This window comes from Hibiscus syriacus, unplaced genomic scaffold (genome assembly GCF_006381635.1).
Source record: "Hibiscus syriacus cultivar Baekdansim isolate YM2019G1 unplaced genomic scaffold, ASM638163v2 tig00117016_pilon, whole genome shotgun sequence".
In the NCBI taxonomy this organism is placed as follows: Eukaryota; Viridiplantae; Streptophyta; class Magnoliopsida; order Malvales; family Malvaceae; genus Hibiscus; species Hibiscus syriacus.
Genome location: NW_024063525.1, coordinates 404,028 through 476,116, shown reverse-complemented (window position 1 = coordinate 476,116; position 72,089 = coordinate 404,028). Strand labels below are relative to the sequence as shown.

Sequence of the window (72,089 nt, the reverse complement as noted above, 5' to 3'; positions counted from 1 at the left end):
AAAAATAGTCAAATGTATAATTATTTAATTGAACTTTTTTTTTAAAATTTTTCCATCAGATTCTCAGTTTTCAGACCCAACTATATAATTTGATTCATTTTAGTCGTCCCAGAAATGACTAAAATCCGGACGATGGTCCCACTTTTCCTCTTTCTTTGAAAGTGGAGTTTCCGTACTTCGAAACAGCTGGCCAAATACTACCCAATTTGATATTCCATCCGTCTCAAAAAATTCGTCTTTTTTATTTTCAAAAATTTATATCATTCAAAACTTAGTATTAAAAAGTTAATAAACAATACTTATATTTTATTTTTTACTTTTATATATTATATTTTTATACTTATCAAAATAAATCTTTTAAATCTATTAATTATCTTTTAGAGATAATTTTATTTTTTAGTCAAATATATCTCTTAAAATTATGTGAATAATCAATATAAGACACAAATTATAAGACGTAAAGAATATCATAATTTTACAAATTTAACAAAAAGACAAACTCTTGTTAATAATAACTAATAATAATTTTATTACTTCATCATGAAGGTATAATATCAAAATTAACTCTTGACATTTATTAAAATTATCATTTTTTGTCTTTATTTTATTTTTTTGGAGTATTTTGACCGTTCCATTTTATTTTAGGACAAAATGATCTAACATTTGACAGAAAAATCATTGTTCCTTATTCTTTTTTTTTAGATATATTAGACCATGAAATTTTATTTTAAGTTAAAATATTCCTATTTCAGAGCATTAATTATGTGTAAACTAACTAAATTTGACGACTTGCAATGGCATGAGATGTCTGCTTTGAATCAACAATTTGAAGAAACCTGTCAATCTCTTCCAAAGTAGACCAGAATCCTTGAAGCTTCTCCAGATGTTGCACAGGAAGGAGAACTCCCAAGTTTTAACAATAGTAAAATTCCATGGCCACAAAAAAATGATTTGAAGCAAACAGGAACTATTTTAGGTTAAAAAATGTTGAAGAAAATACCTGCTCAAACTGTTGTACCGAGTTTTTCAGTCTTTACTTCATTGACCGGTCTAAATTGTCGATGTAGGGAACATCCTAAGGACAGAACAGAGGAAGTCTAAAAGACATCTAAACCTACATTGGAAGAATTGGGACAAAAACCAAACCGCTGAAACCATTGGAGGAACTTTAGGATAAGCTTTATCCAACTCAATTTCCAGAACATGCACTCTTCCCTTCATATCTCTACCGTCAAAATGTATGATGAGTGTTTACAATTGACACTTTTTGCTTGTCAATTCTATTGTTTTATCAACTTTTCACTACTGATTTGGTTGTGTTTCACTTATTTTCCGTGCAGAAAACATGTTTACTCGAAATGAAAGCAAAAAGGCGCATTTTGTAACTTTTTGTTGTTTTCTGATAAAAAAATTGATGTTGGTATGGATATTGTTTTAAATTATAGTTGGGAGGAAGGATCGGCCTGTGGCGTATTCGACTTCCTGTAAACACATTTAACGGTTGTCCGCTAAGGGAAATCGAGATCGGGTTCGATTCACGACGAGACAACATAATTCGAGTCGAGTCTTTCCAGTACTTAACTCCGATTGTTTTAACGGCAATAGTTGTGGTTAATCCACTCAAGAATCATCTTTCGAAGATAGACTTGGGAAGATTGGTTACTAGAGAGAAATACAAGTTACAATGGGTTGGGCCTTGTAGACTGTAACTGACATGAATCCCAGAGTAAAAATATATTTCGATGATCAAACAGAATCAAATCAAAGCTAGCTTGAGGTGATTTTCTCTTTATTATTTTTAATCTTTATTTACCACTTTCATTTATTTTACTTCAGTTTTTTACTTTCGTTTATTTACTTTGATAAAAACTTTCGTTTATTTACTTTGATCTCTCACTCGCAAAAACCCCTTTTCTAATTTATTTTTCTTGTAGTTGCCTAGACTGAAATCGATAATAAATCGCATTAGGAATTTCTAAGTCTCTATGGATCGACTCTCTTTCACTATACTATATTTATTTTTATTTCTTTTATTTGAGAAGAGGTTTTATTTTATTTTGACGAGTAAAACGATGCTTGTCAAAATTGGCATCGTTGCCAGAGACTTCAACAAATTAATGATCCATTTTTTGTTTTGATTTTATGACCAGGAAGCATCTCGAACAAAACCTGTAGTCTGAATCAGGTCGTCGAGCTAAATGACGTTAAACAAAAGCGCTTTAATGGGAGGCAACCCATTTTTGTTTTCGTTTTGTTTTGTTTTGTTTCTTTTATTTATTTTTATTGAGTACTTATTTGCGTTTACTTTTTTTTTATTTTTTAGGTACCCTAGTGCTTTTATTCGAACTTGAATTGAGTTGAAAGCAATATTTTCGATCGAAAAATGTAATTTTTGGACCCATAAGTAATGAGAGTCGTGCGCAACAGTAAGGTTTTCTCCTACCGTTTTAAACCAAAACTCTATCATTTCTTTTAAATCACAAACTCTCCCAATTAAATTTCTTGGCCCCATACTTTTGTTTTCCATAAAACCATTCTAGAAGTAATTCAATTACTTATCTTTGTGTTTTCCCCCAATTTCAAACACCCTTTGACCGGTTATTTTAAATGCCATGGACCCTATTTTCTCTCTCCCCCTCAAACCTTTCCAAACCCAATCAAAATTCTTTCTTTTTGATTTCCCTAAACCCCACATTTTAAAAAAAACTCAAAACCTTTTGCTCCCTAACTTGTTCTTTCTTTCATTCTTTCGATTGCACAACTTCACTTATTCTTCCTTCCTTTCTTTTATTTTTCAATACCAAGCCACACCTTTAAATAAACCAAACTGTTGTTGTTTATCACCTGGTCTTCGATTGGCATTTGTTCTTCGTGTCATCACTGATTGCATCAGTCTTTGCTCCGTCTCTCTTGCTTGCACAACGCTGATTTTTACTTTTCACCAATCTATCACCTCAGGTTCTATTTTCTTCTATGATCTTTGTAGCATCTAGATGAGACTTGCATAATAGCCATGGCACATACGAGAAACCAAAAAGACGACGATTATCTTTCGTCAATTAATCGCGGATGCCATCGCCCACTGCCAGATTAGAAAATTTGAGGTAAATAAATAAGTTTATTTTGTTACCCATTGCCGATGGTATTTCTCTTTCAACAGTCAACGGAATTGAACATCCCCTTTCGCCATCATCGACAATGAACATGGGGAGTATTCTTTACCATTTCTTTTGCTATTTAATTTTTATTTCTGTATTGGGGCAATACAATTAAGTGAAGGGGTAAAGGTTGCATCAGATTCCACCTAATTGTCCTTTATTTTGCTTGATTGAATCTTTGATTGAATTGGTTGATTACTTGATTTTCTTCTTCTTTCTGTCGACTATTACAAGAACGATTGTGGTTATTTGAGCTAATGAAATTGCCTTGAATTTTGACATCCTTGATAGTTGAATTGTATGAGTAGAATGATATTTGATGATCTTTGTGACATTTCTTCATCTTGTTGATAGGTTTTTTTTGCCTAGCTTGATTCATTGACATACTTTGTGAGATTTTGAGCCTCGAGCATGTTTATCTTCTTTTTTATGCTCTCTTTCTTTCTTAAGTGTGTCGAATAAGATTTTGGTAATCTAGAACTTTTGGCATAATACATTTTGAGACTGCATGTAAAATAGGTTGCTTGATATGACTTAGGCATTAGGATTTACCCCCATTTTTACCACATAAAAAGCCTTCCCTTATTCTTTTCCATTAGTGAACCCACTTGAGCCTTTCTTCCATTTCTTTGGTTTCACCCCTTGCATGCCTTTATTTTCCCTATCTTCCACCCGTGTCAAGACAAAGAATATGAAACGAAAACATAGTATGATCATGTCTCGAAAAAAATTCAGTTTCAAAAAGAAAAGAAAAAAAACAGCAACATTCGAAAAATAGAAACAACATAAAAATTCGAAAGAAAAAAAGAAAAAAAAAGGGAAAAAATTGTTTGATTCCTTTGATTTTGTGTTGATGTACATATTTGTTGCTTCATTTGCTCGTGGACTTGATCAATTTATTGAAGCATTCTTTGTCTTTACCTTTAAAACTCTATTTTTAGCTTTTTCCCCCACCATTACCTAAGCCTCGTTACAACTATCTAAAAGACCTAATGTGTAACACCCCCAACCCGTACCCGACCCAAATATGAATCTGAGGTGTCACATTGACTTTTCAAAACATGTACATTTACAAAAACTATGGGAAATTTAAACTTTCATTATCATAAAGTTAACATTTTACATAATTGAGTTCAAAACATTACAAAATTGATCAGAGTATATGTATTTTACGACTATATTTACATGCCAACACATCTATTACATAACCAAAACATATTGTACAAAGTACTTCTGATCTCATCTTCAAGTGGAGATATGTTGCTCTGCTGATCCTAAGATTGGTCCTCTTGTTTTCCTGTACCTACGTGTAAAACACTTACACGCTAAGTCATAGACTTAGTGAAGCATATACATATAATAAGGAATTTCTATAAATATGAACATGCAATCAACTATCTAATGACAATTATGCTTATCATAAATCCACAATGCCATATATGAATCAATATAAACAATAATAACATGTTAAAATGCAAACATGTACATACTATTTACATCTTTTATAAGCTGATGTACATTACTGAGAACTCAAGGTATACGAGTACTTTAAGGTTGTGCTTACATATACTTTCACCACAGCTCGTATAAAAATCCACTAAGTGGCATATGAAATCTATATCCCGAAGGAACTATCCATATGTTCCGAAGAATATAGGTACTTGTCCATATGTCCCGAAGAACATAGGTAACCCTCGACTCTTGGCATGCCAACTATACCTATAGCTCTTATATCATATAACATGGGCACTATATTCATATCAATTCTCTTATGATCACATGTTTTCTCTCTTCTGTCACATATCACATATATGTGTAACCATCAATTTCATATCATATAACATGTGTTGTTCCAATATATCCACATGACTAAAATAGTATGTATCGAATCATATCAACATATATAACTCATGCATGTCTATAATGATTATAGCATATTCAGGTTCATAACTATGGGATTATGAAAACTAATATAGGAAATAGACTTATCACAAGTCTTATTCTCATAAAACAATATCTATACTAACTATGATATGCACTCACCTTATCCTCACTTGATTCGAATCAATTCCTAGAACTGTATCTCTCTCTTGACCGCTCTAACTCTTTGATTGTTCCGGAACTTGCTTACGCTTGATGTCTACATAATCATACATTTATACATATCAATATTCCAAATAGCATACTCTGATTTCTCATTTCTTAAACTAAAGGAAAGGCGAAATTTCATTTTCTATTTGAAGTAGTATCGGTACCCCTATAGGGTATCGATATTTCCCTAACTGTGATATTAGTACCATGCCTAGGTATCGATACCCATATTGCATTATGTATTTCTCGTTTCAAAGATGGTATCGATATCGTCCTTATGGTATCGATACCCTTGGTATCGATACTGTTCTTCAAATATCGATATTGTTCTTCAAGTATCGATACCTCATGAATGCCTTCCCTATTTTACTCTTGAAGTGAATCAGTACCGATACCCATAGCCCAGATTTTCACATTTCAAACCCCAAAAATTCACTCCTAACAACGTAAATTCTTCATGTTTTAATCTCTTTCATACACTTAACTCAAGTGCACATACTTAAACCAATTTATATTCATTAAACACATCATTAACCTTAAAAATCCCATCTTCTATATTGAAATCAATAATCAAATAAAATTCTCAGCATGTTCTAATTTTAATTCTATCACTTCATATCTCTTAATTCAACCATTGACAAGTCAAATTTAGTTTCAAAATTCACTTATCTTTAATCTCTCCTAACTCATTCATCTTATAGTTTTACTATACTTTAAGCTTTCCTTAAGCTTAAATATCACCTAAGGATAAAAAACCACTCTTAAATTCAACAAATAATCAATTAACAAGAAAACTCACCTTTGCCCTTAAGGTTCACGGCTGAAGAAGAAGAAGAAGAAAGAGTTCTCTAGAAAGCATTTCTTTCATCCTTCATTTCCTACATGTAAATATATCTCTCCACTATCACATTTTAATTCATTAAATGATCAAATGACCATTTTGCCCTTCCATTCTTCCTTCTTTGATATTTAATCCTATACAAAATTTATAATATAAGTCCCTAAACTATTCAATTTTTCTACTTTTGTCACTAAATTTTGAAGTTTTACAATTTGGTCACTAACCTGATATTGAGGATGTTACAAATCTCCCCCTTAAGAAAATTCATCCTCGAATTTTCATTGCGTATAGAGATGGGGGTACTGATTCCTCATGTTCTCTTCACGTTCCCACGTTACTTCCTCTATCTTGTGATTCCTCAATAATACTTTGACTAATGGAATAGTCTTGTTCCTTAACTGTTTCACTTCATGAGCTAATATTCGAACCGGTTCCTTCTCATAAGTCAGATTAGCCTGAATCTTTATCTTGTCTAGTGTCACAATATGGAAGAGATCAGATCTAAATCTACGAAGCATTGAAACATGGAAAACGTTATGGATCTTCTCCATTTCAGGTGGCAAAGCTAATTGGTATGCTACTGGTCCTACTCTCTTTACAATCTCATAGGGTTTAATAAATTGAGGACTCACCTTTCCTTTTCGTCCAAACCTCAATACTTTCTTCCATGGAGACACCTTTAAAAATACTTTATCTCCGACTTGAAACTCAATTTCTTTCCTCTTCAAATCCACATACGATTTTTGTTTATCCGCTGCAGCTTTGAGATTATTCTGGATCACATGAACTTTACTTCCACTTCCTGAATTAATTCAGGACCAAGAACTTCTCGATCCTTAAGTTCGTACCAGTTTAAAGGTGTACGACAAATTTCTCCTATATAGAGCTTCATAGCGAGCCATTTTGATACTTGACTGGTAATTATTGTTGTAGGCAAATTAGCAAGTGACAAGTATTTTTCCCATGATCCTTTGAACTCTATTACACAGGCTCTCAACATATCCTCCATGATTTGCATAGTCCGCTATAGGATTGTCCATCGGTGTGAGGATGAAACACAGTGCTGAAGTTCAATCGAGTTCCCAAAACTCCATATAAAGACTTCCAAAACCTTGATGTGAATCTAGGATCTCGATCAGAAATAATGGAAATCGGTACACCATGCAATATGATAATTTCCCTGATGTACAATTTGGTATACTTATCCATGGAGAAATCGGTTCGTACTGGAATAAAATGGGCTGATTTAGTCAATCTGTCCACAATCACCCAGATTGAATCTCTTTTGTTTGGAGTCAAAGGTAACCCCAAAACAAAATCATTACTACAATTTCCCACTTCCATTGAGGAATATAAAGTGGTTGCAATAGTCCTGATGGAACTTGATGCTCAACTTTGACTTGCTGGCAAGTCAAGCACTTGGACACAAATTCCGTAATATTTCTTTTCATTTCTGGCCACCAATATCGACTTATGAGGTCCATATACATATTGTTTCCACCCGGGTACATTGTCAATGGACTACAATGAGCTTATGTTAACATATCATTCTTCAAATCATCATTATATGAAATCACTAATCTCTCTCGATAATACAGACTCCCATCAACTTTAATCTCATAATCATTAAGTTCTCCATTCTTTACTTGTTGTAACTTCTTCAAACACTTTTCATCTTTGGTTTGCAATTCCTTAACTCTATCTAGCCATAATGGCTTAAGGGTTAATTCCGCACATATTGTACCATCACCATCCAATGATAACTTGGTATCTAAAGCTCGTAAGGATGCAAATGTCTTTCTACTTAAAGCATCTGCCACTACATTTGCTTTTCCAGGATGGAAATCGATTACCACATCATAGTCTTTTAGAAATTCTACCCATCTCCTCTGTTTTAAATTCAATTCTTTCTGAGTCATCAAATACTTCAAACTCTTATGATCGGTGTATAAATAACAACATTCACCATATAATTAGTGATGCCAAATCTTGAGAGTGAACACTACTGCAGCCATCTCCAAATCGTGCGTTGGATAATTCTTTTCATGCAGTTTCAATTATATTGACGCATAAGCTATCACTTTTCCTCTTGCATCAACACACATCCCAATCCATTATGGGACACGTCACTATAAACCACATAGTTTTTGCCAGACTCAGGTTGAACTAATATTGGAGCTTCTGCCAAAATCTTCTTTAACATTTCAAAACTTTCTTGGCATTCCGGAGTCCAAGAAAATTTTACATCTTTCCTCATTAACTTAGTCAAAGGTAAAGCTATCATCGAAAAGTTCTTAACAAACCTTCGATAATAACCTGTAAGTCCCATAAAACTTCGGACTTCAGATACATTCTTTGGAACCTCCCATTATAGAATGTCTTTTATCTTCTGAGGATCAACTCAAATTCCCTCAGCAGAAATTACATGTCCAATAAATGTTACTTCATTTAACCAAAACTCACATTTCGATAGTTTGGCGTACAACTTCTTGTCTCGTAAAGTCTACAAAACTATTCTCAAGTGAGCACTATGATCTTCATTCATTTTTTTAATACACCAATATGTCATCGATGAATACCACTACAAATTAATCCAGATAAGGTTGAAATATTCTATTCATTAGGTCCATAAAGGCAGCCAGTGCATTTGTAACTCCGAAAGGCATCACAATGAACTCGTAGTGGCCATACCTCATTCTAAATGTGGTCTTTGGAATATATTTCTCCTAAACCTTCAACTAATGATATCTAGATCGCAAGTCAATCTTAGAGAAAATCGAAGCTCATTTCAATTGATCAAAAATAAATTATCGATCCTAGGGAGAGGATACTTATTCTTAATGGTTACTTTATTGAGCTGTCTGTAGTTGATGCAAAGACGCATTGACCCATCATTCTTTTAAACGAACAACACTGGAGCTCCCCAGGGCGAGACACTCGGTCTTATGAATCCTTTGTCCAACAACTCCTGTAACTGTATCTTTAACTCTTGCAACTCTTTTGGAGCCATTTTGTATGGTGCCATTGCAATAGGTGCAGTTCTAGGCATTATCTCGATATGAAATTCTACTTCTCTATCCAGAGGTAACCTCAGCAACTCTACGGGAAAAACATCAGGAAACTCTCTGACTATCGGGATTTCTTATAATCCTTTTTCCTTGGTTCTAGTATCCAAAACATTAGCCATGAAACTCTGACATCCCGTAGCAATAACTTCTTTGCTGACATCACCGAGATAACATTTGCCAATGGATTTCATCTTTCACTGAACACTATCACTTCCAATCTATCAAAATTGATTAGCGTTACCCTCTTTAGTCTACAATCAACATTCGCATGATAGAGATATAACCAGTCCATTCTTAGTATCACTTCGAATTCGTCAAAGGGTAATTCCATCAGATTAGCAAGGAATTCAATTCCCTGAATCTATATGGGACACCCTCGACACACTCTATTAACCCGAGCATTGTGCCCTAACAGATTTGTCACTATCACATCATTACTAGTAGCTTCTAATTGCATTCCTAATTCTCTCACCAATTTACTACAAATATATGAGTATATAGACCCCGTATCAATCAACACCATAACACATCTATCATACAATAGAAATGTACCTGCGATTATCTCTGGATTATCACGATCTTCATTAGTCTTGAGGTTATACACTCAAGCAGTGGAGCGTACTTCCTATTGAGTAGAGGATTCTGGCTGAATTTTACCTCTTCCTCTCTGAGACATCGAAGCAGGTCGCTACAACTGTACCAACTCTCTTGTCCCCAATGGACAATCTCTCATAAAATGTCTCATTTCCCCACATCAGAAACAAGCTCCAGATTTAACTCTACATATCACACCGTGATATCTTCCACAAGTCTGACAGTGTCTCCACTGTACTCTTTCATCACCAGACCCTACTGACTGAGTCTGTCTAACTCTCATCTGATTTGATCATCTACAGGAAGATGCCACTGATTCAAACCTCACTTGAGATCAAAAACTAGAATCTCTGCCTCTTTTGGGTGGTGCAGAACTTGATGAAGCCCTAGTTCTTTTGGACGGTTGGGCTCTTTGCTCCCCAAACCATTCATTTTAAGCTCTCTCTAGAGCTTTAGCATGATTTACTACCTCTTGAAACGAGGATAGATTCAACACTATCAACATCTCCTTTAGCCTTGGGCACAAGCCCTCTACAAACCATTCACACGCATCCTTCTTTGTAGGCACCAATTCTGTCGTAAAGTGACTTAATTTGTTAAACTAATACTCGTATTCATACACAGCGCGATTCATTTGCTTCAAGTTCAAGAATTCTTGCTTCATTTACTTGATGAATTGATCTCCTATGTACTTGTGCTTAAACTCTTCAAGAAATAAAGACCATGTTACTTGGTCACTTTTCATCCTTATAGTAACATTCGTCCACCAAATCCTCGCTTACCCACGAAGCAAGGAGACCACTCCGTCTAACTTTTTCACATCAGAACAGTGGAGTCCCTCTAGCATGATCTTAACATCATTAAGCCAAAAGTCCACTGCAACATAACCTTCCTCGACTTCTCCTTTGAACTCAGGAGCTCCTAATCCCTTCAAATCCTAAGCTACATTCATTCTTTGAGTTGAAGAAGCAGGAGGTTGGAAACACTTCAAAATAACATCCAACGTCATGAAAAAGACATCTTGGTCTTGTAAAGGCACTCCACAAGGTGTATGTCCTTCACCTTGCCTGACCAGGGCAGGTGAATTACAGCTTTCAACTAATCTATCATCTCCCGCTTCACTTCGGGAGCTATCTTGTCCAGACATCTACTAAGATATAAACAAACATCTCTATTAGCATAACAACATACTTATTACTCCTATCAGATCAGAAGTTCTTTCTATCATGTTTGCATGCACACTTTTTTAGACATTTAAAACTCCAATTTATACTTAGAATCGGCTAAACCATAGCTCTGATACCATTAAAGGTAACACCCTAACTCGTACCCAACTCGGATACGAATCTGAGGTGTCACATTGACTTTTCAAAACATGTACATTTACAAAAACTATGAGAAATTTAAACTTTCATTATCATAAAGTTAACATTTTACATAATTGAGTTTAAAACATTACAAAATTGATCAGAGCATATATACTTTACGACTCTATTTACATGCCAACACATTTATTACATAACCAAAACATACTGTGCAAAGTACTTCTGATCTGATCTTCAAGTGGAGATATGTTGCTCTGCTGATCCTAAGACTGGTCTTCTTGTTTTCCTGTACCTACATGTAAAACACTTACACGCTAAGTCATAGACTTAGTGAGGCATAAACATATAATAAGGAATTTTTATAAATATGAACATGCAATCAACTATCTAATGACAATAATGCTTATCATAAATCCACAATGCCATATATGAATCAATATAAACGATAATAACATGTTAACATGCAAACATGTACATAATCATTACATCTTTTATAAGCTGATGTACATTACTGAGAACTCAAGGTATACGAGTACTTTGAGGTTGTGCGTACATATGCTGTCACCACAGCTTATATAAAAATCCACTAAGTGATATATGAAATCTATATCCTGAAGGACCTATCCATATGTTCTGAAGAATATAGGTACCTATCCATATGTCTCGAAGAACATAGGTAACCCTCGACTCTTGGCATACCAACTATACCTATAGCTCTCATATGATATAACATGAACACTATATTCATATCAATTCTCTTATGATCACATGTTTTCTCTCTTCTGTCACATATCACATATATGTGTAACCATCAATTTCATATCATATAACATGTGTTGTTCCAATATATCCACATGACTCAAATAGTATGTATCAAATCATAGCAAAATATATAACTCATGCATGTCTATAATGATCATAGCATATTCAGGTTCATAACTATGGGATTATGAAAACTAATATAGGAAATAGACTTATCACAAGTCTTACTCTCATAAAACAATATATATACTAACTATTATATGCACTCACCTTAGCCTCACTTGATTCGAATCAATTCCTAGAACTATATCTCTCTCTTGACCGCTCTAACTCTTCGATTGTTCTGGAACTTGCTTACGCTTGATGTCTACATAATCATACATTTATACATATCAGTATTCCAAATAACATAATCTAATTTCTCATTTATTAAACCATAGGAAAGGCGAATTTCATTTTCTATTTGAAGTAGTATCGGTACCCCCTATAGGGTATCAATACTTCCCTAATTGTGGTATCGGTACCATGCCTAGGTATCGATACCCATATTGCATTATATAATTCTCGTTTCAAAAATGGTATCGATAACATCCTTATGGTATCGGTACCTTGGTATCGATACTGTTCTTCAGGTATCGATACCTCATGAATGCCTTCCCTATTTTACTCTTGAAGTATCGGTACCTGATGAATCAGTACCAATACCCATAGCCAAGATTTTCACATTTCAAAATCGAAAATTCACTCCTAACAAATTAAATTCTTCATGTTTTAATCCCTTTCATACACTTAACTCAAGTGCACATACTTAAACCAATTTATATTCATTAAACACATCCTTAACCTCAAAATCCCATCTTCTATATGGAAATCAATAATCAAATCAAATTCTCAACATGTTCTAATTTCAACTCTATCACTTCATATCTCTTAATTCAACCATTGACAAGTCAAATTTAGTTTCAAAATCCACTTATCAACTCTTTCCTACAATTTCATTTAAAAACTCCTTATCTTTAATCTCTCCTAACTCCTTCATCTTATAGTTTTACTATACTTTAAGCTTTCCTTAAGCTTAAATATCACCTAAGGATCAAAAATCACTCTTAAATTCAACAAATAATCAATTAACAAGAAAACTCACCTTTTCCCTTAAGGTTCACGGCTGAAGAAGAATAAGAAGAAAGAGTTCTCTAGAAAGTTTTTTTTTATTCCTTCATTTCCCACGTGTAAATATATCTTCCCGCTATCACATTTTAATTCATTAAATGATCAAATGACCATTTTTCCATTCCATTCTTCCTTCTTTGATATTTAATCCTATACAAAATTTATAATATAAGTCCTTGAACTATTCAATTTATCTACTTTTGTCACTAAATTTTGAAGTTTTGTAATTTGGTCACTAGCCCGATATTGAGGATGTTACATAATGATCTTGCATCTTATTTCTCCTAAGTAGTGGAGATTTGATTATGTCACAAGCATATACAAGTCCTTATACAATTTCGATTTTGACGTGCTTTGATATTTGAAACACATTTGAGTGATTTAACTGAATCTTGGTGAGGAATTAAGTTTGGTTGAATTTTTTATTAATGAATGATGGAAAGTTGCATTGTTGTTGAATTTATTCTTACTTGTTCTTGTTCGATTGATTGATGTTTTGTTCATGTGATTATTGTGAGCTCGATTTCCATGATTTTCTTGAGTATGAAACTGATTGGAGGAAGGTAAATTAAAATTCTTAACTAGTTTGATCTTAGTATACTTGAGGGAAAGTATGAGACAAATGAGGGGGAAGTTGTTGAGTGCTTGCAATTGACACTTTTTGCTTGCCAATTCTCTTGCTTTATGAACTTTTCATTAATGATTTTGTTCCATTTGGCTTATTTTCTGTGCAAAGAACCTATTTACTGGAGTTAGAAGCAAATGGCACGTTCTACAACTTTTTTTGTTTTCTTATCACGACCGGAGGCATGGGCACAACACTGGGCACAACGTAATCTGAAGTGGCAGCTTCTAGAAGATCCAGTCAGCAGCAGCCGTTTCTAGAAGCAGTTTAGTCATCATTATCTAGAAGAAGATGAACAAAATCTTTAGGAATTTAAATTTAAAAACACTTGGGATTGCCTTTTTAGGATTATCTTTGTTTTAATTTCTATGTTATTTTTAGGATTTATAAGCCTATAAATACACTCCTTAGCGATGAATAAAATACCTTCGGGTTTCATTCTTGATTTTTTGGAATCAAAGATCGGCAATCGATCATCTTTTTAAAATTAAAATTCTTTCAAATCAAAAAGTTGACATTGGTCTCAATGTTGTTTTAAATTATAGTTGGGAGGAAGGATAGACTTGTGACATATTCGACTTCCTGTGAACACATTTAGCGGCGGTCTGCTAAGGGAAATCGAGATCGGGTTCGATTCTTGACGAGACAACATAATCTTAGTCGGGTCCTTCTAGTACTTAATTCTGATTGTTTTAACGGCAATAGTTGTGGTTAATCCACTCAAGAATCATCTTTCGAAGATAGACTTGGGAAGATCGGTTACTAGAGAGAAAGGCAAGTTACAATGGGTTGGACCTTGTAGATTGTAATCGACATGAATCACGGAGCAAAAATTCATTTCGATGATCAAACGAAATTGAATCAAAGCTAGCTGGAGGCGATTTTCTCATTATTATTTGTAATCTTTATTTACCACTTACATTTATTTTACTTCAATTTTTTACTTTCGTTTATTTACTTTCGTTTATTTACTTTAATCTCTCACTCGCAAAACCTCTTTTCTAATTTATTTTTCTTGCAGTTGTCTGGACTGAAATCGACACTAAATCGCATAAAAGAATTTCTAAGTCCCTATGGATCGACCTTCTTTCATTATACTATATTTATTTTTAATTTTTTATTTGAAAATAGGTTTTATTTTATTTTGACGAGTAAAACGACACTTGTTAATGTACAAGAACGATAACTGGATAAGCAAAAAAGAAAAAATAATTGATACATACAAAAGGTGCAATGAGGATTTTATAATACCAGTACGAACTATTTATCATTCTGCGAAAAATATATCCGAGCCTCTAGGTTTCAGATATGGCCACTTATGCATGAAAACCACATGAAATATATAAAAATACTAACATTAATAAGAATAAAGAACAAAAGGCTATTAACGGATACAATAAGAATAATTAAAGACATCAGCAAACTGGATATTGGAGGTTCGTTAAATAGACACTGGATCATCATCGTCATCCTAAGAAAATGTATAGATTTTATTGATTTTTTTTGGAAAAAAAAACGAAGGATAATCATGACTTATAAGATTATTCCTGGTAGTTGCATTAGGACAACCTACTTAAACCTTAGAAAAACATGGGACCAAGCACACAGTAATTAGTCCATCTCTTGTTTGACAAGATTCGTTCCAGATATGATGACATAGATCATATTCAGAAACTATGTTACATGGAACGCAGATCATCCAATATGAGGAATGGAAATTGGAATGCAATTCGATAGGATTAGTGTTCTCTAATCCGTTAAGTACGAATGAAATGCAATTTACTAGTGTAAAACATTTTTTTGGAACTTATATATCTTTTTTATGTTTACATAAACATATAATTATAAGTAAATAAATTCAAAAGTTTGTTAATTGTTTGTTTTAATCAATAATTTTATAATAAACCTTATCAATAGGATCTCTAGTTTTACTGAAGTGAATTGCTAGTATTCCCAAATTCGGGACGTGTGTAGCAATTCGAAAACTGGTAGCAATTCTGGAAAACTATGTTAAAAAAAGCCAAAGCTTTTCCATTCCTTTCGAAAATTGGTGTTGCTCTGGGTGTGGATTTTACAGCTACGTGAGAGAGGTGTTTGTTGTTAGCTGCCTTTCCAGATCAGTGTCTTCCAGATATCCTCGGTTTGTTTCGATTCGGACAGTTGTTTATTTGAGAGTATTCATTCTTCTGTCATGCTAGGTGATATGGGTCAGATGGTAGTTCTCGAGTTGGTTTTGATCATTTGAACTCTTGAGTTATTAGTTGTTAAGTTTGTTAAATAACCTTTGATGGGCATATGCTCAAATGTCTTATGTCGTGATTGTAGCCTGGTGTGGTTCTTTGTTTTGACTGTGTGTGTTTCAATCTTAATTTTCATTCAGGGGTAGTGTGTAACTACATTGTAATCTGTTTAGGGTTGTTTAGTGGGTAGTTCCCGGCTATTGTTCTTGTTGTTCCTGGGTTCTTGTTGGACTTTCTTCCATCCCAAGGTTCACTCTTTTTCCTCTACTTAGGATTAGAGAGGTTTTTTAATGAGGTCATTGGGGTGGTGTACTTTGTGTATTCTAATACAAAGTAACCATTTAAAAAAAAACACGAAAAATAAGGAAATTCAGATCTCCTCCCACCCCATCCAACTAGGGTTGAAAATGAGACGAGACAGATCGCAAGCTACTCGAGATCGACTCAGTCAAGGCTCGATAAATACTCGGATCGAATGGACTCGACTCGAAGTCGATCTCGACTCGAATTCTTAACGAGTCGAAACGAGCTACTTGATACTCGACTCGAAAAACTCGTGAGTAGCTCGAAAATATAATATATTAAGATTTTATTTTTAAAAAAATAAAATCTTAATAATATTAACATTTATGTGTTGATTTTTTTAAAAAAATACAATAAGGCTTTCATGTATTTAAGGTTCAGGTTCGAGTTTGAGTTTGAGGATTCAATCTTGTTAAGTTTAAGATTTTTTTTTCATTTCGAACGAGCTTCAGTTCAGGATCTCGAGTTCGAGTCGAGTTTTAAAATTTTAAACTCGCGAGTTTTCGAGTCGAGTCGAACTCCATTTCAGAGTTTTCGAGTCGAGTCGAGCTCAGCAATACTCGAACTCGACTGGACTCGTTTACACCCTACATCCAACCTCTTCTATCTGGAAAAATAATTAACACAACAAATAAAACAAAACCCATAAAATGCTTTTGACATTAGAATAAATAAATAGGAAAATATGTTTAAGTAACCTCGGAGTAAACTGTACTGTCATTGTCAAATCATCTGGCCTGTTGATTAATTTCCGGTAGCCAAAAAACTGTTCAGAGCAAAATAAAATGAAAATTTTTATATCAAGCCAACCAATTGGTTTAGGTTGCTTTATTTCTATATTATAACAATTAAATAACGAAGTCACAAATTATAAGACCTTAAATTCTTTCAGACATTTCCACAAACGATTCATCAGAAACTGTGAAGATCCAGCGACACAAGTGAACATGAGAAAGCGCTGGCAGAAAATGAATTTACCATCCCAGAAGATGAAAGAATGAAAATTGCTGCTTTTGTATTTAGGTCTGGTGACAGCCGCTCGAGTGGCGTTTGTAGCGGCAGGTTTCTGATTTGCCTCTTTTCACCGTTGTCTTGTTGGTTTAGGCGGGAAAGAATTGGATTGTTATACTACTATGCAAGTACCACCTTGTCTATTGTGGAAGGTACCTATAATTTAAAACAGGACAATATCAAATATATTTTAAAATGAAAAAAATATTTTTATAAGGTAAACTATATCATTCACTATTTAACTATTTAGTCATTTTATTTTTATTATCGATCTTTTTTTTATTTTGTCAACCATGTCATCTAACTATTTAACTTTTTCAATCAAGCAATTATCCGTTAATGTTTGACGAAATAATAATGTGACAATTAATAAAATCGACATAAATTTAGTCCTTAATACTTATATGTTATATCAATTTAGTCCTAATTTAAATTTAATTTAATAAATTAATCATTCAATCAAGATGTGACACATGTCAACACATGATCATGACATGTGTCACTAGTGAAACATACATTTTTTTTATTAATTTTATTTTTTTAATTAAATAAATTTTCTATCTAATCAAATGGTGACATGTTTTACCTCTGATCGGATAAACATAGACTTAAGTTAAAATGCATTTGTGAGGGTTTAAACTTCATACCATATAAAAATTCAACAATGCTTTAACCACTAAACCAAACAACTCATTTGATTTTCCTTTACACCAACATTTATTTATTTCTTAACATTATTAATGATAGAGAGACAAGAAACAAAAATATTCAAATGATATTTAACTTTAAATATTTTCATATTTTTCAACAAAACAAAATAAGTTTAATATTTACGTAATTTTAAAGTAAATTTCATTTCTTTACATTTTTAAATGAAATTTATAAAAAATAAGTAATAAAAAATGAATAATTTTAAACGAAATAAGTATAATATTTTTATATGAGAATAAGGTAATTAAAACATAAATAACAAAAAACAATGGAAAACTTTAAAAATAGATTAAGATGAAAAGAACTAAAAAAATATACTATTAAACTAAAGCAATTAAACATTAAAATAATTAAAAATAACATAACAAACACACAAAAGGATGTTCTAATATTAAAGTTAAATATTATTCGAATTTTTATATTTTATTTTTTGTCTCTCTATCATTAATAATGTTAAAAAAGTAAATAAATATTGGTGCCAAGATTATACCAAATGACGTGTTTGTTTCGGTGGATAATACTTTGCTCTCCGCCCATAGGGTCCTAAATTCGAACATCTAACAATGTATTTTTAATTCTAACCTATTTTCTTTTCAATCGGATGTGACATGTGTCACAATTTTATTCGATGAAAAATTTATTTAATCAAATAAAATTAATAAAAAAATCAAATTATGTGGCAACATATGTCACATCATGATTGAATGGTTAATTTATTAAATTAAATTTAAATTAGGACTAAATTGATATAAGGTATACATATTGAGGACTAAATGTATAATTATGTCAAATCTTATTATTTGTCACGTCAGTATAAGTCAAATATTAACGGTAAATTGTTTGATTGAAAAGATTTATATAGTTAGATGACTTGGCCGATAAAATTAAAAGATCGACAATAAATATAAAATGACTAAAGAGTTAAGTAGTAAATTGAGATATACATAAACAAAAAAAAAATTAAAGAGAAAAGAAAAAAAAATTAAAAAAGACAAATAGAGGTGAGAGTGGAGAAAGTAATAATTTGTTATACTAAGGGGGTGTTTGATTCAAGGATTGTGGCATTCCCATGTTTGGTTGGTCGGGAATCTCATTCCCGGTAATGTTTTATTACAAATAGTAGATTTTTTTGGGGTATATTACCGGGAATGTCATTACCTCCCTTCCCTTAGGTATTGTAACATTACCGGCGTTTTGGACTAAAATGCCCTTAAATTTTTATTTTTTTTCAAAAATATCATTCTTCTATCATTGAATAATAAAAATTCTACGAAGGTTAAATTACAAATTTATCCTTAAATTATTTTAGATTTACAAAAAAAAATCTATAATTAAAATTTTATATGAAGTTAAGGGATTAAAAAAAATTTACCCTTTCATTAAACCTTTTTATATTTTTAATTTTGTAAAAAAATTTATATAAATATTATGAATTTAATTTTTTAAAGAAAATATATAAATATTTTACAATTTGTAATATTATACAAATATATAATAAGGACAATTTGGTCAAATATACATTCCAATAATCTTTTATTCCTTTAACCAAACACGGTAATCTTACATTCTTGCTAAACCAACCAAACACAAAATACAACATTCCCAGTAATCTTATTCCCTGGTAATCTTTTATTCACACTGGTAATCTTACATTCCGTGAACCAAACGCACCCTAAGGGGGTATTTGGATGGGGAATATGGGATTCCCATGGGAATGTAATCCACATTCTCCCGTTTGGTTAGCCCGGAAATCCTATTCCCGGTAATGTAAGATTACCAATAGTGAATTTTTTGGGGTATATTACCGGGAATGTCATTACCTCCCTTTCCTTAGGTATTGTTGGATTACCGGCGTTTTGGACTAAAATACCTTTAAATTATTATTTTTTTTCAAAAATAAATTTCTTCTGTCATTGAATAATAAAAATTCTACGAATGTTAAATTACAAATTTATCCTTAAATTATTTTAGATTTACAAAAACAAAATCTATAATTAAAATTTTATATGAAGTTCAAGGGTTTAAATAAAATTTTACCTTTTCATTAAACTTTTTTTTATTTTTTATTTTGTAAAAAATATATAAATATTATGAATTTAAATTTTTTTAAAGAAAATATATAAATATTTTTCAACTTGTAATATTATACAAATATATAATAAGGACAATTTGGTCAAATATACATTCCAATAATCTTTTATTCCTTTAACCAAACACGGTAATCTTACATTCCTGCTAAGCCAACCAAACACAAAATACAACATTCCCAGCAATCCTATTCCCTGGTAATCTTACATTCCTACTGGTAATCTTACATTCCGTGAACCAAACGCACCCTAAGAGAAAATTTCAAATATTTTTAACAAGCGTAGGTGTTAAGAGTTCTGGTGAGTATTATAAAAAAGATATCTTAGTGTTAAGAGTTCTGGTAAGTATTATAAAAAGATATCTTATATATGTATACATACTATTTTCTATGGTACTATTATTAACATTTCTCTGCCTTTAAATCTTGAAGGCAAAGTTTTGTTCTTATATGTGGGTCAAAAAGATTGAAAATAAATTAATAAAAACCAGACATCCTAAATAAATTATCAATATAATGATAATGCCATTCTTGTTTTACAAGTACCCAATGCATGCTGTAATTTGATGCTCTGAATGGTCTCATCTCATCCATGTTTATTGATTTAATCATGTAAAATTTCTAGAAAGTTTATGTATACCTGTAATCAATTTTAACGTAAAATATATTAAGGAAATTCAAATAATCGATTGTTATTAGTTTTTCTAAACTATAAATCAGTCAATAAATTTATCTGACAATTACAAAGTTATTATATGAATTCTAATATTTATAGTTTTTATATTTGAAATTTATAACTTAGTCCTGAAATCATATAATCTGATTGAAACCGTCTATGAAGACTACATGGGATGGCCGTAAAAGGACTTTATCAAGGCATTGACAGACTACCCTACAAAATTCTTCATTCTTCTGTTTACATTAATCTTTTTCATTAGGATTGATTCAATGGATATTTATAAAGATTTTCCTTTTCTCGCTTTTTATGGTCTTGGCAAGGGGTGTTGGGGCCATCTTCGGTAGAGGCGTTCAAATTAAACGGTAATTATTAATCATAACTATTAATGGAGGTAATTGTTGCATTTTACATGTTAATTAATTCAATTATTAAAATTAAACAGTTTTAGTTAATTAAATCACTAAAAGGTGTCCGTTAACGTTACGATTACGATTTTTTATAAATGGTTAATCATTAATTAATTATTAATAAATTATAATTAATTACTTATATTTTCTAGAGAAAATAAAATTTAAAATAAAATCAAAATGGTTTCTCACTATTTTTTAATTATCATGTTTATCTTATATTGGAGCACAATAATTCAAACATAGATAATTTTAAACTACAAAATATAAATATTCACATAAGATTTTAAATTTTAAAAAAATATATCTAATAATATATATTTCTATAAAAATTAAAATGCATCTACATATAAATCAAATGTTCTATAAAAATATATCTTAATCATCGTAAATTTTATATTATTTTGAAACTTTCGTGTTTTGTTGTATTTGAAAAAAAATTACAATACGTTAATCATATGTTAACCTGTACTTGAACCATTAATAACAATTAATCGTTAGCGGTTAACTATTTTTTAACATTTAAGCTACGATTAACAAAATTTAGTAGAAATCATTATAACAGTTAATCGATCATTCAGATTAAACGATACGATTAACCGAGCATGAACACCTCTAAGCTTCATACATGGAACAAGATTTATTTATGGGGTCTAAAATTTATTAGTTAATTATGGATGATTAATATTAAAATAAAATTATATATTTTGTAGTAAAAAATTAAAAGTATATAATATTAAAATAAAATTATTTAAACTCATCAAAAGACTATATTTTGAAATTTAATACTAATATACTGTCTCTATATATATTTCAATCAATGGCTATTTTTGAATTGATCTCCCGTTGTTTTTTTGGCAATTGTCTGGGTCCATGTTTTCAATTCAATTTGGGTTAGGTTTGAATGACTGGAGTTTCTGTGGTTGCTTCTTTTACAAGCTATGTACAACATCGAAAGTTTCATTCGTAATTGACATGATAATTGAAAGCTGCCAAACAATAGAACAATCTTTTGATAAATGACAGTCCAATATGTTTGCTATCTTCTTAACAAGATTGTTTACTAAATTCAAAGTTGTAAACAATTACACTAAACTTTCTTAAAAAACAATGTAAAGGGTAAACTATAAATGTCATCACTCAATTCTTTCTCACTCTTATTATGGTCTTTAAAGTTTAATATTTTTCACTTTACTTATTAAACTTTTGATTTAATCATATTTTGGTCATTCAAGCGTTAAATCATAATGAAAAGATGGTTACATCTATGAAAGCCTTAGCCCATGCAACGTTCCAGTTCTACTAGTGCCAAAGAAAGATGGTTCATTTCGAATGTGTATCGACCGTCGACCAATCAACAAAATTACCATAAAATATCATTATCCTATGTCATGATTAGATGACATGTTAGATGAACTTCATGGAGCTTGCATCTTCACAAAGATAGATTTGAAGATTGGTTATCATCAGATCTGGATGAAAGAATGAAACGAATGTAAAACAACTTTCAAAACCAAATTCGAACTTTATGGATGGTTAGGTATGCCCTTTGGTTTAACAAATGCTCCTAGTACATTCATGCGCTTAATGAATCACGTTTTGAAGGACTTCATCAGTAAGTTTATTGTTGTTTACTTTGATAACATTCTTATTCCTCATATTTTGATTCTTACATCGCCCACGTTCGAGCCATTTTCAAAGTTCTCAAACAAGAACGACTATATGTTAACATGGACAAGTGTGTATTTTGCAGTAATAAGCTTATCTTTATAGGCTTTATAGTAAGTGCATAGGGTATCCATGTCGACGAAGAGAAAGTTAAAGCAATCCAAGAATGGCCCACATCGACATCCATCACCGAGGTAAGATCTGTTCATGACTTGGCTAGTTTCTACCATCGATTTTTCAAAGACTTCTCCATAATTGTCGCACAACTAACTGAAATTATCCAAAAGCGGTCGAGTTCAAATGGGGTAAACCACAACAAGAATCATTTGAATTACTAAAAGGTAAGCTTTGTTTTGCTCATACTCTTTATCTTCCCAATTTTTCTAACATGTTCAAATTAGAATGTGATGCTTCGGGCATAGGCACAAGTGTCATCCTTATGCAAGAGAAATTGCCCATCGCTTACTATAGCGATAAACTAAAAGGTGCAAAACTCAATTACTTGACATATGACAAAGAGCTCTTCGCTTTAGTCGATGCACTCGAAGTTTGGCAACACTATCTCATTCCTAAAGTTTGTCATTCACATCAATCATGAATCCTTGAAGTGGTTAAATGGATAAGGTAATTTGAACAAACGACATGTTCGTGGGGAATAATTCGTTGAATATTTCCTTATATAGTCAAATAAAAACAAAGTGAAGTTAATATATTAGCAAATGCTCTCTCTCAAAGGTATAAACTTATCACTTAAATGCATGCTACCATTATAGGATTTGAACACACTAAAAATCTTTATGTTAATGACCCAAATTCTTTTTGGAATATACAACCATGGTGTAAAAGATGCATTTAACAAGTTTTATCTTCTAGATGCTTTCCTTTTTTGCTTAAATAGGTTGTGTATCTCACAAGGAACCATTCAATAATTCCTCGTACATGAATCACATTTGGGAGGATTAATGGGCCACTTCGGCATTCAAAAATCTCTAGATATGGTAATGGGACACTTCTTTTGGCCGCACATGAGGAAAACTATGGAGAAGATATATGTTTCGTGTGTCACTTGAAAAAGGAAAACCCTAATGACTTATACACTCCTTCGATTCCATCTTCTCCTTGGACCGTTCTTTCTATGGATTTTATTATTGGCTTACCTTGCACCAAGAAATGTCAAGATAGTATATTTATTATTGTGGAAAAATTCTCAAAATTGTAATACTTTATCCCTTATCACAAAACCGATGATGCCAAACAAATTTTTGATATCTTCTTCAAAGAAGCAGTTCAACTTCACGACATCCCTCAAACAATTATCTCTAACAAAGATACAAAGTTTATAAGCCACTTATGGAAGGTATTATGAGGTAAAATAGGTATGAAACTAGTATATTCTACAACTTTTCATTCAAATACCGATGGAAAAACTAAGGTAAAAATAAGTTTTTGGTTTCTTTACTTAAAACAGTTATAGGTAAGAACACTCTTAATTGTTTACTTTTCTTTTAATTTATTTATAATAGCTCCATCCATTCAACTATTGGTTATTTTCCTTTTGAAATAATTTATGGATTTAACCCATTAACTATTTTAGATCTTATCCATTTACCTTCATATAACATTTGTAGCTTAGACGACAAACAAAAAGTCAAATTGGTCAAAACCATTCATGCCAAAGCCAAAAAAAGGATGGAAAATACTTATGAAGCAATTACAATGGAGTCAAAAAAGGTCAATGCCATATTTCCTTTGAACCTGGCGATTGGGCTTGGGTTCACATGCGAAAAGAAAGATTTTTGAAGCAATGAAAAACAAAGTTAGACCCTCGTGGAGATGGACATTTTCAAGTCATTGAAAGAATCAACGATAAAGCTTATTGCTTTGATTTACCAGATGGGCATAATTTGAGTGTATCTTTCAATGTTTCTAGTTTATCTCCTTTTGATGTTTCAGATTCGAGGATGAATCCTTTTAAGGAAAGAGAATATGGTACATGCAACACACGACACACTTCAAAAAAAAAGATGGAATAACTTTTCCACTTGGTCTAATTACCCGTGCTCAGACCAAACTACTTAAGAACAAGCTTCATAGTGCAGTTCAAGCATTCATTACCAAGGGCCTACACACCCACACGAAGAATTAAGACTTACAATAAGGAAACCCATCAATCATTCCTCCTACGTCTACATGGATAACTATAACTCAAATTGAAGACCAAAATATCAACAGATTTATGATGACTTTTTTAATGGGATCCAGGTTTATTTTGTCGACATGCCTTTTGGATATACGACTTTCTATCTCTTATCTTTCCAACGGTACTTGAATCTCATCAATCCAATGTTAGGAACTCAAGATACATCTATTTCAACAAAGATAACACATGTAGAAATTCCTATACATGATTAATACGAGATTTTGTAAATATTACGAATTGTCAATATTTTTATTTATTATTTGTATTATAACTTGATATAGGTACTTTAGTAACTTTACTATTGTAATGCCCTCAAACTCGGGTTAGTAGTTCGGGTCAACCCAAGACCCATTTTAAAGCCCAAAATAATTATTACAATTATCTTAGACCAAGGCTAAAAGGATTTGGGCTGTGTTGGGCCCAAAATAATTATGTAAGGTAATGATATAATTCAGCTAAAAATCTCCCCCTTGTTTTTATATTTTTCACGTGAACCAAACCCAAAACTATCTTACCAAATACTATTATCCTTCTTCCTTCTAGCATTTTCCATTTCTCTTCCTTTCAATAGCTAAGTTTCAAGCAATCCATACTTAGTTAGCTTGAGCCAAGATAAGATTATGAATCACTATTCTTCAAGTTTTAATTTAAGACCCATTTTGCAAGTTTTCCTATATGGTTTCCAAAATGGGTTTTTGGGAGGTTTAATAAATCTAAGGATTCTATGTCGTTTTTGTTAGATTTAAATTATTGGAAGTATTATAATCCTTATTTAGTTACATAGTTAATTTAGAAACTTCTTTTTATTATCTTTGATTAGAAAAAGAAGTAGGTGAAGCCTCCAAGACAAAGGGGAAGTAAAAATCTTCCATTGAGTGAGTTGGAGCTTTACTTTTATCCTAGAAGGTATCCAAACTTACAACTTCACTATACTCTTAGTGGGTCATGTTGATGTATTGCATAGAATTATATAAGCCTTTTTTATGCCCTTTTTATGATACATAAGACTTTAAGCATGTTTGGGGACCTCACAAGGGTCATTGGGAGAGAGATATAGCATTTTTGTTCTTGTTTTTAATTCTTTTACAGGTTGAGAATCGATACTATAGGGCTAGTATCGATACTTGTTCTTTATTTCTGGGTAGAAACGTGTTTTCTAGGTAAAAGTATCGATACTCTTTCAAGATTATTGAAACTTTGGGTCATAGTTTTGAAACTAGACAGAACAAAATTTTTAAAAGTATCGGTACTTATATAAAGTATCGAAACTTTTGCATGAGTATCGATAATCTTGGGCTATTATCGATACTTTCAATATGTTTTAGTCAAAAAGAATCCTTTTTAAGGGAATTAGACCCGAGGTACCCAATACTTCAGTATATTATCAAATAAGACTACAAGTGAGAATATTTACGATGTTTAATTCAAACATAGAAACCAATTAATCAAGGTGACATAAAACTAGCCTTGGTTGATGCTCGGGAAACAAGTCGGACACACGAGTTCCTCTAGTTTAGGGTGTTAAAAGTATAAATTCAGTCTAGATATCCATAGGTAGGGCGCAAGGCCCTTAAAACTGACTAGCTAGGGCACAAGGTCCGACATTTGCAAGGGGTGGGCTAGTTAGGGGTGTGGTGTCTAATGCAATGATTCTGGGGGCCACATCCTCGGTAGACTAGAGGGGTGTGTAAGCTCTGAGATGCAGAAATCCCTCAGCCACACCATGATGTCTACCATAGCGTAGAGAGTGAGTATCACAATGATACTCACTAATGTTGTATTGATGATGCATTGTATTGTTTTCAGTTATTAAAGTGTGTTGTAAATGTACCCCTGTTAGTATATTTTAGTTGTTAGTGTGGCACTGGGCTAGTTAGCTATACGTTTGGAATTTGTTTCCTTACGCAATTAGGTGAAGATCAATAGAGGAGCATTTTAACTAGAAGAAATCTAGACCAAACAACATAGCAAAGTACGTCTCAAATTTCTTGAGGGAATGCATATTCAAAGTTTCTATTTTGTAAATTTGAATTGTAAATTTGAATTGTAAATTATTTTAAATACATGGTATATACTTTGAATTATTTTATAATTATGGGAGCTCCCGACTGTAAAATATTTTTACATGGATTTTATTATCTATTTTATTGCAAGTATTTAGACATGAAGCTTTAATTTCAAGTGAGTATGATAAAGGAAATTTGTTAGTTAGCCACTCTTGTGGTTCTGTGTGATACTCTCATTGGTCGACTGGGTGTCGTACTAGTGTAGGGTGTTACAACTATCTTTTAGGATTATATTTATTATTTTATTAGGAATTAGAATTAAAGCATCATTAGTTTATTATTATTTTATTCATTAATTACCTAAGTGTTGAAAACATTTTGATATTTCGATATAACAAATTAAGTTAAATGAATTTTAAGATTTTCCAAATAATTTTTCTAAGTATATTCGATAGAATTATTCGAATATCAAAACATTACTCCAAATCTTTCAAAGATCATTTTTAATCCTTACTCAAAGTGTAAAATTAAGTTTTAAACTTAAAACAATTTCAAAATAATTTTACAAAGTATTTCGAACCATTTCAAAGCCAAAAATTCCAGATTGCTCAGAGGGAACTGATTCCCCCCCAAGGGGGTACCGATTCCCCCTGAATGGTTTGGCTCCAAGAAATCCAGAATGCTCGGAGGGAACCGATTCCCCCCAGGGGGTACCGATTCCCCCCTTGTATAACGGTCGAAATATTTAAACTTTACACTTAGGGAACCGATTCCCCATAGGGGGTACTGATTCCCCCCACGCTCCAAACTGTTTTATTAATTGTTTTCACACTAAAACGGCTATATTATTTTCTCTAATCATCCCCAACATTCAGAAGTGATTCAAGGTGTATTTAAGCAAGCTTAGAAGCCATTGATCAACAATAAGAAACATCAAGCAATTAGAATCAAGAGAGAATCAAAGAGAAAGCATCAAACCTCAAGTTTGAGCATTTCAAGCCTATTTTTCATTCAATATTCATTTTGCTTTCAAGAACACTTATTGTGCTCAATTGTATTTATTCTTGAGTGTTCTTTCTTTGTTCTAGAATTGTGCAAACATATTTGTCTTGTGAGGTTTTTCTTGTAAGTTTGCAAATTTGTATTTCTCTTTGAGAAAAGAGCGTTCTCAAGAATTGGGGTATATTCTTGAGGGAGTTGTAAGGTTATCTCTTTGGCCTCAAAAGAAAAAACAAATTAGTGAATTTGTTGGAAAATCCTTATTGTGGATAGCTAAGGTAGTGGACGTAGACTTTGGTTGATAAAGTCGAACCACTCTAAATCGCTGTGCAATTTCTTTCAATTTTCTGCAAAAGCTTCCACCAAAATTTTTATTGCCAATTCACCCCCTCTTGGCCGATTCAGTCAATCGATTAACTCAACAATTGGCATCAGAGCCTAACTCATTTGAAGGTTTAATCGCCTCTTGAGTCGATTCGGGAAGAGTTATATCGATAATCAAAGTCATCAATGGCCTCCGTTTCAAACTTCGACTCCGGTCTCGATTCGATGCCCGTCAACAAGCCTCCTTTCTTCAATGGAGCTAACTATGCCTATTTGAAGAATAGAATGATGTACTTCAAGCAAGTGACATGGGAGCATGGAATGCTGTAGAAGAAGGATACATCAAACCTCTCACTCATTCAAGGTTGTGGAGTGAAGGAGAGACAAGAATGTTCCAGCTCAACTCCAAAGCCATCCATGTCATTTTTTGTTCTCTTGGACCAGATGAATAAGGAAGAGTTTCATCGTGTACAACCGCCAAAGAAATATGGGACAAACTTCAAGTCACTCATGAAGGTACCGATGAGGTAAAGAAATCTAAAATTAGTATTCTAACGCATAGCTGTGAAAATTTCAGGATGAAACCAAATAAAGATATCAAAGCTATGATGGATAGATTTTCAACGATTGTCAATGGTCTCAAATCATATGGAGAGATCATTTCAAATGAAAAGCTTGTGAGGAAGTTAGTCTACTACCTCCCAAAATCGTGGCAATCAAAGAAGACGGCAATCATCGAGTCTAACGACTTAACGTCCTTAACTCTTGAAGAGCTAATTGGGTTACTCCTCACTCATGAAATGATGCTCGAAGATGAGGTGGACCTCGACAAGATTGACGAGACACCAAAGGATAAAGAGAATAAGAAAAACATTGGAGTTGCTCTCAAATCCACAAAAGATGAGAGTGATTCGAATGACGATGACGAGAAAATGGCATTCTTTGCCAAACGGTTCAGAAAAATGATGAGACCTTATCGAGGAAGAAAATTCAAACGAAATGAAGGCCTCAAAAATGAAACGAAAGAGAAGGACCCAATCATTTGCTACGAATGCAAAAAGCCAGGGCATGTCAAATATGATTGCCCACAATTGAAGAAAAATGGTCAATCAAAGAATAAGCACAGGGCTCATGTGGCTACATGGAGCGATGAAGAAAGTTCCGATGAAGAGGAACAAGAAGTAGCTAAATTGTGCTTGATGGCATTTGGGGAAGATTCTAAGGTAACCTCTAACTCATCCGATTTTGATGATTTATCCTATGATGAGTTATTAGAGGAATATAATGGGTTGGCTTCGTATTATGAGAAATTATTTTTAAAATATAAAAAATTATGTTTCAAAAATTGAAAAATGAAAACAAACTCATATCCAAAACCAACAACGATCTTGAAAGTAAAATCAAAGATTTGCAAATCAAACTAGAAGAGTTTGAAAAGAAAAATTTAGATTTGCAAAATTTACTTTCAAAGATCAATGATGATCATCAAAAGAAAATTGATGATCTTAAAACTTCTTTTGATAAAGTTGGAACAAAACATTTTGAAAAAGGTGGAAATTCAAAATCCAACTTTGTTAGAAAAAGTTTTAGAAACTACAATCATAGAGGTCCCCAAAGAACCTCTAATGGAAAAATCGTTAGAAGTATGTGGGTTCCTAAAGAACTCATTACTACTAAAGATAAAAATATCCTACACAAATGGATACCTAAGGGGACTAGGATTTTGGAAACTAATGAATATGGACCCAAAAGAATTTGGGTACCAAAAATCAAAAATTAATCTATGTTTGTAGGGAAAGGAGCATTGCTACAAGGCACGGGAAACAAATTCAAATTCATGGTACCTTGATAGTGGATGCTCAAGACACATGACCAGAGACAAAAGCCGGTTCATTGAGCTTAACGCCAAAAATGGAGGAGAAGTGACTTTTGGAGATAATTCAAAAGGTCACATTGAAGGTATTGGTACAATAGGTAATACCTCTTCCATACAAATTAAAAATGTTTTATATGTGAATGGATTAAAGCATAATCTATTGAGTATTAGTCAATTATGCGATAAAGGATTCAATGTCTTATTTGAAATTAGTGGTTGTAAAGTCATTGACATTGCATCTAATCGGATTATGCTTGTTGGTCATAGAATAGGAAACATATACATGGTGCATTTAGATTCTTTTGATATGACTAATTTATGCCTAGTTGCTAAGGATGAACATGATAGTTGGTTATGGCATAGGAGACTATGACATGCTAGTATGAGTGTTTTACAACGGTTAATTCAAGGAGACCTACTAAAAGGATTGCCTAAGCTTAAATTTGATAATGATAAAATCTGTGATGCTTGTGCTAAAGGAAAACAAAAGCGAGTTTCTTTTAAATCCATTAATGATGTATCAACTAGTAGAGTTTTACAATTGATCCATTTAGATCTTTTTGGGCCAACTAGAACTACTAGCTTGGGTGGAAAACAATATGCATTTGTCTTGGTAGATGACTATTCTAGATATACTTGGGTTCTATTTTTAAGTACTAAAAATGAAGCATTAGAACAATTCATCACGTTTTCAAAAGTAATCCAAAATGAAAAAGGTTACTCTATAACTAGTGTTAGGAGTGATCATGGAACTGAATTTAAAAATCTTGGATTTACTGAATTTTGTAACTCTAACGGTATTAGCCATAATTTTTCAGCACCTAGAACCCCTCAACAAAATGGAGTTGTTGAGAGGAAAAATCGAACTTTAGAAGAAATGGCTAGAACTATGCTTTGTGAAAATAATTTGCCAAAATATTTTTGGGCGGAAGCCACAAATACCGCTTGTTATGTTGTAAATCGAGTAATGATTAGGCCAATTTTAAAGAAAACTCCATATGAAATTTTCAAAAATAAAAAGCCTAACATTAGTTATTTCCATCCTTTTGGATGTAAATGTTTTGTTTTAAACAACGGTAAAGAAAACCTTGGCAAATTTGATGCTAAAAGTGATGAAGGAATTTTTCTGGGTTATTCCTTAAATTCTAAAGCCTATCGTGTATTTAATAAAAGAACTTTAGTTGTAGAAGAGTCTATACATGTTGTTTTCGATGATAATCCCCTTCCGAGGAAGGATTCTTGTGTGAATGATGATGTAGGTGTTATAAATACAAATGACGTTAGACATGACGTTGGAGAACCATTATCAAAGGAAGAAACGAAAAATGAGGAAACTCATGATCCTCTTGAGAATCCAACCATTGAAGAAAGGGAAGTAACTTATCCAAGAGAGTACAACTATGTCAAGGATGGTGAAATTATAGGTGATCCATCAAAAGGGGTAACAACTCGATCTTCTCTTAGAAATATTTGTAATTATGTTGCATTTATCTCATGCATAGAGCCTAAGAATATTAAAGAAGCATTAAATGATGAACATTGGATTATGGCTATGCAAGAAGAGTTAAATCAATTTGAGAGAAGTAAAGTATGGACATTAGTTGAAAGGCCTAGTAATAAATCTACTGTAGGTACTAGATGGATATTTAGGAATAAGCTTGATGAGAGTGGTAATATAGTGAGAAACAAGGCTAGACTTGTTGCTCAAGGGTATACTCAAGAAGAGGGCATAGACTATGATGAAACATACGCTCCCGTAGCTAGGATGGAAGCAATTAGAATGTTATTAGCATTTGCATGTTTCAATGAATTTAAATTATATCAAATGGATGTTAAAAGTGCATTTTTAAATGGTTTTATAAAAGAAGAAGTGTATGTGGAACAACCTCCAGGTTTTGAAGATTCAAATTTTTCGGATCATGTTTTAAAATTGACAAAAGCTCTTTATGGTTTAAAGCAAGCTCCTAGAGCTTGGTATGAAAGATTGTCAAATTTTTTAATTGAAAAAGGTTTTTCAAAAGGGAAGGTTGACACTACATTGTTTTTGAAGCATAAAGGTAAAGATTTATTAGTAGTTCAAATTTATGTTGATGATATAATATTTGGTTCTACTAATGATGTTCTTTGCCAAGAATTTTCTAAGCTAATGTAAAGTGAGTTTGAGATGAGCATGATGGGGGAGCTCTCATTTTTCATGGGACTCCAAATCAAGCAAAGAAAAGATGGCAACTTCATCAATCAAGCTAAGTACGTTAAAGATATGCTCAATAAGTTTGGACTGGAAAATGGGAAACCTCATGACACTCCAATGAGCTCTTCAACAAAGCTTGACTTAGATGAAGGAGGTAAATGTGTAGATGTCAAATTATATAGGTCAATGATTGGATCTCTACTTTATCTAACTACAAGTAGACCAGATATTATGTTTAGTGTTTGCTTATGTGCTAGATTTCAATCATGTCCTAAGGAATCACATTTACTAGCTGTTAAGAGAATCTTTAGATACCTTAAAGACACTCCTAGTCTAGGACTTTAGTATCCTAGGGACTCTAGCTTTAGCTTGTATGCTTTTTCTGATGCGGATTATGGAGGATGCAAATTAGATAGGAAAAGCACCTCCGGTACTTGCCAATTCCTTGGAAATATGCTAATTTCTTGGTTTTCAAAGAAACAAAATTGTGTTGCATTATCTACCACTGAAGCCGAATACATTTCAGCTGGTAGTTGCTGTGCACAAGTTTTATGGATGAAACAACAACTTTTTGATTATGGAATTGAAGTAGGTACCATTCCTATCAAGTGTGACAATACTAGTGCTATTTGTCTCACTAAAAATCTCATCCAACACTCTAGAACTAAGCACATTGAAATAAGACATCACTTCATTAGAGACCATGTCACTAAGGAAGATGTAGTTCTAGAATTTGTTGATACTTTAAACCAATTAGCGGATATCTTTACAAAACCTTTAGACAAGGAACGATTTTGGACACTTAGGAGAGAATTAGGTTTGACCAATCTATCTTCACTGAGTGTTTAAAATAATTTTAGCACTTTTAATAATAAATGAAAAATGCTTATAATAGCAATTTTTGATTGCATTCATTGCTATTAGTTAGGGGGAGTTTATGATTCTTGATGAAAAATTAATTTTATGTTCAAATATCGTTTAAAGATTAATTGAATTGTTTGAACATGATTAATTTTCAATATATGAGTTGCCAATACCACTAGAGGAAATTAATTTAGCATTTTGGGTGTTTAAAATCGGATTTTAGCATTTTGGTGCAGAGGGAATCGATCCCCCCTTGAGGGAACCGATTCCCCCTTTGAAGGGGAACCGATTCGTCCCACAGGGGAATCGATACCCCCTGGGGTTCTGGTTTTAGCACGGGCAGAACCCAATATTTGCTCAAACCCTCTCTTATTCCTTCACGCCATTTCTTACCTCTACTCTCTCAAATCTCCATTCTTGCCTCAAATCAACGTTTTTAATCGGAATTCACTTCAAATATCATCCTCTAAACCTGTTGGAATCATAAAAAACGTGCAAACTTCATCTAATCTCACTCAAATCCGAAATCCTTCAAGGTATTTTTCCAAAACTTCTATTTTATCAATTTAAGAACATAGAACTAGTTTTAATTAGTTCTAGGTTGAATTTTTGATCGGGCATTGATTATTTAGTGATTAGAAACTAGATATTACAACTAATTTCATCAAAAAACACAAGATTTTTTCAAAATTTTCTAAATTTTTGAAATAATTATTTTTTTAAATTATTGTGTTTTGATTATGTTGTTATTATGAAAACTATACATATATTGTTTCTCAAAACCATATTTTTCAAAAGTTTTTCAAAAACTTTGCCCATTAGGATTGATTTAGAGAACCTTGAAATATTGAGGACTCAATTGAGTTTTGGGATTGATTGAATTGCATACATGTGTTTTCTAAATTGCAGGTTATCAATTCTATTCTGATTTCCTAAACCATGTCCAATCCTAAACGTGTTAGGTCTTCATCTAGTCATTCACACCGTCAACCAAATCCACCTCCAAATCCTCCTTCTATTCCAATTTCTAATCCTAATCCCATTGATCCTAATTTGACTATCCAAAATTCGTGTTTCAATCATCATGGTCCTAGAAATCATCGTTTTTGGTATTATCAAATATTTCGACTCTTACAAAATCCGGGAAGAACGTATTCCTTCTCGTCAAGCTATGTTAGCTATCAATTTTAAATATCTTCGTCTTTTACAAGAGTGGAAATTTGATAAACTCTTTGACCTTGAACCCATCGTTTACCATCAACTTGTTCGTATTTTCTATTCTAATGTTGTTTGTGTTAAAAACCAAACTGAAACTGAAACCATAGGAATTCGTTCCTACCTTCTAGGACAATTCTTATATATTGACTCGGCTTACATAGCAAATACATTCGAATTAGTTAATGATGGTATTTCAAATGAAAAACAGGTTTTAGGATTTCTTTATAAAAGAAGAGATAGTGCGAGTGTCCTAGACCTACATGAACGTTTTCTTCATCTAATGATTTCTTGGTGGTTTCGACCATCCGGATGTCGTTATTCTACTCTTAGAGCCTTAGATCTTTGGTGGTTACATTGTTTCAAAAGCAATATTAAAATCAACCTACCTCAGATTATTTTTGCTGAAATTATTGAAACCGTAAATCTTGTTCCTAACAAAAAACTCTGTTCATCTCTTGTTTACGGTTGCATTTTAAGTAATCTGTTTTCCAAAGCTGGGCTTAGAGTCGGTCTAGATGCCGTTTTTCCCCTTAAGAAATAAATTAACCTTCTTTCCTTAACGAGAGCGGGATGGATTAAGGATAAGGAAACCGGTGAATGGGTTTGATCTTTTGCAAATACTCCGGGAGCTAGTTCTTCACAAGCTCCACCCGAAGCTGACAAAGATCTCGAGGTTGAGCAATTAATACGAGACATCGATGAAGCCGAAGATGAGCCTGAGCAGCCCGAGGAGCAGCCCGAAGAGCAAGCACAACAAACGCATCCAATGCCTCCATATTTCCAATCCTTTATGGAGACATTCGATTTTCGATACGCTACTATGGATTCGCGCTTTACTTCTATAGAGTCTCATTTATCTACAATGGGAGCTCAACAATTAGAAATTCTTCGGGAAATGCGTGCAAATAATGAAGCAACCAACGCACGTATTAATGACCTCACTAACGAAATGGCCGCTATGCGAGCTCGTTTTCCTCCTCCTGATCCGGATATGTGATTCTATGTTTTGCTTTGAACTTCAAACTTATTGTTTTAACATTTTGAATATTTTGGAATGTTTGAATTTGTGGATTGATTGACTTTGAATTTGTTTGGATTTATGAATGGTTAGAAATTATCTATTTGGTGTGATTAAATTTATTCATTATTGCATCATTTACTTCATGATTAGATATATGACCAATTTTGCCATTTTACATTAATTACGAATATTGATTATGAAACTAATGGCTAACGTTTCTCTTGCTTGTGATCTTAGCAGCTTATATTATATATAATCAATTGGCTAAATGATTTCAAAACCTTGTTTAAATTCTTTAAAATGTCTTTTTGATTTAACAAAAAGGGGGAGAAGTTAAAAATGATAAATGGGAGAAGTGTTAGTGTTAAAGTAAGGGGGAGTAATTTCAAAACTTGACTTCAAAATCTTAAAATTACTAAAATGTTTTGTTATATCAAAAAGGGGGAGATTGTTGAAAACATTTTGATATTTCGATATAACAAATTAAGTTAAATGAATTTTAAGATTTTCCAAATAATTTTTCTAAGTATATTCGATAGAATTATTCGAATATCAAAACATTACTCCAAATATTTCAAATATCATTTTTAATCTTTACTCAAAGTGTAAAATTAAGTTTTAAACTTAAAACAATTTCAAAATAATTTTACAAAGTATTTTGAACCATTTCAAAGCCAAAAATTTCAGATTGCTCAGAGGGAACCGATTCCCCCCCAAGGGGGTACCGATTCCCCCCTGAATGGTTTGGCTCCGAGAAATCCAGAATGCTCGGAGGGAACCGATTCCCCCCCCCAGGGGGTACCGATTCCCCCCTTGTATAACGGTCGAAATATTTAAATTTTACACTTAGGGAACCGATTCCCCATAGGGGGTATCGATTCCCTCCACGCTCCAAACTGTTTTATTAATTGTTTTCACACTAAAACGGCTATATTATTTTCTCTAATAATAATCCCCAACGTTCAGAAGTGATTCAAGGTGTATTTAAGCAAGCTTAGAAGCCATTGATCAACAACAAGAAACATCAAGCAATTAGAATCAAGAGAGAATCAAAGAGAAAGCATCAAACCTCAAGTTTGAGCATTTCAAGCCTATTTTTCATTCAATATTCATTTTTCTTTCAAGAACACTTATTGTGCTCAATTGTATTTATTCTTGAGTGTTCTTTCTTTGTTCTAGAATTGTGCAAACATATTTGCCTTGTGAGGTTTTTCTTGTAAGTTTGCAAATTTGTATTTCTCTTTGAGAAAAGAGTGTTCTCAAGAATTGGGGTATATTCTTGAGGGAGTTGTAAGGTTATCTCTTTGGCCTCAAAAGAAAGAACAAATTAGTGAATTTGTTGGAAAATCCTTAGTGTGGATAGCTAAGGTAGTGGACGTAGACTTTGGTTGATAAAGTCGAACCACTCTAAATCGCTGTGCAATTTCTTTCAATTTTCTGCAAAAGCTTCCACCAAAATTTTTATTGCCAATTCACCCCTCTCTTGGCCGATTCAGTCAATCGATTAACTCAACACTAAGACTTTTGGAACTCCTCACATATATAAAGGAGGCTCCATTCAACTTTGAAAATCATATTTTTTTGATTAATAATACGGGAGTATGTTTTTGCAAGTGTTTATTACCTTGCACATTCGAAACATTCTTTATCATAAATTTCTTCAAGTTCTTTGTGAGGGAGATTTTCACACTTCGATTTTCCTTCTCATTACGATTAGGAGGGTTAGTTAGAGTTAATTATCGAGTTCATCTAGTAAATTACGATTAGGAGGGTTCGTAGGACATTTATGCATCATCCTTATCATCACCATTATCATCTCATGACAATTACATCACCATAGCCATCTTCAAGCAATCATATACATACCAAGGAGAATTTTCAATTCTATTTTTTTCATATCTTTATTTATCTTTTCGTAATTCTTTTATATATTTATCATCATTATTACATTGTTTTCCTAATCATCATCTTCTTGTTTTATTTCTAACAACTTTCCCATTCAAGAAACCCTAATTTGCGACAAAATCTCTAATTCCATCCAATCTCGTTCTTTGAATGATTCTAGATCCCTAGGCTTAATTCTTCAACTTCGAGCAACATTCATCACTCCACTGTCGTCTCCTATCAAGTATAATGGCAAACACACGTATTGATGTGGACTGATTTTTTTTGATATGGAATCCATGTGTCATCTACATCATTTCCCCTTTTTATTTTATCTTCTTCCTCCAAAGATGAAAGTTTTTTATTTTCATATATATGTCAGGTCAACATTGTAATTATCATTTTTTTGACGTCTTCTTCGACCACTAAAAAAAAATATTGATGAACACACCTCATTGTTTCCTACTACTCTATCAGTTTAAATTTTACCTAAAGCACAAAATTCATAAATTCAACCATGAAACCAAAATCTCATGAAACCTTAAAGCATATGATATCTACCATTCGATCAATGTATAATCAAGATATACAACTTGCTTCCTCCTCTACTTCCCCACCATTAGGATTTGGAAGAATATGTTTCATCATATAGAGAAATCAAAGGGAATTTAAAACTGAGTTTTTCACAAAAAATAGAGAAAATTTTTGTTCAATTTCATAGTTTCAAAAGAAAAATATGCAATCATAAGGATGTTAAGTATTTAATGGTGGAGTGACAAAAAATGATCAAATAAAAAATTTAGTGAGTAAATTAAAAGTTTTAAAACTTTAGTGACAAAAATAAGAGTGAAAAAAATTGAATGATAATATTTGTAATTTACCTTAATTTAAATTTTAACTCAAATTCTAATTGAATCTTGAAATATCAGTACTATATCGATTAGATCATAATGTTACTCTAACTATTAGTTCAAACATTAATGGATAGCTAATAAAAATTAAAACACTGCAGAAAACTAACCAAATAAATAAATATCTGCCGACAAAATTTAAATACAAGCATCCAAAAAATAGTTAGATAGAGTGGGATTTGAATTTGACAAGGTTATTTTAGCCTTCCATTATGTTTGCTGCACCTACGGAAGGAGCCCATCAATCCCCACTTTTTAGTCACGGATGAGTCGGCCTCACCTCTTGTTTAACCAATCATAATCATCTCTCCTCACCTAATTCTAACCAAATCCGTTTACGGATAAAGTTTAGTATTTTAATTTCATACCTAATTTCTTTAGTTCAATTAATTATCTTTTACAAAAGCTAGAGAATTCATCCTTTGGCACCCAATTCTTTTACAAGCACATATGTCAAACAAACCAAATACTATAAATAATTTGATGTTGACAGGGTTTTTACTTTTCTTCTGTATTTATTTGAAAATGAAAGATGATTGATTATGGTGAAGAAGAGCAAAGAGTTGCACTCAAGGTATCCATAACTGGTGGGCGACAGTGCAGCATATTTAATATACAAAACAACACGTAAATGCTTTGTTATTTTGTTTTAACCTGTTGTATAAAAAACACCCAGATTATATTGACGACAAGAATAAATACAAAACAAATAATGCAATCAATCCAACATGGACCGACAAATTAACCAACTCAAGACACATGTTTTGCTATTGCAAGCTTCAAATGAATGAGTGTATTGTGTTTTGCTATTGCAAGCTTCAAATGAATGAGTGTATTCTATGTTTGAGTTCAAAGGAGGGTTGAGGTTCATGTCTGTCATATAACGATGAAGAAAAGATTGAGAGAGGCAGGGAAAGTAACCCTAATTTTCCAGGAAAGTGTGTGTGATAATTGATAGTAGTAGTATTTGACAAGGAAAAGTTTCTAATCACACATGTTATTGTCGATAGCGTGCATGTAATGAATACGGCATTTAACTTGTGAATAAGGAGCACCCGTGACTGAAAGACTAGTACTGCTCCACACCCTCCACTTGATGAAACCTAAGATTGAGAGATGATTGGATTCCTTTTATAGTAAAACTGGAAGATGTAGTTTTTTGGGATGACATTTTGGAATTTCTAATCAAGAGTGGAAGTTTTTGAGGAATATGGATGGATCACGAGAATATAGGAGGTGATCAAAATCTTTTAAAATTTTAAATTTTCTTATTATATTTTATATTTATGATATAATTTCATCTCAAATTTTTTTTAATATCGTACGCTTAAGATTTTAATACAAATTTTAGATATTTATATTTCTAACGTTAAATTATTTTATGTTAATTCCTGTCATTGTTATAGAACGAGGTTTGTGTCTTTGATCATCGATTAATAAAAGGGGTTGAGGTTGAGCCTTAAACACCCAGCATCTCACCAGACCATCATTTTCCTTCTCCTTTTCTCTATTTTATTTTGGGATTTTCAAACTTCTTTTTCTACAAGCTTCTAACCAACTTTTCCCTTTAAAAAAAATATTTTCTTGATCTGCGTGAGCAATTTTCTAATTTTTCGATATAAAAAAATTGTAAATTTTTTGTTTTAGTCCCTCTATTATACTCAAGTTTAGATTTTTACTTTTCTTTTCATTTTAATTTGACATGATTTGCTTCCTTTACTAGAAATATTAACTAACAACACTACAAAAGTAAAATGATCAGATTATATTAATTTAAAGGGACTAAATCTCACATTTGAGAATAATAAAGGGACAAAACCAAGATTAGACCTAGCGATTTTAATGTACTTATATGATTTGTATCATAATAAAAATGATGGATTATACATTCGTGCATGTAAAACAAATGAAATTAGAGAGAAATACACGTGAGCAAACCTCCCTCCCCACACCCTTTTCCTTTCTCACTTAATCAATTTATTCTTCATTTGAGACAGCCAAAAAGTTGGACACCATCAAAATGGGATGAACCTTTGTACCATTCTTTCGATGGAATATTTTTTATTAGTACGGGTGATTAATATATATTTAAAAGATCTTCAATCATTTGATGAAGGTCGTAGCTAGAATTTTTATAATATAGATAAAGTCATAAATTAATGCATAACATTAAAATTCGATAAACTAATGTAAAATATAGTTAAACTAACATAAGACTATTACAAGCTATTAAAACAATAATCAAAAGAAAATATACATACATACTAAGGGTGTTCATTTTTTAGTTTTAATCGAAATTTGTCGACTGAACTGAATTAATTCGGTTAAAACGGACGACCACTAAATTAGTTCGGTCGGGAAATAATTAATTTTTTCAATATTTTACGGTTACTTTGATTCAAAATCAATTAATTAACTAAATTAATCGAATTAACAAAAATATTAAATATATTATATATATTAAATAAATATTTAAAGCTTAAATCTATTAAGAATTAAGACCCAATTATTTTTTAATCACATTATATCCATTAAATTATCAAGATCTAATTAAATTTTGACCCCAAATAAAAAAAATCTACATTAAAATTAAATTAATCTAATTAGAAAACATATTAAAAATTTTGATTAATTCAATCATCGATCGAATTAATCAAACTTTATTCAATTTGATTCAGTTAATAGTTAGAGAAAAATTGATTATTAATAAAAATTTAGTTTGACCGGTGATTGAATTAAACGAATAAACACCTTTAATACATACAGTGTCAAAACTTTTTTAAAAAGGTGTTATTTTCTAAATTTTATATTATACATATAATTTATATATATAAAGAAAAAAGATTGGAAATTTTTTGGGTGTCAATTAATACTTTAACATCTCTATAAATCTTATGCTCAAATCCAAAACCTGTAAAAGTAACAATAATTATTTAACCACCGAAATATTTTGGATTGTAGAACATAATGCTTTATATTACTAATTTATGTATATATATATATATATATATATTATTAAATTCTTACATTATTATCTTTTGATAAGTGTGTTAGAAGAAGCTTCAACGAAGTATATATGTACAAAAGAAAGTCCTAAATTTTCTCATAGTCAATGTGAACATCATTATTTTTCTTCTTTATAAGTGCAATTTGATAAATACAAACTAAAAAAGAAAAACCAAAGCGATGTTGTCATCATCAAATAATTTTTTTAAAATCCATTGTTTCATCCATGGCCATATAATTACCTGAAGCTAAAGAAAAGGAATTTAAAGGGGAAATTTGATAAATATACCGTTACACACGAAACAAGACAACTAATACTAAATACAAAGAATACTAACCCTTTCACAGATTCTATATATGTTTTCTAATGATCATTACAAACAAAAGATGAGTGGATTCTACAAATTAATTAATTGAATAATTAAACTAGTTTTAATTCACTAGAAGCCATCAACCAAAAATAAAGGGGTTGTTGGCTTGTTGGGATCTATTTTCTTTCCTTTGATACTAAGGCTCTAACAAAAAAACATAATCAACATGCTGCAGAAGGATTGCTTAAGGGATTGTTGTTATAGAAATGGTGAGGCTTCGATGCCATCGAATATGGGTTGTCGGAATTGCCATTGGCATCGGCGACGCCGGTAGTTGTTTGACAAGAGGGGCAGATGGTGAGGGTGGGCGCTTGCATGTGCAAGTGAAAGGGTTGAGCCAGTTTCAGTGCCTTGAGCTCTTGAATCTCCTTCTGCAGTCTCCTGTTTTCATCCGTTAGTGCCTCGTAACACTTTTTCAATAACTCACAGTCCGTCTCAGTTTGCTTCAGCTTTGTCCTGTGCTCCCCCAAAATAGATATAAATAATGTTTCCATTGATTTGGGAGGTATAAATTTAGTGGGTCTTCTGTAAATATGTTGCTATTTGATTTACCTGGCTCTCCTGTTTTGAAACCATACTTCAACTTGTCTAGGCTTCATGTTTAATTCCCATGCTAAAGCTTGTTTTTGTTTCTGTTACCATAAAATATAGCAGCAAAAGATTAATCAATCAATTACGAGCATACATATACATGTATATATATATCAGATAAAGCTTACGGGATTGAGAGTGCTATGTTGTTTGAAGCTTTCCTCGAGAAGAGCAGATTGTTGTTTGGAGAGACGGAGTTTCTTTCTTGCATTAACACCTTCTTCATCTTCATCAATGAGTTTAGAAGAATTATTCTTCTTCTCTACCTCCATTAATTCTTCGCTGCTAAGCTCTCTCTCCCTCTTGACCTTACCGCTTGAAAACGATAAAACAGCACTAAGAGATGAAGCTCGGCGATACAAATCACCGCCCACGGTAGATTTCACATCAACCTTTTGTGTAGCAGCAGCCATAACCTGATAACTCTCACCTCGCCCGCCACCAGAAAGCCCCAATGTGAGCGAAGATTCGTCATCAAAACTCGTTGATTCAAGCTTAAGAAACGATGGAATCTTATTGGGAATTTGGTTGTGATCCTGCTTGGATGAAGACTCCACGGTCGATGAGAGGCTTAAACCGAGAACGAGGCCAGTGTTACATGCATCAGTACCCATCAAAGCTCAGAATTTTTGTTCCGGTATTGGAGTCGGAAAGCGTGCTTGATAGAGGGGGAAATAAAGGAGAGTGGGGACTATGATTACTAGTAATCAAAGGAACGAATAGAGTAGAGAAGTGAATGTAGCCTATCCTTCTCCTTGTTCTCTCTCTATTTAAATATATCAAGATTGACTATTTAAAAGTTATTATTCTCTTAAAAATCTCTAATTTAAATAATTTTATTTATATTTTTAATAATTTAAAAGATATTTTAAATATATACTATATTATAATCATCTTAAACTATAAAAAATTATAATTATAATCTTCTCGATTAATATTAAAATAACAAAAGCATAGCAGATTTCCTGTTAAAACTATTAGGAAATGATTCTTCAGCACTTTGACACTTGTTAATTGCCAAAATGGCTATAGTTTAACAGCAATGAAACCAATAAAGTAATGCGCATGGATTTACGAAGTCAAAGGCATCCTTGGGTGCATCTTGATAGCGTAATATGATTATATGATGCTTCCAATATTACATTATCTCTAGCTGAATCCAATCACAAAATGACATTCAATTGAATACAAACCAAACCCTAAAAAAAGAACAGGTAAAACATAAACAAATGACGTGGCAATTTGTTTTGAATCAGGGTTTTGTTTTATCAGGAAAAGGTGTGTGGCATTGTTTCCACGAAATATATATGATGGGCTTGTTTTATCTATACTTTTTTTTATTTCAAATTTGAAAGAGGAACTAATAATATTTAGGGTTAATTACCTCATTTATACATAAAATATACACAATTTTAAGTTTCATACATAATGTTAAAAAAATATCAATTTCACACAGAATGTTTTATATCATTAACAGGTTCATCTATTTTCGTAACAGAAGGTGACATGAAACTCTTAACAAAATGTCACATGAAACTTTAGAAATGGGTGACGGGAATGCCACGTGTCACGTGACACCCATATAAAGTTCCACATCACCTTCCGTGACGAAAATGGGTGAACTCGTTAACGGTATAAAACATCATGTATGAAATCGATAATTTTTAAACATTATGTATAAATCAGAGAATTGGGTATAGTTTATGTATGAATGAGGTAATTAACCTTAATATTTTTATTATTTAATACTAATCAATTGGAGGTATCTTATCTTATCTTCCCATTACCTCATTACATATGGGAATAAGAGCCCGCTAATTTAATCAATTGGAATAATGACGAGTCAGTTTGATTACTGCTTTTTCTTTGGTGATTAGGATTCTGTTGAATTTGGTTGGCGCGAGTGTACGGCCGGTGACTACACTTCTACTTTAAAAAAAAAAAAAGTGGAATTTGCCAATGGAACGTTTAATCCAAGCGACTCACTGGAGAGTAAGTCAACTTTAAACCTCATTCATTTTGCTTTACTATTTCTCATTCATTTTCCGTAAATTAGGGATTATTATTTACTAATAATATTATATCCACGCTTAAATCATACAAAGAATATGTTCTGTTAGAGAATTGTATGGATTCAATCATCTGAATAAACTCAAAAACTGTTTCATATGTAAAGAAAAGAATATTATATTGTTTCTAGAAAAAGAACAAATAAAAGATGCATTTTTCTTATTCATTGAATGTAAAATAAAGAAAAAGGAATGGAAACAAAACCTGAGCCAGCTGGTGGCAATCAGATTGTTAGCCATTAATTTTGGACCTAATTAGATAGACATTGACTTTCAGTGGTTGAGAATAAAAATAAACATTTATTTATTTTATTAATCAGTCCAATAATGGCTTCTATTTATGTACGCCTATGATATAAAATGAAACTTTCTGCAAAAGGACAAGGTAGCTGCGAGTATTTCCCCCCCCCCCTTAAATATATCATCTCATTTATTTTATTAAAAAAAATTGATATTTTATTATGAAAAATGTAACAATAAACAAAGTGAAAATTTATTAGATGATGGTTTCAATTAATAATATTTGTTCATTTCATTTATAAGGTAATTTTTCATTTTTTTTTTCTACATGTAAAAAAGAAATGAGTAATTATTTGAAATTATTTTAAAATGTGTAGATCTGAGTCATCACTTCTCATAAAAAAACGGCTTATTATTTAATACATAGTTAGTCCACTTTTTATAAAGAAGATTAGAATTGCACCAAATGTGTATACTTTTTAATTTTAAAAAATTAGATAAACAATACATAAATCATCAGCATTTGACACCATTTATACTCGGATGATTGTCGCGACCGTCTTTTGGATGGGTTCGAAATTGGGCTTCGACTTGGATTAAATACTTTAGAGTCGCCACCGACTATTTAAAACGAATTTAGGTGGGTCAGATACCATCTTACCTGATTTGTGTTATACCAGAAACGTGCCGGGTTCAGGAGTCGGTTACGGTCAAGGAATGATTAGCAACCTTGAACCGCCCTTTCAATACCAATTAATTTTTCGGTTGTCCTTAATTGCGAAAATTGAAATTGAAAAAATCGATTCAAGTTACTTACATTTGATTAGTTGAGATTTCTCCAAAGATGTTAGAGGGAATAAATGAATACATAAATAAATACTAAATTAATCAAAAAAACGAAAGAAAAAACTAAAAATAAAATTATAAAAAAATATTTAAAAATGAAATTAAAATAAATAAATAAAGATAATCAAAAAAGGAAAAATATTAAATAAGATTATAAATATATATATATATATATATATATATATATAATAAGATAAAATAAAAGGAAAAAAATAAGAAGTAAATAATAATAATAATAATAATAATAAATGTATATATATATATGAGGGGGAAAATGAATAAAAAAATAATACGAGATTAAAATAAAATAAAATAAAATAAACATGAAAATAAGAAAAATGACTACTTTAAAAGAAAATAAAATTGAGGGACAAAATTAAAATAAAAATCAGGAATGATTTTGAATTAAAGGGCAGAATATATGATTACAAAGAAAGGGGGACTGAAAACATAATTTACCCTTTTTAAAAGCAAAACCCGCGGATCCTGGGAGTTGGATCGGGTCGCGCGCGGGTCGGGTTGGCCTAACGGGTTTAACATAAATACCAAATAAACCCCAAATTATCTTCATTTCTCCGCCTCTCAAATAACTCCTCTCCAAATTCTCTCAACTAATCCCAAAGCAAGGAAACCCGACCACACCACGGTGGCTAACCGCCGCCACCGCTGGTGGCCGGAGAAAACTAAAATCACCTAAAACACTCCTCTCAACACCGTGAGTTCACAACCAAAACCCAAATCGCCAAAAAATGGCCCGATCGTCGTAGATCTAGCCCGAAAGGCTCGGGTTTTACCTTTCTCGGTGCGTCCCTTCGGCTTCCCGGCGAGCTCTTGGTGGTTGATGCTTCGGTTTTTATTTTTGTTGTGTATTTACCTTCTTTGTTTCTTTTGTGTTGTTGTATTCGAGTTTCGATTTTGTTTGTGGCTGTTTCACTGTTGGTTTCGATCGTGGGTTTCGTTCTTGTGTGGTTTAGGTTCTCGGTTTTCTCGTGGCTATGGCTTTCGATGTTCTGTGTTTTCGTGATGTTATGGGTTTCGATGATTGTTTGGCTTTCTGTGTTCGTTGGTCGATGATGGTTTTTTGTGATGGTTGATCTCTGTCTTGTGCTTTTGTTTGGTGGGGGTATTTATACCCCCACCGCTGTTGGCCGTTCCAATAATCACGATAACAGACTCGTCGTTGGTCGAGATTTCGGGATGGGTCAGTCCCGAATTCCCCGGCCGAAAATCTCGGTGTTGACCGGTGTATGCGCTGTTGTTGGTGACATTCAGGCTTCTGGAACATTTTATCCCGATTTGATCTCGACCGTTGGATTGGGTCAGATCCAACAGTCCAGATCTGACTGCGGCGTGATATAAATTTTAGGGTTTTATTTCCCTAGCTACATTTGATCTTGGCCGTCCATTCATACCCTGATCCAAGGGTCTTCATTAGTGTGGCGCCAGATCCTAAATATAAAAACCCTAGACTCTTGTTGGGCTGGTTCAGGCCCAATATGGACTGTTACAGGACCGTTTAATTGGACCCTGCAACAAAATGAAAATAAAAATAAAAAAGGTAATAATAATAATAAATAAAAAAAGGTAAATAAATTAAAATAAAAATAAACTAAAAAATATTTTCTGAAATTCTATATAATATATTTTAAAAATATTTTAAAATTATATATTATATTTTTTTTTAAATGTTTTCAAAATTATATAGTTTTCAAAAATGTTTTAAAATATGTTTATGTTTTTCAAAAGGGTTTTTTTAAAAAACTATATAATATATATATGTTTTCAAAATGCTTTTTAAAAAATTATATATTATATATTTTCAAAATATTTTAAAAACTATATAATATATATATGTTTTCAAAAATGTTTTAAAAACTATATATCATATATATTTTCAAAATGTTTTCAAAATTATATAATATATATATATATATATATTATAAATAAAATAAAAATATAAAAATAAATGTGGACGAAAATGAGTGTCTACAACTGCTCCTCTTTGTCTTTTTTCGTGGAACGAAAAATAAGACAAAGATAAAAAGACACAAATTTTCATTCGGTGAAGTTGAAGAATAACTCCCTGTCGAATTGGGTTGCGGATGACTCCTCCATCGTGAAGTCGAGTCCATATTAAAATGATATGGAATTGAAGCCGTAGTTCGGAATCAGGATATGGCTTTAAATTACAGTCCACCTCGATCTTCTTCTCGGTTTAAAGATCTTGGTTGGAAAATTCGACGGGAAAATAGTTCCTTGACTCTACCATGTGGTTGATAAGCCCTCGAGCTGAATGAAATCGAACTCAAAGGGTCTTCGTTGACAGATAGTTTTTCTCGACTTAAGCTATGATGTCGGAAAACGATTTCTTGTCACTGAGGCATGGCTAGCCCAGGTCTTCTTCTCGACTTGAAAACCGTGATTGCAGTCAGACAGTAGTGTGATCGAAGTGTCATCGAGTTGAATGGAATCGAACTCGACAATCGTATTGACAGATAGCCCTTATTGCCTTGAGCTATACTATAAATAATGTGCCTTGGAGCTGAGCGTAGCCGAACTCGAAGGTATTTTGTTGGCAAATAGCCCTTCTTACCTTGAGCTAGGTTACAAATAATGTGCCCTCGAAGCTGAGTGTAATCGAACACGAGGGTCTTTGGCAGATAGCCCTTCTCAACTTAAGCTATGTTACAAATGATTTGCCCTCGAAGCTGAGCGTAGTCGAACTCGAAGGTCTTTGTTGACAGATAACCCTTCTAGCCTTGAGTTATGCTGTAAATAATGTGCCCTCGAAGATGAGTGTAATCAAACTCGAAGGTCTTTGGTTGGAAGATAGCCCTTCTTGACTTAAGCTATGCTGCAAATGATGTGTCATTGAGCTGAGCGTAGTCGAATTCAAAGGTCTTTTGTTGGCAGATAACCCTTCTAGTCTTGAGTTATGCTACAAATGATGTGCCCTCGAAGCTCAGTGTAATTGAACTCGAGGGTCTTTGGCAGATAGCCCTTTTCGACTTAAGCTATGCTACAAATGATGTGCCTTGGAGATGAGCGTAGTCGAACTCAAAGGTCTTTGGTTGGTAGATAACCCTTCTCGACTTAAGTTATGCTGCAAATGATACACCTTAGAGCTGAGCGTAGTCGAACTCAAAGATCTTTTGTTGGCAGATAACCCTTCTAGCCTTGAGTTATACTGCAAATGATGTGCCCTTGAAGCTGAGCGTAGCCAAACTCGAGGGTCTTTGATTGGCAGATAGCCCTTCTCGACTTAAGCTATGCTGCAAATGATGTTCCGTTGAGTTGAGCGTAGTCGAACTCAAAGGTCTTTGGTTGGAAGATAACCCTTCTAGCATTGAGTTATGCTGCAAATGATGTGCCTTGGAGCTGAGCGTAGTCAAACTCAAAGGTCTTTTGGTGGCAGATAACCCTTCTCGCCTTAAGCTATGCTGCAAATGATGTGCCTTGGAGCTGAGCGTAGTCGAACTCGAAGGTCTATGGTTGGTAGATAACCTTTTTAGCCTTGAGTTATGCTGCAAATAGAAAAAATTGGCTTCCCTTCACATGTCTAAGCCGGTCGTAATTCTTTAAGTGGTTCCCCTGAGTGGGTCTGAACCAAATGATTTTTGGATGATTCCCTTTAATGGGAAAGCCCACTGATAAATTTTGTCAGCCGAATATCTTCCATTGTGGAATTGAAATATGGCTGGAAACCTGCTACTCATTGTTGAGTTAAGCTGAAACGGATTCGTTCTAAATTAGTTCCAGAACCCATCTAAAGTTGATTATCAATATTTCAATCTGTCGAGTTGGTTGAGGTGTAGCTTCTTGCTGCTGAGTTAAACAACTACCATCAATCTTTAAAGGTGCTTTTGAATCGAGTATCTTTCATCTTGAAGTCAAAACTTAACTCTAAAAGCTACAAAAATTATGTATGTGAAAAGATGATAAATGTGATGCTTTTAAGTATGCCTAAGATGCATGCAATATGAATTGGCCTTGGACAGAGTCTCATGCTTTGTCTGTCGATCTTGATCATGCCCCATTCTCTTATTGGGTTGAAGCCTTTCACATTTGAGACTGTCCTGTTTGAAAATGTTTTTTTCCTTTCTCTTATTTAGGAGGGAAAAAAAGATATGAAAATAGAAGAACTCTGTAAAACATTGTTCTTTAATTCAGGCTCGCAATCGAATCAAATCATAAACATGAATTCAAAGAATATAAGAAGAATCAATAGCTCTTTTAATGCTTTCAGAGTTATAGCACTTTGACAAATGTTCAAATGGATGAGTTGGCTTTAGGTTGATCTAAGGTTTCAGCCATAAAAAATGTCATTCTTTCAGTTATTGCAACATGCTTTTTCTTTGACTTGGCATTTTAATTGGATGCAGACAAAATGACGCAACTAGCATTATCAATCACTAGACCTTCTATTTCGGTTCTCTGAAATCTTCTATTTGTTCAAGTTTTGTAAGCTCCTCTACCAAAGGTAGTGCAGAAATATCAGTCTAAAAATGAAATTCCTGAGTGCTCGTGTGAAGTTGACTATAACAGGTGTTCCTTAACTCCCTTAGTCCATCTTTACCAAAACCTCCTTATTTAAATTTTTCATTGTCTGGCTAACTGAATCCATAAAGCCGGGGCGTTTAACCATTTGCTCTAGAGATACAACTCAATATTATAAGTACCTTTATTAGGCTAGCTGAATATTATACATAAAGTCGGGGCGTTTAACCAATTGCTCTAGAGGGACAACTCAAGCTTTATTTTATAGTATAATCACCTTTATCAGGCTAGCTGAATCTTATCCATAAAGCCAAGGCGTTTAACTAATTGCTTTAGAGGGACAGTTCAAGCTTTATTGTGTATATATATAATATTATAATCTGGGTATACGGATTCAATTTCTTAAATTTGTCAAGAAGAACCTGTTATAGTCTAGGTGTTTTTTAAAGTCAAGGAATCTCATCTTTAGAGTTTAATTTCCAAGCAACTGACCTAAACTAGATTCACCTACTCGACTATTCTATCTGTGAAGATTATTATCATCACTGAAATTCTTAAACAAAAAGTATAGTAACATCATATACAAAAGATGCCCATGTTGTCCGCACCTATGTACATCTAAATACCAAGCCTTATTAAGGAAGAAAGAATTTCAAGATTGCAAGTTTGATTCGTTGCTCGTCATCTTTAAAGTAACATAAATTTATTCAAATGTCTTTACAAACAATCCGCATAAATGAATTGAAATATCCAAAGAAAGTTAAAAAACAAGTTCCAAATATGAGAAAGTTCAAAAAAATCAAATTCAAACAAGATGCCTCAAAATTGAATAAGGCCTCATCAGGATGCCCCACTTGCCATGACACTTTCTGCTTTGGGAGTGTCATTGCTTTCATTGTAAAATTCCAGCTCTTTTCTATCCATCATTAGCTGGACCAAGACTCTAAATTCGGTACATTCTTGTACATCATGTCCATCTTCATTGTGATAACAATAATAACTACTACCTTTGGAATCTGATGTGCCAGGATGTAGTGCAAGATACCCCACATTTATCATTTGCTTCCATACCCAAGCAAGAGGCAACTTCACTTCGGAGACTTTAGTTTTGGCCTTTTTACCGTTTTTCTTGGTGATTGCACTATCCTCATTCTCTTGATGATTAGGTAGAGGGTTATGTGCAATGTGGGGTAATTCTGTATTGTTGAAATGAATCCAACTCTTGTTGCGTATTCTTTGGATAACCCTCTTAAAGGCGAGACAATTTTCAATAGCATGCGCCGAAACACCGCCATGATATTCACAGTGTGCATTTTTGTCAAACCATCTGGGGTATGGGGGCTTTAGTGGTATCTTTGGGTAGGGCGACACCACATGTGTGTCAAACAATTGTTGGTAGAGCTCCTTGTATGTCATGGGAATGGGATCGAAATGCTCTTTTTCTCTACTTGATTCTCTAGAAGATGATACAGCTGCAGCTGGTTTTAATTTGCTGATGATATCTCTTTCTTTCTTCTTCATGGGAGGCTTTCCACCCGACCTACCTCCTGGTTTATTGGTCGTTTTGACTTCTTCCCCAAATTTCATAATGCGGTAACCATCCAAATTATTTTGAAGTCCTGATAAGATTCTGGGTAAGACAACTACTTGCGGGGTAGGTGACATAGTTACCCCTTCCGATAGACCTGCTCCAGGTGCACTTGTATGACGTAGGCCAGCCAACCTGGTAATGATCTGATCGACCAATGACTCTTTCCCTTTCGTAATTGTATCTAGGGCACTCTGGCTATTTTAATTTATCTTTTCTTCTATATCCTTCTGCAACCTTAGATGTTCTCTTCAAGTTGAGCAATTATGGCTTCCATTTTCTTTTGGTTTGAATGGGGATGACACGTGTCTGAAGCTTGTGGAGTTAAATCCGACGTTTGTTCCTTTTGATGAGACATGCCTTTGTTAGTTAATGTGAATGCAAAGAAAATAACAAAATGCAAAATATGTCTAAATGCATGATGCATGAAATGTCCAAGTCATTGATCCAAAAAATGTGTCTGTTATTATAAATAATCCTTATTGGGGACAAAAGTGTTACATCTGAAGAGACAAAAACATTTTGATAGTATAAATCCCGAACAGCCTCTGACAAGTCGAACCGTTCTGGCTCATTTGGCTAGACTGTGCCAGTGACGAGCTGCTTGTCAAAAAAAAGGTCTCGAAGGACTGCATCTCCGACTTTCACTCTCTGCTGAGCTTGTTTCTAACGAAAGTTCCATTAGATCCCTCCATCCAGAGTTTATCGACTTGTTTATTGAATTCGTCAATAACGGTCTCCAGCTTAGCTAGGGTTTCGCCATCTTGTTCTCGTAGTTTACGAAAGGACTCTCCGTGTCAGTAACCTTTTCATCGTCTTGCCCCTGCAACCTTTACCATCTCAAAAAGTTGACGTTTGATGTGTATAATGGAAATCCCGAGTATTCTCTAATCATAGCTGGACATTCTGAGCTTTTCATCTCTTGTATTATAACTCCTTTGTTTATTAATGCAGATTATTCATGTTTAACAACACGTTTTTGGTGGATCAACATCTCTTTTAAATGATGAAAACAAAATAAAAGAGAACAAAAATAAAAAGAGTTAGTGAGGTAAATCAAAACAATAATAAAAATAAAAAATTCTACCCACATGATATCTACCCCATATGCTTATTATTCCTAGGTGGATATGATCTCTATCCTGCATGCTAATTTCAAACAAATCCTAACCGCATATTTGTCTAGTTCACATGCTTTGAACAGAAAAATAAAGCAGAAAATAATTTTGGCATCCTAGGGTTTGAAATGAGGTTTTGGGCTGGGCTCTAATTCCCTGTACTCTCACGGATTAGGTTCTAAAAGGGTACCCGAGTTCTCCTTGTTGGTGCCCCCTTGGGCTTGCCAGACCCTTAGTCCTAAGCCCATTATAAGCTTATGTGGACTAAGTTAAACTCGAGAGGATACATTCGCTTATGCTTATTCGGTGAATAAATTCACACGAAGACATAAGATATATGAATCTCAAAGGTTACTTGCTAGGCTTGTTCGGAGAATAAATTCTCACGAAGGCGTCGCTTTCACCCCACTTAAAAAGGGTTCGAAGCTCGGGTATAGAGCCAGAGATAGAAACTTTTCAAAAATCTGAAATCATTGAAAAAAATGTCAGTACAACTATTTACTAGAAAAAATAATCAAAGGTAAATAATTGTAATCGAATAAATAAATAAAAATAAAAATTTATTATTTTCGCATGAAAAGACAATCGAAAATTAATTTTGGCCTGACTCACTTACCTTTCCCCAGCGGAGACGCCAAGCTATCGCGGTCGTCTTTCGGTTGGGCCCGAAATTGGGCTTCGACTTGGATTAAATGCTTTAGAGTCACCACCGACCATTTAAAATGAATTTAGGTGGGTCAGACATCATCTTACCTGATCTGCGTTGTACCAGAAACGTGTCGGGTTCGAGAGTCGGTTACGGTCAATGAAGGATTAGCACCCTTGAACCGCCCTTTCGATACCAATTAATTTTTCAGTTGTCTTTAATTGCGAAAATTGAAATTGAAATTTAAAAATTTGGTTCAAGTTACTTACCTTTGATTAGTTGAGATTTACTAAATATAAAACTATAAAAAAATTATAAAAAATATAAAACTATAAAAAAATTATAAAAAACTATTTTTAAAATATTTTTAAAAAATGAAATTAAAATAAATAAATAAAGATAATCAAAAAAGGAAAAAATATTAAATAAGATTATAAATATATATATATATATATAAGATAAAATAAAATAAAAGGAAAAAATAAGAAGTAAATAATAATAATAATAATAATAATAATAATAATAATAAATGTATATATATATGAGGGGAAAATAAATAAAAAAATATACGAGATTAAAATAAAATAAAATAAAATAAACATGAAAATAAGAAAAATGACTACTTTAAAAGAAAAGAAAATTGAGGGACAAAATTAAAATTAAAATTAGGAATGAATTCGAATTAAAGGGCAAAATATATTATTACAAAAAAAGGGGGACTGAAAACGTAATTTACCCTTTTTAAAAGAAAAACGCGCGAATCCTGGGAGTTGGATCGACTCGTACGCGCGGGTCGGGTTGGCCTAACGGATCTAACATAAAAACGAAAAAACTCCCAAATTATCTTCATTTCGCCCCTCTCAAATAACTCCTCTCTCCCCTCTCCAGATTCTCTAAACTAATCCCAAAGCAAGGTGGAAACCCAACCACACCCCGGTGGCCAACGACTACCTAACGCCGCCACTGCCGGTGGCCGGAGAAAACTAAAAACACCTAAAACACTTCTCTCAACACCATGAGTCCACAACCAAAACCCAAATCGCCAAAAAATGGCCCGACCGTCATAGATCTAGCCCAAAAAGCTCGGGTTTTACCTTTCTGGGTGCGTCCATTCGGCTTCCCGGTGAGCTCTTGGTGGTTGATGCTTCGGTTTTTATTTTTATTGTGTATTTACCTTCTCTGTTTCTTTTGTGTTGTTGTATTCGGGTTTCGATTTTGTTTGTGGTTGTTTCACTGTTGGTTTCGATCGTGGGTTTCGTTCTTGTGTGGTTTGGGTTCTCGGTTTTCTCCTGGTTATGGCTTTCGGTGGTTGATGCTTCGGTTTTTATTTTATTGTGTATTTACCTCTCTGTTTCTTTGTGTTGTTTGGGTTTCGATTTTGTTTGTGGTTGTTTCACTGTTGGTTTCGATCGTGGGTTTCGTTCTTGTGTGGTTTGGGTTCTCGGTTTTTTCCTGGTTATGGCTTTCGATGTTCTGTGTTTTCGTGATGTTATGGGTTTCGATGATTGTTTGGCTTTCTGTGTTCGTTGGTCGATGATGGTTTTTTGTGATGGTTAATCTCTGTCTTGTGCTGTTGTTTGGTGTGGGTATTAATAGCCCCACCTCCGGTGGCCGTTCCGATAATTACGATAACAGACCTGTCGTTCGTCGAGGATTTCGGGATGAGTCAGTCTTGATTTCCCCGGTCGAAAATCTCATTGTTGACCGGTGCGTGCGCTGTTGTTGGTGACGATCAAGCTTCTGGAACATTTGATCCCAATTTGATCTCGACCGTTGGATTGGGTCAGATCCAACGGTGTAGATCTGGCTGCGGCGTGACATAAAATTTTAGGGTTTTATTTCCCTAGCTGCGTTTGATCTTGGTCGTCCATTCATACCCTGATCCAAGGGTCTTCATTAGTGCGGCGCCATATCTTAAATATGGAAACCCTAGACACCTGCTGGGCTGGTCCAGGCCCAATCTGGACTGTTACTGGACCGTTTAATTGGACCATGCAACAAAATGAAAATAAAAATAAAATAAGTAATAATATTAAAAAATAAAAAAGGTAAATAAATAAAAATAAAAATAAACTAAAAAAAGAATATTTTCCAAAAATCTATATAATATATATTTTTTAAAATATTTTAAAATTATATATTATATATATTTTTAAAAATATTTTCAAAATTATATAGTTTTCAAAAATGTTTTTAAAACTATATGTTATATGTTTTTCAAAATGGTTTTTAAAAAAAACTATATAATATATATATGTTTTCAAAATGCTTTTTAAAAAACTATATATTATATATTTTCAAAATGTTTTAAAAACTATATATTATATATTTTCAAAATGTTTTAAAAACTATATATAATATATATTTTCAAAAGGTTTTCAAAATTATATAATATATACATATATATATTATAAATAAAATAAAAAATAAAAATAAATGTGGACGAAAATGAGTGTCTACAATGATATATTTATTAATAATCCGTAAGTTTAAAGGTAAGAATAGTTTATATAAAAAAAGGATAACAACTAATATTTTATTGTATTTCCTCAACTCATAGTTATCAGATCGTAACCCCGTTTGCATGGGTTTCGAAGAATCTCATTACCCGCAGGAGTCCCATTGCCGTTAGCACCCTTTTTAGTACTCCTTGAGCATATTTCTTATTGTTTGTTTTCGTGCATTAAACTCAGGAATGTAGCCTTCTTCATACAAGGCGAGGCCCCTCCCGCGAGGAGGGGAAAGAAGAGAGGGATGAGGGCTTTTTTCACTTTCTCAATTAGGAGAGAAATTAGGTATGCTGAACCAGATAACATTTTCCCCCCTTGATTTACTTTACTTCCAGACGAATAAAATAATGAATCCACTCTCTCTCCTTTTTGGTCAGTTAGGAATAAGAATTTCAGTATGAAATGAAATCATAAATGACTTAAATAAACATCCAAAGTAGGCAAGATAGGAGCATGAGCATCCAAACCAAACCCATATCAGAAGCCATAACGAGATCAATCAATCAGTCTTCGCTAAAGAATATGCCTCTAAGCTGGTCAATCAAAAGCGACAGGAAATAAGCGCTTTCTAGGGCTGTTGTGCCCGGACCAGAACAAAGAGAGAAACTCAACCTAAGACCTCTGGAGAGTCTACTTTTAGGTCAATGTCAATAGGAATCAACTCACGAATAAAGACAGACCAGCCTGAACAGACAATCTTGGTACTTAAGATGAAAAGCGGACCCTATCTTTTAGCAGTTGGGAATCTCGATTAGTGAGTCTGCCTCGTTTCATTCTTTAGTTCTTCCAGTAGAGACTAGCCAATAGGCTCCCACCCAAGCGGTTGGAAAAATCCCTTTCCGTACTAAGTCTCGACGCATGCAAAAGAAAGAAGAGAAAACATCTCTCAAGACCCTATAGCCCTACTGAAAAAAGTGTTCCTCCTATTGCCATTTCCAGGCGGCTAGTTAACGACAACATTTTGGGGGCTACCGCTTTTCTTTTAAGCTTAAGAGAATGCCTAGGAAAAGGCCCTTAAGTAGCTGTGTCAGAGCCTTTTTTTAATGATTTACGAAATAATGATTTACGAAATATGGCTGTGAATCCCAACCTCTGAGAGGAGGATCCACTAGACGGAACCAACATCTCAATAAAAGAATCTCAAATCCTGGTATTCACATTCCTAGTTGATTCATCTTACTATTGATGGCAATTACTAACTAATTGGCTGACTGATCAAGGAACAACGGAACATGCCACGCTATGAAAGAGATCGCGCTTCTATGATCTATGTCTGACCACCAAAATGGTGTGGCCGAGAGGAAGAATCGGCATCTTGCGGAGACCTGTCGGAGTATGTTACGCCAAAAGTGTTCCAGGGAGATTTTGGGCAGAGTGTATGATGATAACAACTTATGTGATAAAGAGGCTTCCTCAGGCAAGCTTGGGATTTGTCTCGCCCCTTCAATAAAACTGTGGAACACAAAACCCACAGTGAGCCACTTTCGAGTTTTCGGCTGCGTGTGTTATGTGTTTGTATCTGATCACCTCCGCAGGTTGTTTGATAAGAAGGCGTTACAATGCATCTTCGCGGGATATGACAGTGAAAGGGTGAGGTTACCAGACACTAAGGAAGAAGAAAAAGAAAAGCTGTAACAGGAACTTGGTGAGTTATCAAAAGATACACAATCCAATCCTAAAGTCGTAGAAGAATCCATACCTTTCCTTTCACCAGTGAAGAAAAAAAAGCCAGAAAGAATAAAAAGTAAGCCCTTGGCGAACTGGTTGGTGTGCACCGCAGAACTGTAGAACAAGAGCAACCGAGCCAACAAGAAGTCAGAGAAGAAACTACGCCACAGCCGCAACTACGAAGATCAAGCAGGCAGCGGAAGCCAAATCCTAGGTATGCCAATGCAGCATTAGCTGAAGAAGCATCTCAGAGTGTCGATTGGCAGAGGGCAATGGAGGATGAGATTCAAGCCCTGAAGGAGAATCAAACTTGAGATTTGGTACCGAATATAAAACCCATATCTTGCAAGTGGGTTTACAAGGGCCCAGATGGTTCGATCGAAAGGTATAAGGCTCACCTAGTGGCTCGAGGTTTCTCACAGCAATACGGTCTGGCAAAGATTACCACCGTACGTGTCTTGCTCGCACTTGCAGCGAGCAAGTCTTGGAAGCTTTGGCAGATAGACGTGAAACTTTGACGTGTTATATGAGTAGTTAGTTAATAATTGTGGGTTTTTAATTTGATTAATAGAAAAATATTAAAATACGGAAAGGTAGAACAGGTACGGCCCACCAATGATTTGGTATGATGCTAATCTGATTCCGTGCTGGGCTTCAAACACGATAATACTAAACAGAAACACGAAACGGTATGAAAACAAAACACGTACCATTGCATATCACCTTACCAACAAGTGAAAATTTATCCAATATAAATCATTCAAAAAAATATATATAAATATTTATATTTGATATTTTAATATTAAAAAATATGAGAACGGAAGATGTAAATATAAAAAATATATATAATATATATGTCATAACCAATTTTTTTTTAAAAATTAAATATTATTTTAAAAAATGATTATGACTTTAATTTGAAAAATTGGTTGGTTTTGAATTGATTCGAATAAAATAGAAAAGGAGTCGTCATCGACCTTTGAGTTAGGTAGGTTGAATACCTAAAAACGTCTTTTTAAAACAATTTTATAAAAAATCTTTTTTAGACAAAAATCGGTCTGTGTTTCCCAAAGATTTGATTTAAAAGGATTCGGGAGTCGGTTATGCATGGGAAATGATTAGTACACCCAAAGCGCCCAAAATTAGTACCGTGTCACGTACACTTTATCGTAATGATGGAAATTATGAATTGAATATAAAATTAAAATATGATCCATTTGTTAAAATTTAATTAATTTACTCCAAATTTATTAATTAGAGAAAATTCTTTAACTTGAAAAGAAATCTCAATATTAGCAATCCTCCATTAGAAAAACTATCTCATCTATTTCTTATCCGTAAACAATATTCATTCGTCGATAAATATGCGTATCGAACTTGAAATGGAAATCACTATTTGCATAAAATAAATTACACATAAAAGCGTATTGGATCATTTGAATATTAAGTTTAAATAGTAAAACAAACTAAATTTATTTCAAGTTTCCATTTCGTTAAAATGCCCTATCAGATCACATCACTTCGACCAAGTGATGCTTTCCACACTCATTCTACAAATCGGTTCTTGAAATTATTCGAAACGAATCGATAGATAAAGAAAACAATGAAAACAAATACAATTTGAAATTTATAAAATAAATATTTACAACAAACAAAATTAATAATGTATCTAAAATAATACCGAGAGTCGTAATATTCAAAATACATATACATGAAGGACTCGAACGAAATAAAATAAAAAATTACAGATCTAAGCACAAATAACATAAATAATCACATTTGATTTTAAGGGACCAAAATAAAAATAACATAAACTTAAAGGACTGGACATCAAATAAAAATAATCCAGAGCCAAGAACAAAATATTAAACAATACATGTACTAGAAATGCAAATAACCCAAAATTAATATTAGGGACCAAAATGAAATGAACATAAACATAAAGGACCAAACAATAATTAAACCAAATGCCCAAACAGTGACTAAAATAAAAGATTTACAAATGTCATGGCCAAATTCAAACATCCACAAAAATACACAACACACGAAATTAGTGACTAATGAAATAATTACAAATATTGCGACCAAAGTCAAATATTAACAATAATAACAAATAAGTAAGAACAAGACTAAAATAAAAATATTGAAACATTAGTGCTCAAAATAAAATAAAACAGAACTTCATTAAATGACTAATAACATGACATTACAAACTTGGGAGGGCCTAAACTGTAATATGCCTCAGGTATTAAAAACAAACGGGTAAGCTTACAAAACAGGGGGACTAAACACGCTATTTTCTCTTAACCAAAAAACACAGAAAATGGGGCCAAAACGACATCGTTTTGGTCCAAGTATATAAGCCCAAACCGAGGCTTAAATCTCTCATCTCCCTCATTTACTCTCCTTCTTAGAAAATAAAGAGATAGAGAGTTCTACGAAATCTCTCAACTTTCCTCGTCAGGGAAGAAAAGGTTCGTCGCCGGTGGCAAAGATTACGGCGGTCGAAGTGACCCAAAAACCCTCAACAGAATCCTCTCAACCCCCTCAACAAGGATCTAGCCTCCTCGTAGCCTAAAACTCACCCTAGCCCACTAGATCCAACATTTTACCTTTCGAAACATCGAGGAATCGGCGACCTTCAAACTTCCAACTGCTTTAAACCGAGGTAAGGTTCTCATTTTTATCTTTTTCTCCTTTGATTCGAATGTATTTTCTGGTTTTATTTCTCTCTTTTTTATTTGAATAGGCTAGGTATTTTGGGGTTTTTTTCTTCCTTGGTTCTCTCTCTATTCTCCAACTGGTTCTCTCATTTTCACTGAATGCCTTTATGTTAATATTTGTGATGGTTTTTCTTTGTTATTGATAGCATTTTTCTTCCCGAGAGAATAGAGTATGAACACCCTATATCTACTTAACAGAACCCCCGGTTTCCTCAGACTTTCTTTGGATATCTTTTAATGGGGTTTTCTGACTTGATTTGTTCTTTTGACTTATGGCATCTGTCACTGTAGATGGATGGGCTCAAAAGGGCTCGACAGTGGCTCGGGAAATCATTGGCAACGGGGATATAGCTCGGCTTGAACGACAGCTGGAATCATGGGCGGTGAAGCCTCACGCCGATGGGGAAAATGAATGGTCGCGCGGTGGCTGTTGAAGGGTTAGGGTTTTAATAACCCTAAATAACTCTTGATCTGGACTATTAATTTGGGTCCAGATCCAACGGCTAGGATTTGGGAGACTGGAAGCTGAAGAGAATGAAACTCTAGTGGGTTTGGGTGCTGGGCCTGGATCAGGTCATATTTTGGGCCTAGGGTCTGGGCTCCAGCTGGGTTAGCAGCTCGTAATTAGGTTGAGTTGATTTGTAATTGGGTTTGGGGTTGGTATTGGGCTTGTAATTAAATTGGGCTTCAAGGCCTACAAAAATGATGTAATTAATTAATTAATTAATGATAATAATAATAATAATAATAATAATAATAATATTTTTGTAGACCCGGACAAAAACAAGTGTGTACAACTGCCCCTCTTTGCACATTATTATGTTAACAAGAATAGGGCATAAACAAAAAAGACAACAAGTTTTTGTCTGGTTCTGTTTTTTGGTTTTGAAATTTGATAGTGTTTGTTGGTGGGGACGATAGTGCTCATACGTGATGAAGAGGTCTGGTCGTCTAAGGGTTACACGGCTCCTTCGTGATGAGGATATTTGGTCGGTGGATGACACGGTTCCTACGTGATGAGGATGGCTAGCCATCTTTAGGGAAGGTGATAACTTAGTTCCTACGCGATGAGGATGGTTAGTTATCTAGGGGTGACACTACTCCTATGTAATGAAGAGGTCTGGTCAGTGGAACACATGGTTCATACATGATCAGGATGACATGCCACCTTAAGGGATGATAACACGGTTCCTACGTGATGAGGATGGCTGGTTATCTAGAGATGACCTGAATCTTACGTGATGAGGAGGTCTAGTCGGGGGATGGCATGGTTCCTACGCGATGAAGTCGACATGCCATATTTAGGTATTTGTTTCAAGGGAAACAAACTCAAAGATGATTGTTGCAAGAGAAATTATCTTAAGAGAGATAAAATTTGTTTCAAGGGAAACGACTCACAGATGATTGTTTTAAGAGAAACTGTATCAGGAGAGACAAAATTCGTTTCAAGGGAAACTACTCAAAGATAATGTTTCAAGAGAGACTGTCTCAAGGGAGACAAAACTTGTTTCAAGAGAAACATGCTAAAAGAATTGTGTTTCAAGGGAAACAATTTCAAATTTTATATTTTGAGGAAGAAATGTCTCAAGCGAGACGAATCTGCTTTGAAAGAAACAATCTCAAGCGAGATTAATTTTGTTTCAAGTAAAACAAACTTTGAAATTTGTATTTCGGGGGGAAAATGTCTTAAGGGAGACGAAATTTGTTTTGAGAAAAATTGTCTCAAGCGAGTCAAATTTGTTTTTAAGAAAAATTGTCTCTAGCGAGACGACACTTTGTTTCAAGAGAAACAACATCAAAGGAGATAGATAGACTGTTTGTTCCTGCATGTTGAGGAGTTTTAGCTGCCTTTAGAAGATCTGATCGTTCACTTCAGGATGTTGAATCTTTAGATGACATTGTTTCTTCAAGCTAGAGACATTTGGCATCTTCGAACCTTTATTTCCTAAAAAATCAATGATGTATTTATGGATGATTATCATGGATGTTTATGGGTGTCATGATGAAGTTTATTTGATGTGTTTGATTTGATGAATTATTGAGTTTGTCCTCAAGAGAGGGGAAAATGTCTTTAATGCACATGATGATGAATGTTTGATGCAAAGATGCAAATTTCATGTATCATGTATGTATGTGTCGATGTATATATGTGTGTTAATGCATGTTTTCTCGGTGGGAATGATTGCATGGGCAAGCTTCATTCTATCCTTGATTTAGTTGTCTTTATTTTTCCCTAGGGTGTACTCTTGCAAACCTTGATCTGAGACAATTTTTCCTTGTCCCATCAAATTTTGCCCTAAAAATTTGGCTTCTCTTACCCCATCTTCGATCTTGAGCTTCGGAGGGATATTCGTTGAATTCCAAGATACTTCCAGAGAACTTATCTTGATTGAAAATGTTTTTTATTCTTTTAATCTTTGATAGTTGCAAATCTTTGACAAATATCAAGATCGAATGGTTTATTTAGAGGTTGGCTACCTAAATTCTAAAGTTTGTTTCATTGATTCGTCATTTTTTCCTTTCCTCGGTCATCGTGAAAATTAGGACATGCCCCTCTTTCTTGGTTTGGCATTTTGATCGGAGGCAGACAAAATGACACAACTAACATAGTCAGTTGCTAGACTTTTCAGAACACTTCTATTTCAGTTCTCTGAAATCTTCCATTTATTCAAGCTTCGTAGACTACTCTAGTCAAGGTAGTGCAGAAATATCGGTCTAATAATGAGATTTTTGAGTGTTCGTGTGAAGTTGACTATAATAGGTGTTCCTCAACTCTAATAGTCCATATTCACCGAAACTCCATATTTAGTAAATTTGATTTAGTTTGCCATTGTTTGGCTAGCTGAATTCAATTTCATTGTACATATATATTATAATTACCTTTATCTGGCTAGCTGAAGGATTCATGTCGTCACAAAGTCTTCGACTTGACAATCACAGTGGAGCAAACACTGAATTACCAAGTACTCAATCAATGTCATGGTTTGAATGTAATCTATTCACAAAGCCAGGGCTCGTGTTTCCTCTATAACCAATTGCTTTAGCGGAATAGATCAACTTTATTGTGTATATATATATATTTGTTTAAGGATTCCACATCTTAAGCTTGTCAAAGAGAACATGTTATAGTCCAGGTGTTGTTGAAGGTTAGAAAATCTCATTGTTAGAGTTCAATTTCCAAGCATCTGACCTAAACTAGATTCAACCATTCAACCATTCCATCTGTGAAGATCATGATCATCATTGAACATCATCCACATAAGTATGAACCAATTAGTTTTGCAATCTCTTGCGCTAGTTGCCCCATTTTTTTCTCTCCTAACACATACCTGAATGTCAAACCTTTGATTGGTTGTACATGCGAGGAGGGAGCTAGCTCGGTCCCTGCAAGAGAATGGTATGTATTATGGTGTATATTTAGGTTAGGATCAAGGTGTCCTTGTTTTGATGGGTTCAATCTTTTCATTTGTCAAAGATTTATAACCTCAATTATTAAAAAACTTTTAATTAAGATGGTATTCAAAGAATTTCAAGATTGAAATTTACTCATTTCCTCATAATGTAGTATTTTATTTAAAATGTTTGAACGCCAAGAGACTTACAAACATGCACACATAGAAAAAGAAAAACAAGTTCAAAAAAGATGACATCCTGTTTATGAGAGTGCAACAAAACTCCTAATGGATACCTCAGCCGACTCCCGATCAGAATGCCCCATCAGACATTGAACGTCAATGACTCTGAATCGATCATATCTTAGACCTTGGACTTCAATGCCTCACAGTTCTCAGTGGTATTCCATGAGCTCCCAATATGATAACTGCATATGGCATTAATATCATGACCTTCAAGATATGAAACTTCTCTTGGTTTGGATTGAACTAGAGTTACAAGATTCTTCTCAACTAGCGTTGGGAGAAATTCCTCATATGTCATTGGGATTGGATTAATGCGAGTCTTTTCACGGAAGACATTATAAGGCCTAGTCCCCAGATTAGCTAGGTAAGATCCCACTACGTTAATCTCAGTTCTTTCCTCAATGTCGGTACTGCTGGTGCCTTTTATCTGGCCATTCTTGACAGCTCTTTCGATCATTTATCCATACATGATGATGTCAGAGAAACTTTTAGTTGCAGCTCATATCATGTAGTTGATATATGGATATTTTAATGTGTCGATGAATAGAGTGATGAACTCCTTTTTAATCATTGGTGGATGCACTTAATATGCAATATCACTCCATCGTTGAGCATATTGTCAGAAGCTCTCATCACTCCTCATCTCCATATTCTGCAGCGTTATTCGATCAGGGGCCATTTCAGTTATGTGCTTGTAATGGCCCAGAAAGGCACTAGCCAAATCCTTCCAAGAGCGGATTTGAGTACGACTCAGTTGATTATACCACTTATAAGCAGGTCTAATCAAACTCTCTTAGAAGCAATGGATCAACATATGATCGTTGTTGGTGTATTCAGTCATCCTTTGAATAAACATTGTGAGATATGCATTAGGGAAACTGGTTCCATTGTACTTTTCAAACTCGGGCACCTTGAAATTATTCGAAACGAATCGATAGATAAAGAAAACAATGAAAATAAATACAATTTAAAATTTATAAAATAAATATTTACAACACACAAAATTAATAATGTATCTAAAATAATACAGAGAGTCGTAATATACAAAATACATATATATGAGGGACTCGAACAAAATAAAATAAAAAATTACAGATCTAAACACAAATAACATAAATAATCACATTTGATATTAAGGAACCAAAATAAAAATAACAGAAACTTAAAGGACTGAACATCAAATAAAAATAATCCAGTGCCAAGAACAAAATATTAAACAGTACATGTACTAGAAATGCAAATAACCCAAAAATAATATTAGGGTCCAAAATGAAATGAACAGAAACATAAAGGACCAAACAATAATTAAACCAAATGCCCAAACAGTTACTAAAATAAAAGATTTACAAATGTCATGGCCAAATTCAAACATCTACAAAAATACACAACACACGAAATCAGTGACTAAAATGAAATAATTACAAATATTGTGACTAAAGTCAAATATTAACAATAATAACAAATAAGTCAAACAGGACTAAAATAAAAATATTGAAACATTAGTGCTCAAAATAAAAAAAAACTTCATTAAATGACTAATAACATGACATTACAAACTTGGGGGACCTAAACTGTAATATGCTCCAGATATTAAACCAAACGGGTGAGATTACAAAATAGGGAGACTAAACACGCTATTTTCCCCTAACCAAAAAACAAAAAAATGGGGGCCAAAACGACACCGTTCTGGTCCGAGTATATAAGCCCAAACCGAGGCTTAAATCTCTTATCTCCCTTATTTCCTCTATTTCTCATAAAATAGAGAGAGAGATGAGAACTCTCTCAACTTTCCTTGTCGGGGAAGAAAAGGTTCGTCGCCAAGAGCGACCCAAAAACCTTCAACAGAATCCTCTCAACCCCCTCAATAAGGATCTAGCCTCCCCGTAGCCTAAAACTTACCCTAACCCACTAGACCCAACATTTTACATTTTGAAACATTGAGGAAACGGCGGGCCTCGAACTTCCAGCCTTCTTTAAACTGAGGTAAGGGTTTTCCTTTTTATATTTTTCTCCTTTGATTCGAATGTATTTTCTTGTTTTATTTATCTCTTTTTCGGTTTGAATAGGCTAGGTATTTTGGTTTTTTTTTCTTTCTCGGTTCTCTTTCTCTTCTCCAACTGGTTCTCTCATTTTCACTGAATGCCTTTATGTTGATATTTGTTATTGTTTTTCTTTGTGATTGATATCATTTTTCTTCTCGAGGGAATAGGGTATGAATGCCCTACATCTACTTGACAGAACCCCTCGATTTCCTCGGGATTTCTTTGTATATCTTTTAATGGGGTTTTCTGACTTGATTTGTTATTTTGACTAATGTCATCTGTCACTGTGGGTGGATGGGATCGAGAGGGCTCGGCAATGGCTCGGGAAATCATAGACGGCGGGGGTGCATCTCGGCTTGAGCGGCGGCTGGAATGATGGGAGGTGAAGCCTCAAGACGATGGGAAAACTGAACGGTCGCGCGACGGATGCTGAAGGATTATGGTTTTAATAACCCTAAATGGCTCTTAATCTGGACCGTTGATTTGGGTCCAGATCCAACGACTAGGATTTGGGCGGCTGGAAGCTGAAGAGAATGAAACTCTAGTGGGTTTGGGTGTTGGGCCTGGACTGAGTCAGATTTCGGGCCTCGGGTCTGGGCTCTAGCTGGGTTGGCAGCTTGTATCTGGGTTGAGTTGATTTGTAATTGGGCTTGAAGCTGGTATTTGGCTTGTAATTGAATTGGGCTTCAGGGCATGCAAAAAATTATATAATTAATTAATTAATTTATTATAATATTAATAATAATAATAATAATTTTATAGACCCGAACAAAAACGGCTGTCTACAATATATAAACACCATATTAATGATGGAGATAAATGGTATTATATTCTTTTAATAATCCAAAATTATACAGATAATAAATAAGAATTTAACCATCGGTCGTTGTCAAAAAAAATAAGTTTCATATATTAGATTTCAAGATAAAAAATCTGGTTATAGATGTAGATAAAAAGAAGGATAAATAGAAAATAAATGAGCAAAATATACGACGTATAATCATACAAGTTAGTACTCGCATCCTTATTAATAGCTTTTCGTTTAAATTAAAACAGTTATATCGCTTATCTTAAGTTAACATCTAACTTTATCATCGCCTTACATGTTTTACATTGATATTGGTGCAATGAATATGGGTTAAACTCTCTGGTTAATAAAATCAGTCAAAATGATTAAGCCGCAATAAACTCTAATTTATACTCACAAGTCACAATTCATAAGCTTGTGGCCCAGTACACGAAATCCAACACTCAGATCATGATTTGCTCAATGGCCCGATAAAAGATGTGCAAATAACCTCAAGCCCCATCACGTCACAATTTTCATGAGCATTAAGCCGGACAATTTTCCAGTCTTATTATGGGTTTCAAGACACCATCTCGTGACAGGAGAAAATCAACAGAGAGCTTTCACAAGATTATAGATTTATAGTCTTTTCCAACTAATTTCATCGCAAGCAGGGCTCAGGCAACTGCAGAAGTAGTTTAGGGCACTGATTGTTAAATCCCAAATGGTGTGATGATGTTGCAATTGATGTAGAAGCTAAAAAAATAATATTTTTATTCTATCTCACAGCATCTTTTGTAAAAATTAGGGTTTCACTCATGGTCAGAAACATTATTTTTTCAATATTTTTATGATTAATTTAGACATTCATAAATTTATCTCATCATTCTCTCTGTTATTTTATTAATTTAGATTTCTTCCAAATCTCTTTAAACCACATGAAAATAAAACTAAAAAATTCTCACCTTTAGGGTTTGAAGACTTTCTCACATTTGAGAGTTTTAACATGATTATTCGAAAATTTAACTGATGAGAAATATTCCTTTGAGAAGATAAATAACATACCTTAAAACTAGTTTCATCGAATGATTGTCGAAGAAAATTAAAGCAATACAACATCAAATATTTAAATGTATTTTTATCAATTTTGAGTGAGTTTCATGTAAAATTAATTTGAAAAGAAAAAAAAAGAGCGAGTACAAATATTTTGATACTAATTTTGTCGTGAATGACAACCAATAATAATTAGTTATTGGTCGACAACAACTATCAGAGGAGTAAGGGTGTAAATGAATCGAGCTTGAACTAATAAATTTATGTTTGTGTTCGTTTGTTCATTTTTGAAGGTGTTAATGTTTAGTTCATGTTTGTTTAATTTTTTTAATATCGTGTTCATGTTCATTTATTTATTTTTGAAGATGTTTTGTGTTCGCTAATTTATTGTTGTTCGTTTAATGTTTGCGAACATGTTCATTTATATGTTTGCGAACATGTTCATTTATATGTTTGCGAACTTGTTCATTTAGTATTCGTTTATTTTTCTTTTATATGTTCAATTTCTAGTTGAACGTTGATATTTGCAAGCTAAAGAAAATGGTAAAATTATGTCACTAGTGATTAAACTCCTTAAAATTCACAGTTTAAATTTCGACTTTTACCATGTGTTCAATTTAATTATTACTTCACCAATATTAAAAATGTAAAAGAAAAAAGAAAATCAGGTGAAAGAGCTTGTTTATGAACATAAATGAATGAGTCGATTAACGAGCTCATAAATGAGTTTGTTCATGAACATAAACGAACCGAATACAACTTTATTCGTGTTTATTCGTTTATTAAATGAACATAAAAAAATTATTAATACTCGTTTATTTAACTTAACAAACAAACATTATTATACAAACAGTTCACGAACGTTCTGTTTATTTATACCCATACGGAGAAGTAGATGGTTTTATGTAGGGAAACAAGAAATAAATGATCACGTAATCACACTATAATGATTTAACGGTTTAACGTTCAATGTTAAAATTGAAGCACTTTAAAATTTAGTGTTAAGATGGATATATAACCTAACTTTAATGACTAATGATGAGGTTTACAGAGTTTTATTACCAGGCGAGATCCATCTTGATTTCAAGTTAGTATTAAAATCCGACCTGGATTTATGGTGCTACACGTGTAACCCGGCCTTTGTACTGGCTGTTTACCTCCGAGACCAACACACTGAACAGTTGACTAGTTGAGAGCATCCGCCAAACCTCGCCCTCCCCCCCCCCCCCCAAGATGGCATGTCCTACGGTTTCTTTCCTCCTCCCCTTCATAACTGCGGTCCAATCTTCCTCTACTGCGGAAACGAAGATGACATCGAATTGTTCGCCGTCAACACCGGTTTTGTCTGGGACATCGCTCCGCGCTTCGGTACCATGATTCAATTCCCAGAGGTACATTAGTATCTCAAAAGTTTTAGCTACTTTCTTCTCACGGGGAGAGCAAGCGCTTACTGATTTCGCACTTCTCATTACTGATTTGAAGAAGAATTTATCCAGTTGTTTTATTTTGGCGGCTGCTATGGAGGAAGCAAGCTCAAAAGGCTCTTAATTTTTGGGTCGTGGGATTGAATTTCATGGAGGACATTTCATAATTCGGAGGTCTCTTCACCCCTGACATTGGATAAAGCTGATTTCACCATGACGATGAGATAACCTACTAACTTACCTCTCTATATATATATATATGAATAAGGGTCAACTAATTTTGTTTTGTAAATAAATCGATTAATTTGTTCTATGAAATGGTACAACTTGATTCACGTCATTATTGAAACAGTGTTAGCGGCATGGATGAGGCTCAAGTATCCTCATCTTGCTGTTGGGGAGCTTGTTTCATCAGCTCCGATTCTTCAGTTTAAAGATATTGTGCAAGCAGAAACATTTTATAATATTGTCTTCAATTTTTTCAATGTTTTATCACATAGGTGTTCTAAGTTAGTTTGGCCTTTGTTACATTTTGTTGTTTATTGGGAAGAATCTAGTTTTGTTTTTTATTTCAATATGTACAGCTGGAAAGTAGTAGCTGTTTTGATACTATTAGAAAGTCACTTACATCTGAGGTTCAAAAGGAGGATGGCCTTCGGCAACTGTCTAAAGCTTTCCGCTTGTGTCGGTAAGAACAATGGCAGAATTGGCATATGTGCATTTCTGTATGGGGTGATGCAGTTTGAAACTCTTGGCAGGGAACTAAAGAGTGTCCAAGACCTAACAGACTGGTTGGATTCTGCTTATCTAGCGATGGTCAATTATCCGTATCCAGCAAACTTAATAATGCCTTTGCCAGCACATCCCGTTAGAGAGGTCAGTTGGGTTAGCACAAATGAGAGTGGCTTAATGCACTCTTTGCATAATGTTGATGTTGCTTTGAAACTTGATTTTCTTTGGAACCTTGGCTGTTCTCTAACATCTTGTTTTAAATATATGTAACGAAATTGTAGGTATGCAGAAAGATTGATGGTTCTCCTCCCGACTCTAGCATTCTGGAGCATATATTCAATGGAGTGAGCTTATTTTAGAGTTATACTGGAGATGTTGACTGTTTTCAACTTGATGATGATCCTCGCGGCATAGATGGGTGGGATTGGCTGGTCTTGGAATTATTATTTAGTTGTGCATCTTCACATCATTATGTAGTTGAGCACTATTACTGATTGTTTTTGTCATTTCTAGTTCTTGATGTAGGCTTGCACTAAGATGGTTATGCCAATGGCTAGTGATGGAAATAATAGCATGTTTCCAGCATATGATTGGGACTACTCTGCTTTCCGAGAAGGGGTGCAAGAGGGATTTCCAGGTGACACCAAGGCCTGGATGGATAACAACGGAATTTCGTGGACACATAAGAGAACAATACGTTACTTTATGTTGGCTAGTTCCTTGAGTTTGCACCATTGTTTAGTCTGCACGGCAATGAATGAATGGTGATCTGTTGATGCGGTGTGAGGAATAACGAATAAACCTTTGTGTTTATCTGAAGGGTATCGAGCACGCATTGAAATTCTTCGAAGCAACATCATATTCTTAAATGGTCTATTAGATCGTTGGAGTGGTTGTTAAACTATATGGGAAGATTTGTTGTAAAACAAAACAGAAAAAACTTAATAACACATGAATTGTATACAAAGACTCAATGAAAAAACAAGAACTCAAGACACTTTATTCACTGATTTGCATCCTTTATATAGACTAAAATTACAACAAATTTAATTAAAAATATGATAACTCAGCGGCAAAATCACAATCAGATATTAAACCATGATTTTAACTAACCATTCAACAACTTTATTGAAACTAATTTGAATATTTCATCTACTGATATGCACAAGATTTTAGGCAACTAACTAAGTTGGTGGTGAACTTTATCACTCCTTCCTAAAGCCAACTCCAAACCTTTTTCACAATCCCAAGCTGTGAGCAAAACTTTTCCAACTTAGTTGTACTCAAGCCTTTCATGAACAAGTCTGCAACCTGGTTATCAGTCTTGACATAGGACAACTTAATTTCATCTTGTAACATCTTCTCCCTAACAAAATGTTAGTGCACCTCCACATGTTTTCCTTGCATGATGCACAGGATTTTCTGCTAAACGAATAGCTCACTGATTGTCACAATAGAGAGGTATTGCACAATCAACTTTTTGGTGCAAATCGTCCATAAGTTGCACTAACTATGTACTTTCTTAGGCTGCCGTAGTTGTTGCTCTATACTCTGTTGGCTGTCTTTTACTACATTTAAGTTGGTGCAAATCGTCCATAAGTTGCACTAACTATGTATCATCAATTTCTAGCCCCAAAAAGTGTTTAAGTTGGCCAAGTTCCTTCATTTAAAAGCGGACTGAAAATTTTGACAAACAGACTATAATCTGCATGAGCCATAACAAAATCAGCTTTGGTTAAAAATTCAACAACCTTATCATACCATGCTTTCGACGATTGCTTTAACCCATATAACGCCTTCTTTAACTTGCAAACATAACTAGGATGACTTTCATTCTCAAATCCAATAGGCTTATTCATGTAAATTTCGCGATCTAGCTCTCCATGCAAAAAAGTGTTCTTTAAATCCATTTGCCATAGCCTCCAATCTTTGCTAGCGGCAAGAGCCTAGAGAACTCAAACAGTAACAATATTGGCCATCGGACTAAACGTCTCTTCATAGTCCAATCCATATTGTTGAGAAAATGCCCTTGAAACTAACCGCGCCTTGTACCTCTCAACTGATCTATCAGGACGATACTTTATTTCATAAACCCATTTACAAGATATAGGTTTCACATTTGGTAGATGTGGCACAAGCTCCCAAGTCTGATTTTTTTCAATGCAACAATTTCTTCCTCCGTTTCTTTTTCTCACTAAGGATCTTGAGACGCTTCTTCATAAGTCGTTGGCTCAACCAAGGCTTTTCCTCCACTACAGCTACATTAGCATACTTCAGATTTTGCCTACGAATTCTGGTTGATCTTCT

General features: G+C 33.6%; 1 protein-coding gene and 1 pseudogene across 1 annotated transcript; one reads left to right on the top strand and one right to left on the bottom strand.

Moving 5' to 3' along the window:
* Positions 1-41,590: 41,590 nt before the first annotated feature.
* On the bottom strand, positions 41,591-42,930 carry LOC120195462 (homeobox-leucine zipper protein HAT22-like). The gene is made up of 3 exons (XM_039197483.1): positions 42,330-42,930; positions 42,163-42,242; positions 41,591-42,066 (listed from the first exon to the last, which is right to left on the bottom strand). Exons 1-3 carry the CDS (start codon positions 42,813-42,815, stop codon positions 41,772-41,774), a joined length of 861 nt encoding a protein of 286 aa, XP_039053414.1. The 5' UTR covers positions 42,816-42,930; the 3' UTR covers positions 41,591-41,771.
* Positions 42,931-68,864: 25,934 nt separating this feature from the next.
* LOC120195588 overlaps positions 68,865-72,089 on the top strand; it is a 6,389-nt pseudogene continuing 3,164 nt past the window's right edge.

Bases quoted from the DNA above. Each gene is read 5' to 3' on its own strand.
- LOC120195462 (XM_039197483.1), bottom strand. From the start codon at position 42,815: ATGGGTACTGATGCATGTAACACTGGCCTCGTTCTCGGTTTAAGCCTC. The intron at 42,243-42,329 runs GTAAGCTTTATC...TTATGGTAACAG, and splicing joins AACATAGCACTCTCAATCCC to AAACAAAAACAAGCTTTAGC. The intron at 42,067-42,162 runs GTAAATCAAATA...GGGGGAGCACAG, and splicing joins TTTCAAAACAGGAGAGCCAG to GACAAAGCTGAAGCAAACTG.